Below are 72,089 nucleotides of genomic sequence, written 5' to 3' on the forward strand. Positions count from 1 at the left end.
GAGTGCCTGATGCACTAATCAATGGAGAACTTGGAATGTCTATATACCCGACCCCACACTATTCTCTGTCTAAATTTTGGGTTTTAGCATCATAATGTTTTTATGAACTTAAATTTCTTCTGGTAGAGTTTCTGGTTTACAAATTAAGCTAATTCCTGACAGCTGGCACGATCTTGATGTTTCAAGAAACTTTGAGAACCTTCGTTCCTCTCAAGGTAATACTGCCCTTTACTTTACTACCATTGCTGACTTCCCATACTTTCACTTCTTGCCTAATATATTCTATGTCTTTCTCTATTCACTATAACTTTAGTAGTATGTATCCCTGTGTTGGTATTAATATTTATCATAAATTATTAATGGATGCAGTAGAGATTCGAAAGGACTACAGTAACAACAGTAGTAATAAATAACCCCCAAGTTATAATCCATTAATGCTCCCATTTAAAACTGATTTTCTATCTATATATTATTGAGGTCTCTTAACTCATTTTCCTTACTAGGTGGCTCAATTTTGAAATGAAATATAGAAAACAATGTAGTGGTAAACTCTGGAAATTACCTTCCTTTGGATATGCCTCATTAGTAAGGATTCAAATATTTGATATTTTTCCCCTGGTGGGGCTGTTCTTAGTACATATTATGGCTCACTGTGGAGTGATTGCTATTGACTGAAGAATGTACACATTGAATTGTAACTGTCAAATAAGTGAGTTGAGATAAAGAAAGTAATGCAGGAAGGCACAGGTTTTTATTATTCTAGAAGGAAAACCTTGCTGTGTCTCTCATCTATAGTCTAATCTTCAGATTTATTGAAAGTCTTACTATTCTTATGCTCCACTAAAAATTTGATTATTTGGGGTTTTTGTCCTTGAGTTGTATGTCCCATGTAGTTTTGGATATTAAGCCCTTATCAAATACATGATTTGGAATATCTTCTGTCAATCTGTAAATTGCCATTTGATTTTACTGACGTTCCTTTCTTTGGAGTCTGATGTGGATCCACTTGTTTTGGCAGTTGTTGCCTTTGCTTTTGGTGTGAAACCCAAAACCTCATTGCAGACACCGATGGCAAGACGATTACCGCAGTGTCTTCTTCAAAGAGTTTAATCGCTTAAAGTCTTATGTTCTAATTTTTAATCCATTTTTATGCATGGTAAACGGCGGGGGTACAGTTCCATTATTTCACTGGACTATCCAGTTTCCCCAGTGCCATTTTTGACAAGCTTGTCCTTTCCCCACTGGATAGTCTTAGCTCCTTTTTCATAAGCTAACCAACAATATATGTGTGTGTTTCTTTCTGGCTTCGCTATTCTACTCTGTTGATCTATGTGTCTGTTTTCATACCAGAAGCAAAACATTCTGTTTTGATTACTTCAACTTTCTAATACAATTTGATATCAGCAACCCTAGTCTCGAACTTTGTTCTTCTTTCTCTAGATCACTTTTATCTTTGGTGATTTGTGACTTAATACAGCAGAATAGACCAAGAAGAGATGGAAAAAGTACACAGAAGAACTATACAAAAAAATATCTTAATGACCCAGATAATCACAATGGTGTAGTTTCTCACTCAGAGCCAGAAATTCTGGAATGTGGACTCCAGTGGGTCTTAAAAAGCACTGCTGCCAACAAAGCTAGTGGAGGTGATAGAATTCCAGCAAAGCTATTTAAAATCCTGAAAGATGGTGCTATTAAAGTGGTCCACTTAATATCTCAGAAAATTTGGAAGAGCCAGCAGTGACCAGAGGACTGGAAAAGGTCAATCCTCATCCCAGTTCCCAAGAAGGGCAGTGTTAAAGAATGTTCAAGCCACTGAACAGGTGCACTCATCTCCAGGGCTAGTAAGGTTATGCTCAAAATCTTTCAGGCTAGGCTTCAGCATTATGTGAACCTAGAACTTCCAGATATTCAAGCTGGGTTTAGAAAAGAGAGATGAACCAGAGATCAAATTGGCAACATTTGCTGGAACATAGAGAAAGTAAGGGAATTCCAGAAAATCGTCTGCTTCATTGATTTCACCAAACTGTGTGGATCATAACAGAGTGGAAAATTCTTAATGAGATGGGAATACCAGACGAGAAACTTGTATGCAGTTTAAAAAGCAACAGTTAGAAGCAGACAAGGAAAAATAAACTGGTTCAAAATTGGTGAAGGAGTCCATCAAGGCTTAATATTGTCACCCTGCTGGTTTAACTTATATGCAGAGCATGTCATGTGAAATGTTGGACTGGATGAGTCCTAAAGGCTGGAATTGATATTGCTGGGAGAAATATCAACAACCTCAGATATGTGAATGATACAATATTAATGGCAGAAAGTAAGAGGAACTAAAGAGCCTCCAATCAGGGTGAAAGAGGAGAGTGAAAAAGCTGGCTGAAAACTCAATATCAAAAAAGCTAAGATCATGGCATCTGGTCCCATCACTTACATGCAAATAGAAGGGGAAGAGGTGGAAGCAGTGATAGACTTCTGCTTCCTGGGCTCTAAAATCACTGTGGATCGTGACTGCAGCCACAAATTTAGAAAAAGATTGCTTCTTGGCAGGAAAGCTCTGACAAACCTAGACAGTGTTTTAAAAGCAAAGACATCACGTTGCTGACAGAGGTCTGTATAGTCAAGGCTATGCTCTTTCCATTAGTCATGCACACATAAGATCTGGACAGACAATAAAGAAGGCAGAGTGCTGAAGAACTGATGTTTTTGAACTATGGTGCTGTAGAAGACTCTTGAGAGTCCCTGGGGCACAAAGGAGTTCAAAACCAGTCAACCTTAAAGGAAATCAACCCCATATACTCTTTGGAAGGACTGATGCTGAAGCTCCAATACATTGCCCACCTAATGTGAATAGCTGACTCATTGGAAAAGACCCTGATGCTGTGAAAGACTGAAGGCAGAAGAAAAAGAGGCTGACAGAGGATGAGAATTGGTTGAATGGAATCACCAATTCAAAGGGCATGGACTTGGGCAAATTCTAGGAGATGGTAAGGGACAGGGAAGTCTGGCGCACTGCAGTCTATGGTGTCAGTAAGAGTCAGACATGACCTGGCAACTGAACAACAACAACAGTTTTATACAAGTTGTAGAATTTTTTTGTTTGTTTTGTGAAAAGTTTTGAAATTTTGAAAGATACTGCAGTGAAAATGTAGATAGCTGTGGGTAGAATGGATGTATTAACAATATTAATTCTTCCAGTCAATCAATATGAAATATGTTCCTTTTTTCTGTTTTAAACATTTCCTACATGAGTGTCTTGAATGTTTCCATACATAGATCTTTCAACACCTTGCTTTAATTTATTTAAGTATTTTATTTTTTGATGCAATTGTAAATGTGATTATTTGTATTTCTGTAATGTGTTTTGCTGTGTGGATAGGTAACTGAGTTTTATATATTCAAATACAGTATACAAAATACATGCTATTTATTCCAGAATAGACAATTTCCCCCTAAATATAACAATTTTAATCTGGACAGTTTTTTATCTGTATCTTTCAAAATTCTGCAATCCCCTGGGTATATACTAGGAGAAATCTATAATTCCTTAGTCCTTGGCTTCATATCAGCACTACAGAGCATTCAGTATGGATGAGGCTCTGGGTTACCTTAGACAAGTCATTCTCTTCGTTGGGTGCCATGGTCTAATTCTTGTGTTCTCCCAAGATTCATATGTTGAAATCCTGATCCCCAATGTGACGATTTTAGATGGTGGGACCATTTGAAAATAATTAGGTCATGAGTTCAGAACCCACATGAAGGCACAGCCCATACGAATGGGATTAGGGCTCTTGTGAAAGCCCTAGTTCACTGTATGCTGTGAGAGCAGCATCAAAAATTCATTGAAATTTTATTCTGCACAAATAAAAGTGTTTCATTGAACAAACACATAACAAAGGCCTGATGGGTGCAAAGAATGGATAGCAGTGAAGGGCACACATGTGGACTTGATGAATTAGGACTTAAATTTTAACAGAAAAACAGAAATGAGGTGAATTTCAAAGTTAAATGTTGCACTACAATTGGGACACGTGTTGACAGGGAAAAGCACAGAATGCCCTATGTCCACATAACAAGGAGACCTGAGCTGTGTCAGCATCAGGAAACACTGTTTGGAGGAACTGGTTTTTACTGAGATCTGAAAGATGTCGAGGAGGTAATCATGTAAAAGAGAGAGGGTGTTCCAGGGAGAGGAAGGCATTTATAAAGAGCTTTAGCCATATGTGAGAATATAGAGTGAGAAGAACAGACATGCCAGGATTGAGCTTTCAAGGAATTTAATTTGCTTGGTAAAACTTATGCTAACTGGACAATGAATACAAGGTGGAATATGATCAGTTCTGTGAAAGAGATAAGAATCAAGTTTTTCAGAGCATAGGAGATATTTCCTTTTGCAGGGTAATTCGGTAAAGATTGATTTAAACCTAGGAAACCTGGTTTCTATTGCTACTTTTGCATCGAGTTTCATAAGTTTAGATAAGTGACATAATCATTCATGGATTTACTTATATATTCTTAATATGGGAGGATTGCCTAGATAATTTCCAAGGTTTCTTACTTTTCTGAATATCCAATGAATCCCACTGGTTATTATCTGGAAAAAAAAAAAAAAACCCTTTACACACCAAGTGTAATATTTGAAATAAATTATATAAAAAGCATTGAAATTCTTGCTATTTTTGTTTTTCAGTTTTTTGTTTGTTTCTTTGTTTCTTAAAATTAAATTTATTTAATTGGAGGCTAATTGCTTTAAAAATATTTTTCCAGATAAAATTGCAAGATATTTAAAGAATACATGACAATTTATATAGGTATACATTATTAATGGATTCCCTCATTGATTTAATTAACATATCTATTAATATCACCTCACATATCTCCTTTCAAGATCTTTTTGGTGAGGACTTTTAAGTTTTACTCTCTTACATGTGTGCTAACTGACTTCAGTCATGTCCAACTCTTTGTGACCCCATGGACTATGTAGCCTGCCAGGCTCCTCTGTCCATGGAGATTCTCCAGGGAACAATGTTAAGGTGGGTTGCCATGCCCTCCTCCAGGAGATCTTCCGACCCAGGGGTTCAACTCTGTATTCTTTATGTAATGTCCTTATATTCCTTTGTCTTTGGAAATTTTCTTTGCTCTCAACTCTACTTTATCTAATATTAACATATGCTTTTATCCTTTTATTTTCCAAATATCCATGCAATTATTGAGTTTCTTGGGCTTCCAGGTGGCTCAGACAGTAAGGAATCCACTTGCCTTGTGAAGACCCGGATTCAATCACTGGGTTGGGAAGATCCCCTGGAGGAAGACATGGGAATCCATATTCTTGCCTGGAGAATTCCATGGATAGTCCAACCTGATGGGCTACTGTCCATGGGGTCACACAGAGTCAGGCACAGCTTAGCAACTAAACCACCACCTGGTGTTCCCTCACATTTGTTCCTTGGGAGGAACAGCCCTACTCAGGCTGCCTTCTGACGCTAGGTTGGAGGTCAGGAATGCTGGGCCTGGCTTGTCTTCTCTTAGGTGCTGCTGTGTTGCTCTTCCATTCTTCAGGCCCTAATCTAGTTCACCGTCTTCTTGCCAACTATACAAGGTCTCCTTTAGTGGTCTCTTCTTTTTTCCAGAACACACAGAGGAGTGGGCACAAAGAGATCAATGTCATCTTGTCTGAACCAGAAGCCCAAGGTGTGTTTTATAACCTAGGGAAGAGATTTCATGGAGGGAAGTTGAGGAGGAAAGTGGAAAGGAGTCCTCAGTAGGCTGGAGATGAAAGTCATGGGGTCCCTTTCTTTAGAAGTCATCAGAAACTGAGAAAGTATTTTTTCTAGGTGATATGTATATTCAGCTCTGAGAGAGTACACTTTCTGTTTCAGCAAACTGTAAGTCTGTAATTTTTCATTAATTGTCTTTACAAATGCATATATATCATGATGTCCATAAGACATTTTATTCATTCTAGGCCATTGTTCCGCTTTTATTATGACTTGAGATTTAAACCCGGAAAATAAGATATCTATTGTAGAGTTTGGATTATTTACCAGTAGATGAATTGATGGATTAACAAAAGAACTAAAGATGATTACTTAATAGAGTTCACACAATTTTATATATGCATATGAAGAGAGTTATTCACATACAATTGTATTCCTGGCCCCTTGTGGTATTCTGAGAACTTTGATTGAAACTATATGTAAAAGATATTACTTTATCATGATAGTTAAATAACTGTTAAAATTATGTGTGTACATTCATAATCCATTAGTCCAGTGGCCATAAAAATGAGTGTCCTCATCCCCTGGGGAAGAAAATGTTACCATTTCCATTTCTATTTCTATTTATCTCAGTGTCATTTAGTTTATATTTTGTGTATATTTTTTAAATGGCATAATATATTAGAATAGCAATGCATATAATACTTTCGTAGAAGGCACTGGCACCCCACTCCAGTATTCTTGCTTGGAAAATCCCATGGACGGAGGAGCCTGTTAGGCTGCAATCCATGGGGTTGCTAAGAGTCGGACCTGACTGAGTGACTACACTTTCACTTTTCACTTTCATGCATTGGAGAAGGAAATGGCAGCCCACTCCAGTGTTCTTGCCTGGAGAATCCCAGGGACAGGGGAGCCTGGTGGGCTGCCGTTTATGGGGTCGCACAGAGTCGGACACGACTGAAGTGACTTAGCATAGCATAGCATATAATACTTTTATATAATATAATTACGTCACTGACAGTGTGTTGAAAAAAGGAAATACTTTGGAGATTAGTTCTTCGGGAGTCAGAAAATTATCAGAATTTGCTGCATAAAATGTTACTTAATTTGGGGGAGTTTACCAACAATTTTTTTTTTTTACCAACAATTTTTTATGAAACCAGTTCAACTGAAGAGAGGCAGAATGTTCAGAACATGCATATTTGCATGAGTTTGCATAGAGCCTCAAAGACATAAACATAATTTTTAATTTTATTTTATTTTTAAACTTTACAATATTGTATTAGTTTTGCCAAATATTGAAATGAATCCGCCACAGGTATACCTGTGTTCCCCATTCTGAACCCTCCTCCCTCCTCCCTCCCCATACCCTCCCTATGGGTCGTCCCAGTGCACCAGCCCCAAGCATCCAGTATCGTGCATCGAACCTGGACTGGCGACTCGTTTCATACATATTATACATGTTTCAATGCCATTCTCCCAAATCTCCCCACCCTCTCCCTTTCCCACAGAGTCCATAACACTGATCTATACATCAGTGTCTCTTTTGCTGTCTCGTACACAGGGTTATTGTTATCATCTTTCTAAATTCCATATATATGCGTTAGTATACTGTATTGGTGTTTTTCTTTCTGGCTTACTTCACTCTGTATAATAGGCTCCAGTTTCATCCATCTCATTAGACCTGATTCAAATGTATTCTTTTTAATGGCTGAGTAATACTCCATTGTGTATATGTACCACAGCTTTCTTATCCATTCATCTGCTGATGGGCATCTAGGTTGCTTCCATGTCCTGGCTATTATAAACAGTGCTGTGATGAACATTGGGATACACGTGTCTCTTTCCCTTCTGGTTTCCTCGGTGTGTATGCCCAGCAGTGGGATTGCTGGATCATAAGGCAGTTCTATTTCCAGTTTTTTAAGGAATCTCCACACTATTCTTCATAGTGGCTGTACTAGTTTGCATTCCCACCAACAGTGTAAGAGAGTTCCCTTTTCTCCACACCCTCTCCAGCATTTATTGCTTGTAGACTTTTGGATTGTAGCCATTCTGACTGGCGTGAAATGGTACCTCATAGTGGTTTTGATTTGTATTTCTCTGATAATGAGTGATGTTGAGCATCTTTTCATATGTTTGTTAGCCATCTGTATGTCTTCTTTGGAGAAATGTCTATTTAGTTCTTTGGCCCATTTTTTGATTGGGTCATTTATTTTTCTGGAATTGAGCTGTAGGAGTTGCTTGTATATTTTTGAGATTAGTTATTTGTCAGTTGCTTCATTTGCTATTATTTTCTCCCATTCTGAAGGCTGCCTTTTCACCTTGCTAATAGTTTCCTTTGATGTGCAGAAGCTTTTAAGTTTAATTAGGTCCCATTTGTTTATTTTTGCTTTTATTTCCAATATTCTGGGAGGTGGGTCATAGAGGATCCTGCTGTGATGTATGTCAGAGAGTGTTTTGCCTATATTCTCCTCTAGGAGTTTTATAGTTTCTGGTCTTACGTTGAGAAACATTTTTGATGTTGGGTAGTCTATGGGGTCGCTAAGAGTCGGGCCCGACTGAACGACTTCACTTTCACTTTTCACTTTCACGCACTGGAGAAGGAAATGGCAACCCATTCCAGTGTTCTTACCTGGAGAATCCCAGGGATTGGGGAGCCTAGTGAGCTACTGTCTATGGGGTCACACAGAGTCGGACATGACTGAAGCGACTTAGCAGCAGCAGCAGCAGAGGAAGATCAAGAGACCTGCCGGGAAAGGGGAAAACTTGACTCTTGAATGCAAGAGAGCATGTTTGCTCCCCTCAGTGTGGTCTAAGTTGTTTTTCTTTAAATCACCTCCCTTTCTTCACCTTTATTCCCTAAACCCCATCCTCTGCTTTACTAGTTCTTTTCCAATAGTACAGATCACCTGTTAACATACCATAAAATGTACTTGGATTCATGTTTATTGCAGATTATCTGTCTTCCCCCAGCTAGAATATCAGTTCCATGAGGATAAGTGTCTGCCTGCTTTGTGTATTGATGTAAACAAAGCACCTATAAGTGTTTCTGAGTCAAGGAGGAATTAAGTCAATAATAAATTGGTTAAATGACCAATAGCAGAGCACTGGGCAAGCGTATAGGTTTCAAAATTTTGTGACTTTAATTAGCTATTGTAAATAAGCTGTTCTACAGTTAATGTTACAAGGTTAAGACATGTTTCTGTATCTATTATCAGCATAAACATAAACTACATTTAAAGAGAAGGTTTTAAACCAAACATGATAGCCAAAATGCACATTTGAAAAAAAATTATACTAGTGTATTTGTTTTCTTTATCCAAAACATAATTATATTCCTTTTCAAAAATTTTCCTAACATAGGTGTGTGTACCTATATGTTTATATATATAAATACAATTCCATCTAGTCAAAGCTATGGTTTTCCCAGTAGTCAGTATGGATGTGAGGGCTGGACCATAAGGAAACTGAGCACCAAGGAATTGATGCTTTTGAACTGCAGTGTTAGAGAAGATTCTTCAGAGTCCCTAGGACTGCAGGGAGATCAAACCGGTCCATACTAAAGGAAATCAGCCCTGAATATTCATTGAAAGGACTGATGCTGAAGCTGAAGCTCCAATACTTTGGCCACCTGATGCAAAGAATTGACTCATTGGAAAAGACCCTGGTACTGGGAAAGATTGATGGCAGGAAGAGAAGGTGATGGCAGAGGATGAGATGGTTGGATGGCATCACCGACTCGATGGGCATGAGTTTGAGCAAGCTCCAGGAGATGGTGGAGGACAGGGGAGCCTGATGTGCTATAGTTCATGGGGTCTCAAACAGTTGGATATGACTGAGTGACTGAAGTAAACTAAAGGTATGATATGTGCTATGTCTGCAACATAATGATTATATGATCATTATATTATAGAAGTCATTATATAAGTCACATTGACAAATATGGTATTTCAGTTTCAGGTATCAATATACATAGATAATTTTGACATATAATGTTATTTTTTTTCAGGTGTACAACATAATTATTTGATATATATTGCAAAATGATCACCACAATAAGTCTGGTGAACATCCCTCATTGGAAATAGTTATAATTTTCTCCTTGTGATGAAAACTTTTATGATCTCTTGGCAGTGTTTAAATAGGCAATAAGTATATACCCTTTCTGACTTAGTGCAGTTAAATGAGACAAGTGGTGCTGAGTCTTAGAATCAAAGAATCATGGTGAAACAGTTGAGTTGAATCAAGCTTCTCAGTGCCAACTCATATAGAGCTTTCCTGAAAAATCCATCCCTCATTAGGCCCACCTGGCTCCCAACACACATGGTATGGTGTGCAGGCATAGATCAGTGTTAAAGGCTTATGGTATCTTTTCCACTTTTCCAGGCATTTCTTTCTCGACATTTTCAGTGCTTCATCCATCTGTTGTCTTCACTATCCAAAGAGGTTATAATTATGGCAGAAGATGTCTAAGTAGCTAGACTTCCAATTGCTGCCCACTGGGCATTTCAAAAGCAGAAACATTACTTTGCCAACGAAGGTTAGTATAGTCAAGGCTGTGGTTTTACCTGTGGTCATATATATATGTGAGAGTTGGACTGTGAAGAAGGCTGAGCGCCGAAGAATTGATGCTTTTGAACTCTGGTGTTGGAGAAGACTCTTGAGAGTCCCTTGGACTGCAAGGAGATCCAAATAGTCCATTCTGAAGGAGATCAGCCCTGGGATTTCTTTGGAAGGAATGATGCTAAAGCTGAAACTCCAGTACTTTGGCCACCTCTTGTGAAGAGTTGACTCATTGGAACAGACTCTGATGCTGGGAGGGATTGGGGGCAAGAGGAGAACGGGATGCCAGAGCATGAGATGGCTGGATGGCATCACTGACTTGATGGATGTGAGTCTGAGTGAACTCCGGAAGTTGGTGATGGACAGGGAGGCCTGGCGTGCTTTGATTCATGGGGTTGCAAAGAGTAAAACATGACTGAGTGACTGATCTGATCTGATCTGGCCATTTTGGGAAGGAGTCCTTCCAGAATTAGAGTTTTACTTTCAGGGGATTAGAAAGCCTTCATTTGAAGAGTCCATCACTACAAATATGTTTCAGGAGTGAACACTGTTTAATTATTTATTTGATTAGTGATTAGCTGACCGTCTGTTGAGGGTAAGGCAATGAAGGGTTAGTAAACAAGGGAGGATTCAGGCAAAAGGTATGAGAAACTCTTCCAGAAAGTGGGAACATGATTAAGGAGACCATTACCTCTATTTGGTGTAGGTTTCAGGTTTTGTTTAGGCTGGCTCTCGGAGAAGGCAATGGCACACACTCCAGTACCCTTGCCTGGAAAATCCCATGGACGGAGGACCCTGGAAGGCTGCAGTCCATAGGGTCGCTGAGGGTTGGACAAGACTGCACGATTTCACTTTCACCTTTCACTTTCATGCATTGGAGAAGGAAATGGCAAGCCACTCCAGTGTTCTTGCCTGGAGAATCCCAGGGACAGGAGAGCCTGGTGGGCTGCTGTCTATGGGGTCACACAGAGTCGGACAGGACTGAAGTGACTTAGCAGGAGCAGCAGCAGGCTGGGTCTGTAAAGGTATGGGTTGTTTCCATTTGATTTCCATTCATTCTCTATGATTTACAGTGTATGTCTTATTTAAGTGTTGAACGTGATTAGTGACTTACTGCTTGTTATCACTGTGTAGTCCTGCTTTGGTTCTGGTATTCCATAGGTTCTAGCAGAGGCACCTTAGAGTACTTATTTCTATCATTTGCTGTGACAGCTTAACATTTTTTTGGTGATTTCTGGTACTAAGTTGATGAAATACAGGCAAATAGAACTCAGGTGCTTTTGGATAAAACCTTAATTTATCTCCCCCCTTTTCTCTGACGTTTCAGGCATTTATTGACTCAGCTAGTCCCATATTGCTGGATGCATTTTTGACTCTTCTGTCTGCCTCATTCCTTGCATGTGGTCAAGGTCTATTTCATTTCCTGTATCTCTCACATGCTTTGCGACTTTATACTTGGCAGAGCCCTCTTTGATTTTTAGTGTCATAATACTCCCAGTTCTTTCTGGTCTCTTTCTTTTTCTCTACCAGCCCCAACAGACACAACTACTCAATCGACATTAAACTTTCTCTTATCTAATTCTGGACATAGTGCTCTCTTGGACTGAATGTTCTTGGTTTGCTGTTGCATAGTAGAATAAAAACAAACTCTCCATTTTGCAATACATGATTCTCCCAAATGCATAAAAATCCATACAAGTATTTCCCCATTCTAACCCTACAAAATATATGCAATATATCATGGGAGCATAACCATGAAGGATACAACATGAATGGTAAAAAATGAACATTTCTTGTGTTTTTGTCAGACTTGATTATTCAATGATACCCTATAATGCTATGTGTATAATATCTCAGTTACCTTGATCTAGGATGTCAGAGATCCTTACTTCATAAGATGATCCTAAATGAATTGACAGATATACTGTTTTCCTATTTTTGCACATCAATATCCCATCAACTTTTCAAAATTCCATCATAAAGCTATCCCATTTGAGTCACTCCTATGACACACTCAGATGGCTCCTAGCTTTACTTCAATCCACTATAGCCCCGTGGTGGCTCCACATCTTATTCTTTTTCATGCTACCATGCAATATAGCAGTTTGTGTGTTTGTATCACCCTCTCCTTCTCCACAACTTGCAGACCTGCTTTGGGAAAAGAGAGATTTTTTTAAACCTCAGTTTAAGTCCTCATTGTATCCATGACATGTGACTTACTAACCTATAAGGTCAGTGAACTTCAAAGGTTCTTCATTTGTTTCCTTTCGGGAACCGTTGCTACTATTCTTGATATGATAGGGCCATTTCTTCAAATGTAATCTTATGTGGAAATCTGTAAAAGTTGGGAAAATCAATGCTTTTTAGACGGCAAGGGAGTGGTTGTTAAATCCTGCCCAAATATCCCTGCTTTGGCTATTCCTGACTGACTCTATAGTATATCTATGGCTCTGTTCAACATTGTCTGAAACCTACAGTATTCATTTTATATGTCACAGTCAAGCAAGGAGAGTGCTCTGAATGTCACCACGTCTGTTGTTGATCTAAAGTCCTAAATTTATGCTTGAAATAAATTTTATAAGAGACAAATACATGAGGATGTGTGTGGTCTATTGGTGTGTGTATATTTCCTCCAATTGAACTGTCCCCCTTATTGCCAAATTTTCCCGCTAATAAATACCATCCTCTCTGCTGGAAATACCGAGACATTGAATGAAAGAAAGTTAAGCAAGTAACAAAATAGAATTAGGTATTTAGGGCAGTAAATGACTTAGAAAGTGCTTACAAGGTTTTTTCATGGAAAAGGAATATGAGATATTTGCTCTTAAGATATTAAAAAAAAAGCATATACATTTGGGTCCTTCAAAATAAAGTGTTCTAACAGCATTTCATCCTTCACTACCCAAGTCCTAGAATCACTTTCCCTTTGCTGCTTTTCCTTCCTTCTGTCTTTCTCTGCTTCTCTCTTATTCATCCCCCTTTCCCTTCTACCTTTTTATTCCCCATTTTCTTTACCAGGAATTACTGCTAAAGCCGGAAAGATGCTGCAAAACCAGCCTATTCTTAGGAAGAGCCACTATCTTCCTAGTGACTGACTTCTAGGTCACTGACATCTTAGGAGAGCCAGTCAAGTGATTGGCCCTCATCCCAGGTTGTTTGGCGGCTGTTGAACAAGCTGAGCATCACTAATCCAGTCACATTGCTCCCGTCTCAGTAGAGACTCAGTCTATTTGGAGAATTTTATAATTCAGGGACCTACTAGGGCATGTTTGTAAGGCAAACAATTAATGGCAAGGATAGTTACTCTAAAAGGAAGACAGAATGATATCTCACTTTTCAGATAAATGAGTTTTTGAATCCAGTTTTCTGATCTATTCAGTGTCTACATGACCAGTTGGACAATTTTCCAGAGACCTCAGGCAGTGGACAGATACACACCAGTATTTCTGCCATTCAATTGATCAGAGTGTTTATTATACATGGAGTTCCTGTGATTCAGTTAGTACGCAGCTGACTGTGGGCTGCTAATTTTCTCAAGATGGTGTTTGCAGAGTGAGGGAAACAGAGAGGCTGTGGAGAATACTGCAGGTGGGGAGCTGTGGTTCCAGAATATTTCCCCTGATTAAAAAGGAAACTATGAATTTGGGGATCCCCAACTTGTGAATATCCTGGAAAATCACCAGGATACCCCTCAAGAGAAACACTTGTTAGTCAGGGGGGATCTCAGATCAGTCCGTCTGGACCAAGGAAAGGCTAAAAGGGCCCCATGCAAGTCAGTGATGTCAGAACTTTCCCATCTCATTACCATCTTCCCAGTTCCATCATGGCCCAAGGAATGAAGATCCAGAGAGGGAGAGAGAAGGAACATTGCAGAAATGGACACATCTGCACTTTCTGGTAGGTCCCCTGGGCCTCAGCAGGGGAGAGGGAGACACTGAATAGGCTGAATATGAGATGGAGCTGACACTTGACTGACCTGGACTTGTGAAACCCAGAGTGATAGAGTGTATGGAATGGCTGCAAGGTGATGCAGGAAATGAGGATCAGTGGAGTGTGGGTGATGACAGCCACTGCAGGAGGATGGAGCAGTTCACCTTTATGTCTGCTATGGTCTCAAGCTTTGTGTCCCCCAGAAATTTCATATGATGAAATCCTGATTCTCATGGTTATGTTACCCCTAGGTGGGGCCTTTGTGAGGTGATGGAGTTGTAAGGATGGACCCTCTTCAATGAGATGAGTGCTTTTATATATAAGAGACACTCAGACCCCCCGAACCCTCCCCCGTGTGAGGATACAGTAAGTAGTGTGTGACCAGAAAGGACCCTGCATGACCCCGCTGTGGAAATCCATTTCCATTGTTTTTAAGCCTGTCATATTTTGTTATAACACCCCAGAAGGACTAAGACAGCATCCTAACAATCTTTAGACAGTTCAGGAAACCTCATGCTATTTACACAAAAGTGCAAAGCACTTATCTTGTCTGGTGTAACACTGTGATAGTTGGCTGAAAGTCGTGGCTGGCTTTCATAAAGAATCCTGAGAATTCAGCCTTCTTGGTAGCATGACCAGAACCATGAACAATTGTCTAATTCTTTGATTCGAATAACTTGACCCAGAATAATTGGCCTTGATTCTTACGGAATCTCTTAATGGTCTTCTTTCTAATGCCAGCTTCTGCTATTTGTGACTAATTTAAATAGGAGCTTCATTCTGTCAATTGTAGGGGTGGATTTTCTTTTGATTTACTCTTAAATGAAGATAAGAAATGTTAACAAATTGCCCTCTTAGATTTGACATCTCTACAGTGTCTGTGTTTATTTTTTTAAGAGGAGACACATTACAGAGCATGCATTAAAAAGCTCTAAATTTCAAGTAGCTCGCTATGGGATAGATGATTATGACCATCTCAGAGCTGGATAAGATGGATGTGAATTTAGCATGTTTTGCGGGTTCGGCACTCCAGGATGTTGATGTACATGTCAACTTTATGTGAATCCCTGCGTAGGCAGTAGAACAGGTTATAATATTCAGAAATACGCCTATCTTCATTGCTGAACTTCATGGATGAGTATCTTGACCAGGGAATGCGAGCCTCGTGTATCGTCTTCAAGACTGGAAAAATAATCTGAATACCGAAATGATAATGACTTCTTATGTGTTTTATTAGTATGTGCTTATCTTTTTTTCTTCTAATTATCAAATAAAGATTTGGGGAAAACATATGAATATAAAGCTCTCCAGATATGGATTTTGGAGCCAGCCTCTGAGAAAACTATTAGAAATCTAAAAAGTAGAAATGGAACTCAAGTTTAGTTTTAACTTTCTCTTTTCTTCCTTCCCACTCTCATCCTTTGATTTGAGGAGAACAAAGAAAGAAGACAAGTGGAACTTCAATAGCAGATGTCGGGGTTACTTTAGAAAAATGCTGATCTTGGAAATTCTGTTCTCTAGTACTGTTACTCTTGAAAACATTACAACCACCAGTGCCCAGGAAGAGGCAAGCTTTTGGTGGAATTGTGTGCAATGCAGCGAAGGCTGCACATGTCAAAAATTGCGGTGAAATTCTGACTCCTTTACAGTAGAATCTATCACTCTGAATGTCTAGGCTCCTGGTTTATGTAGTAGCCATCTAGCATATAGAAGTCATGAACCTTTTTCTTACAAAATGAGATATTTCCAAACTCCTTACGCATTACAGTGGTCACCTCTTTCATTCATGAACAAAGCAAGAAAGCCCTCTGCAGGATGCTCACCTTCCCGAAATGAGTCTCTATTAATGATTCAAGTTTCTCTGACATGTTCTCAATCTCTTCGGCACTTGATACGACAGCCTCTGACAGATTTTTCATACTCTGAATCTCCGGGACTAGATAATACAGAGGATTATTCCAGCAGTACAGTAACACGAGTGTCCACTTAATAAGGTCTTCATTCTAAGCAACCAGAAGAAACGGTCTCATTAAAAAAATCATAATTCAGTGGTTTTGGTAACATGTGATCTTTGCTCAGAGCAGCTGACCTAAAAAACTTTTGGTTATTCCTATGTGCATGCAGAGATTTTTGAAGGTAGTAAAAGTTGCAAAAGGATAAAATGTAAGCTATTACTTCACACTTTGCTGAATTTTTAAACATCTAGGTTATTTTAGGAACTAATTCTTCTGATGCATTCTAATTTATAACATGAAGAATTTTCTTTTTACTTCTGAAATTCTACCACGACTCAGTGAGTTCTTTTGTGTTTGTATATTTCCATGAGAGAATCTAAGTATTTACGGCAAGTCAGTATGTGCTGCAGTGCCTGACCCAGGAGAGAGGGATTCCACCTGTGCCCACATCATTGTCACCCAGTGATTCATTCGTATTAATGAATCAGATGAGTCACTTGTATTGATTTTTGATTGGTAATTGTTTTATGATAGTACATCAAAGAGACAATGAAAAGACATGATTTTCCTAAATAGGCTTCTCTCCTCAGCTGATCCCAATACCAGCCCCCTGCTGATATCAGAACAGTCTGTTTGTTGACAAGTGTCTGGGCAGAAAATGGCACAGTGTTGTCTTTAGTAACAGCATCAGTGGGATTCACAGTGGAGGGTCCCCCCTAGTTCACTACTACTAGCAGAATTGAGCCTGAAAATCCCGGGGGCTGAAGATCTCTAGTTAATATGTTTGATTTCTTTACAGCCATGAACTGTTTTAGTGGTAAATAACAGAGAACTGAATAGGATTAAATATAGTAATGCACATAAAGTGAAAGTGAAGTCGCTCAGTCGTGCCCGACTCTTTGTAACCCCATGGACAGTAGCCTGCACCAAGCTCCTCTGTCCATGGGATTTTCTAGGCAAGAGTACTGGAGTGGGTTGCCGTTTCTTTCTCCAGGAAGTCTTTCTGACCCAGGGATTGAACCCAGGTCTCCCACATTGTAGACAGACACTTTACCATCTGAGCCACCAGGGAAGTCTTGTCACATAAAGTGCTGAGTGAAACGTAAGGCCATGTAGTAACTCTAAATAAACTTTAAATTTAAGCTTATTGAAAATCCTTCCTCTTCTTCCTCTTTGTCCTTTTTCCTTTACTTGTTCACCCTCATTATTAATGAGCTTAACAGGGGAATAGAATGCTAGTATCATTAAGAAGGTTGTAGAGAGAGAAGATAGAATTTTAAGGGGGGATGCATGTGAAACTATTTAAATAATGTTAGGAGGAAGGATAATGCAGGAAATCAGAAAGAAGAGATTATAACAGTGAAAATTTGGAGTTGCCATAAATGATTGAGGCTTGATATGTAAAATGTGTTGTCCTTTGAACAGAGGCAATTGTTGCCGCCATGACAAGCAAAGCAATGTTTTATAGGCCATTGTGGGGGAGACTTACAAATTAAGAATAAAAGGTGACAGAGGAGCCGTTGAGAATGATGAATGAAGGAAGTGTCAGAGAAGTAGAAGCAGAATCAGGAGAGCCTTGAAAGGCAGATGCGAGGGCTCAGATGGTGCAGTATGGGATTTACAAGAGGGAGTCACTAGTAACAGGGAGTACTCAAAACTGGGGTGTGTTTATTACATATTCATGAATTTTGCAATCTTATGTTTTACACATGGAAGTTCCCATGCATTTCCTGTTTTCATACAAAATAATAGCTGCGATCCTGTGTCTAATGCTTTGGTTGAACTAAAGTTATCTTCATGGACAATTTATAGATCTGTTATTTATCTTGCTACTACAGATCTTTAGTCATCCCTTGATTTCCCTCATGCTTCATCAGCTGCAAAATATAGTTTCTCTTCAATTGCTTATGGTTCCTCCACCTTTTTCTGCATATACAGTTAACATAACCTCTAATAATCTGAAGTCTGGTAACCTACAGACTGTGTCATTTGATCTGGTGAAAAACCCAGGTGAAAGACTCACGTTCGTCTGCTGGGCTTTATCTCCTTCTTCGGGAGTATGGAAGGAATTGGTGTGGCAGCTCTTGGTGGCATTGATATGGTACAGTTTGCCCTGGGCATATTTTTCATCCTGAAAGTGATCAGGCAATTAGTTAGGGTTGTTGGGCATTCAGTAGATGAAGCCATTACCAGAACACTAACATGTTTGATAGACGTGTATTTTTTTTAACAGGGGGGCATCACAAAATTTGAAAGTCATTCTTTTCCTACTTTTCTATATATTGTCTCTATAAAAATGATTTTACATATAACTTTTCTAAATTTAACCTTTTCCCTTCTCTGTTTTATTATTATCTTTTTTTTTTTTTTTTTTGCTATTTGAACCAAATATAGCACATACGTACCAATATTTGGTGCTTCCCAGGGGGCGGTAGTGGTAAAGAATATTCCTGCCAATGCAAGAGATATAACAAGACTGAGGTTTGAATCCTAGGTAAGGAGCATCCCTTGCGAGAGGGCAGAACAGCCTACTCCAGTATTCTTGCCTGGCCAATCCTATGGACAGAGGATCCTGCTGGGCTACAGTCAGAAGGGTTGTCAAAAATTGGACACAACTGAAGTGACTTAGAATGCATGCATGCACCTCTATTTAACCATTTAATATTTGTTTACTTGGAAGAGTTGGAAAAAAATAGACAGTCAAAATGGAGGATAAAAGAAAAGCTAATGAGTAAAAAAGAACTACGTGAATTTAATAGAAAACTTTAGCTCCGCCTATTATTAGCTGTCTGCTCTACTGTGTGCTCCTTGATTGACCTAAAAGAATTAACATACAACTTTCAAATACCTTCCTCCAAAAGAGAATAATTGTTTCCAATTGTAAACACCCCTTCTATTGTAGCTCAAAACCAATTCACTGCAAATCTTAGAACAATAATTTGTACCTTTAAAAAAACTACAAAGTATTCATTTCTGTGACCAGGAATCTGCTTTGTTTAACATGTTCCATCCACCCAGTTCACTGCAGAGCAGTTCTCATTTATTGGCTATTTACTCTGAGCCTGGAGAAGAAAGCCCAGAGAGACACTGAAGGACCAGAAAATCAACACGCTTCCTTTTCCCCAGTCCCACCTGAAAGTGCTTTGTGTCAGGTAGTATTGTGGGCTGAGTCTGTGTTCTTCATGTGTTAGAGCCCTAACTGCCAAAGTGCTGTGTTTTGAAAAGGGTTCTGACTTTTGGGGATCCCATGGTCTATAGCCCACCAGATTCCTCTGTCCATGGGATTTCTCAGGCAAGAATACTGGAGTGCTTGCCGTTCCAGTCTCCAGGGAATCTTCCAGACCCAGGGATAGAACCCAAGTCTCTCACATTGCAGACAGATTCTTTATCATCTGAGCCACCAGCGAAGCCCATTAAGGTCAAATGAGCTCTTAAGGTGGAACACTGATCCAATAGGTTTAGCGTTTCCATGAAGCGAAACACCAGAGAATTCACTCTGTGTCTCTGTGTCTTTTCCTCTCTCTCTCTTCCCCCTGCCCCATGCTTTGGGAGGAGTCACAGAGAAGCCAGCCTGGGAAAAAAGAGTTCTTACCAGAACCTCACCTTGCTGGCACCCTGATCTGGGACACTATCCCCCAGAACTGTGAGGAAAGAAATTTCTGTTGTTTATTCCACTGAGTCTATTGTATTATTTTATGGCATTCCTAGCTGATAAATACAAAATCATTTATTTTGGAAATTTAAAAAAGAAAATGAATGAAAGGAAATTGAAAAAGTTATTGCACTTCTTAGGAATCTTTGAGATTTCACAAAACTGATCCTTTCTTCGATTTCAACATCTTATGAACTGACGGCTTCTTTGACCTAGAGAGGGTGTTATTGCAGCCTTCTTGTTTAAAGGATAGTATAGCCCTGTCACTTAGGCGAAGTTTCCTTCTGGGAACCTGGCAGGCTACAGTCCACAGAGTCGCAAGAGTCGGACATGATTTACCAACTAAACCACCACACCAGAGTACTTACAAACTCATTGAACATTATTGTGGAAAGGTTATGGATGTCGTGGGAGAGGCTGAGGGCATAGACAAACACGTCTGTAAGGGATTTCTGTAAGGAGACAAACACGTCAGGACTGCAGGACAGGCATGATTTGCCTTGGCACAGGACCAGATTAGACACGACCAGCAGCAGCAGCAGGCAGGACCCTGTTTAAATAAAAACATGAGCCATTCTGAGATGATCTAGTCACCTGAGGTCATCAAACCCATCCTGTGGAGGGAAGCCTTTTCTTTCCCTGTGGCTCTGACCAGGAGTTCTTGCCGTAGAAGCTGGGGTGGGGAAGAAGGAGCACCTTCTGTGTAAATTTAGATGGATGATGATATTTGCACAGATAGACAGTTGGAGAAGTAGGTTATTCCATGTATTTTTGAATTGCTCCCAGAAGTATTTCTGTGCTCTGCAAACATTTGGAACTTAATTCTGAGCCAGAGTGTTTAGGCTATTCTTTTAAGACAGTTTAATGTTGGGACTCTGCAGATTCTGAGCAGCGAGGCCTTCTAGGAGTTTGCGATTTTTTACTCTACATCGACTAATGCTTGAATTTTAGACACTGAAATGACAAGAAAAGTCCAGTTAATCTGTGTAGTTTTCCATCACAATGGGGTAAGAGTAAACACGTGATCACCACTATTGAGTACAGAGAGAATAATGAGAGAAAAAGATACTGTACCTTGGATCTGCTCTCTCACCTTAGTAACCCCATGCATGTTCTGATACTTTCACAAAAGCTTTAAAACATCTCAAAATTTGTGTTTCACAGGAACCCTGTGAGAAAACCTTAATCTTCACTATGATCATCAAGTTCTGTTAATAAAGATGTGATGACTTGGAGAAGGCAAGTAATTTTCCCCAGGTCCCATTATTAGCAGATGCAGGTCACCGGGCACCAGTACACTCATCTGTTCACTTCGTGATGTCACATCACACATGCCTGTGGCCCTCGGTCTGCATGTGTGTAATTAGGACCACATCAGGAGCTGTGATGACTCTGCTTAAGAAGAAAAATATTTTGTCTTTGACTGCAAAACAGCAGTGACCCTAGAACATTGGTTTTATCCATTTGTTCTGCTCTGTCTATAAAACACTCACTGTTACAGTCTTTGACAATTATCAGTGTGGGGGCCTGGTTCTCTTGGCTAGCCCTTCTTCTTGGCACCTTGGCAGCTCTTCTACTCTTATCCATCTTTATTCTTCTCATTACGTTTGTTTCTTGGAGAAAATAGCAAATAAATCTCCAAATGGTAACACAAGAATATTACCTGGTCAGCACCCAAGACAACGTCATCAGCCCTGCAAACAAGGCCTGCCTCTTCCTGACTTTGACTTTTTAAGGACAAAATTTACCTGTCTGGTCAGGAATACATCCTGACAACCCCTGGGGCTTTGTTTTTGAATCATCTCCAAAATATCTCCTCTTTGACAGTAGAACTAGACCTTCATGCTTCCATGATGTATTGTAATATTTCAGAAATTATTCCTGGCCCTACCTTTGGCCAACTAAGCATAAATCATAGACTCTTGCAAGCATGATTTTAATATTACTTTTCCTGTCTGACCTTTGTAAGTAAGTAGAATTTAAGACTAAAGTGAGCAAGAATTGAGTTTGGACAAAGAACTGAAAAAATAGAGATTTTATCCTCCTGAATGAGATCTGAACATGATTCTTTTTCCAATTTACCAGAAGAGTGATAATTTAATGAAGGATAAGATATCAGCATTTAGTAGGTTTTCTCTGCTCTTAGTTAGTTTAAATGGGCATGGTATCTAAGAATAAAATGAATATTTAAAATTAGGTGATGAAAATAAAAGAAAGTGAAAGGGAAGTCACTCAGTCCTGTCCGACTCTTACTGACCCCATGGACTACAGCCCACCAGGCCCTCCTTCCATGGGATTTTCCAGGCAAGAGTACTGGAGTGGGGTGCCATTGCCTTCTCTGGAAAATAAAAGAAGTTGTCCTCAAAAACAAGACATATAAGTTGGAGTAATTTGGGACCATCTTTCTCATCAAGTAAAGATCTTATTGTGACAGGCCAGGAGGATAATAGCTTATATAACATATATTTGTGTGCATATATTTCTGTGCGTGTATACATGTGCTATGCATAAATATATGCTTAATTCCTTCATGAAACTTTGGACCTTATAAAATTCAATTTTATAAGAGGCGGTAAATATAGCAGCATATCCTAATTCCTAATGTAATTGATCATCCATTGGTAGATGACCAACTATATGATTTTTTTTCTGTTAAATTGTTTTTTTAATATTTTATCTCAAATACTTATTTTTTTAATTTAAATTTATTGATTTTAATTGGAGGTTAATTACTGTACAATATTCTATTGGTTCTGCCACACATCAACATGAATCCACCACGGGCATACACGTGTTCCCGATCCCTAACCCCCCTCCCACCTCCCTCCCTGTACCATCCCTCAGGGTCATCCCAGTGCACCAGACCCAAGGATCCTGTATCGAACCTGGACTGGTGATTCGTTTCCTATATGATATTCTACATGTTTCCATGACATTCCCCCAATTGTTACACATGTGTTTGCTTTCATAGCACATATATTAAAAATTTGGAATAATACTGAGAAGATTAGCATGACCCCTGCCCAAGGATGACACACAAATTTGTTAAGGCTTCCATATTTTTCTGTAACAGCTTCGAGGGGTGGGATGGGAAGGATGGTGGCAAGGAGGTTCAAGAGCATGGGGACAAAGGTATCCCTATGGCTGATTCATGCTGATGTTTGGCCAAAACCAGTACAGTATTGTAAAGCAAGTCCCCTTCAATTAAACATCAAGAAATTCAATTCTAAAAACTGTTATAGGGGATCATATAACAGGTTCAGATATCCATTGTATGACTAAAGAGGATCTGACTCTAAACTGATGATGTCAGTTATCATTGGTTAGTGATTCATTAACTTTATAGTTGAATGAGAAAAGTAAACTCACAAACACTGTTGTCTTGATTCAGTGTCATAGCAGGCTATAATCCTTGTCTGCGTTCGCTTTTAGGTGGTGAAGTGCCCAAACTTTGAAACTGAGGCTGTTCCCAGAAGCGCACAGTCGTGAGTCCTGTCCAAGGTTTTTGTTCCTGATGCTGGAGGCTTCTGTTTGCTGGTCACTAAGACCAAAATTTTCTCTGCTGAGCATTCTCTGGGTCTATCATGTGCACAAGTCTTTATATTTTGGTTTTCCAACTTGATTTTCTTATTCTTTTGATCAGACTACCAAGTCCCTTGATGATTTCTTTTTCAGACCCTTTTGTGCTTTGATCTTTCTGATGCTCATTAGTGTATTTGCTTCCATGTCTACCTTTCTGACTAGTTTTCAGCATCTACATAAACACTACCCTATTCTCTTACTGTCTGGATTTTGGCGTTTAGTATCAGCATGTTTTATGAACTTCATTTTCCTTCTGGTGCAGTTTCTGGTACACAGCTTAAGCTGGTTGGCTCACATCTGGCTTGTTCGTGTTGTCTCCAAACAATTAGAGAACTCTGCTTTCTTTCTAGGCAATACTGCAGTTCGTTTTGATACCATTGCTAATTTTCTGTGATTTCCCTTCCTGCCTCATAAGCTTTGTCTTTCTCAATCTAGTGTACCGTGAGCATTATGGGCTGTGTATTGTTATTACTATTTTAAATCAATATCCACTAGTATAGCAGAGAATTAAAGGCAATAAAATGGGAATAGTATTAGTAATAATACATTCCCCAAAAATGTAATCCAGTAATGCTCCCAGTTTTAAATGACTTTCTATGCATGTATTACTGAGGTCCCCTACTCATTTTTCCATACAAGGTGCTTCAATTTTGAAATAGAATGTAGGAAACAGTGGAGTGGAAAATTCTGAAAATCACCTTGGATTTTAGATGCCTCAAGATTAAGTATGTAATTATTAGTTTGTTATAGTTAATAAGGCTATTCTGAGCACATATAGCTCAGTGTAGGGTGATTGCTATTGGGTAAAGGATGTATTCTGTGAACTGCATCACCAAACAGGTGATTGGAGATAAAGAAAGCAATGCCAGGAAGACACAGGCTTTTTTTTCTGGAAGGAAGAACTGTCATCTACAGTCTACTCATCATATTTTTCAAAACACTTACTCTTCCTTTGCTCATTTAATAATTTGGGTTGTTTGATTTCTTTTCATACTGAGTTGCATAAGTCTCTTATATATACTTGGATACAAAGCCCTTTCCAAATATGTGATTTGCAAATATTTTTTTTTTCATTCCATAGGTTGTCATTTCATTTTACTGATGGCTTCTTTTACTATGCAGAAGGTTTTGAGTTTGATGTGGTCTCACTGGTTTATTTTTGCAGTTCTTGCCTTTGCTTTTGATGACTGAGTTGTTTGAGCTGCTTGTATTTTGGAAAGCAATCCTTTATCAGTTGTTTTATTTGCTATTATCTTCTTCCATTCTTACCAAAAGACTCAGACTGGCTGAATGGATACAAAAACAAGATCCATATATATGCTGTCTACCAGAGACCTACTTCAATCCTACAGACACATACAGACTGAAAGTAAGTGGATGGAAAAAGATATTCCATGCAAATGGAAATCAAAAGAAAGCCAGATTGGCAATTCTCGTATCAGAAAAAAACAAACCTTAAAATCAAAACTATTATAAGAGATTAAGAAGGACACTACCAAATGATCAAGGGATCAGTCCAAGAAAAAGACATAACAATTTTAACTATTTATGTACCCTGCATAAGGGCACCTCAATACATAAGGTAAACACTAACTGACACAAAAGGGGAAATTGAGCATAACACAATAATAGTAGGCATGTTAACCCCACACCTACACCAGTGGACAGATCATCAGAACAGAAAATATAAGGAAACATAAACCTAGAAGGAAATATTAGAGCAAACAGAACTAACTGATATCTTCAACACATTCCATCCAAACGCAGAAGAATACACTTTCTTCTCAAGTGCACATGGAACATTCTCCTCATCTTGGGCCCCAAATCAAACCTCAATAAATTTAAGTAAATTGAAATTATATCAAGAATTTTCTCTGACCACAACACTATGATACTGCTACTGCTACTGTTGCTAAGTCGCTTCAGTCGTGTCCGACTCTGTGCGAGCCCATAGACGGCAGCCCACCAGGCTCCCCCGTCCCTGGGATTCTCCAGGCAAGAACACTGGAGTGGGTTGCCATTTCCTTCTCCAATGCATGAAAGTGAAAAGTGAAAGTGAAGTCGCTCAGTCGTGTCCGACTCTTAGCAACCCCATGGACTGTAGCCCAGGAGGTCCTACATCCATGGGATTTTCAAGGCAAGAGCACTATGATATGAGATATCAATTATAGGGAAAAAAGAACTTTAAAGAACACAAACACATGGTGATTAAACAACACATTTCTAAATAGTGAATTTCTTCAGTTTACTGAAGACATAAGGGAAATCAACACATTCCTAGAAACAAAGAACAATGAAAACATGATGATCAAAAGCCTAGAGGATGCAACACAAGCAGTTCTAAGAGGGAAGTTCATGGTAATACAAATCCGACCTCAAGAAACACATTCTATAGACAACCTAACTTTACGTATCTTTAACTCTTTTTAAATTTCTCTTATCAATGTCTTAAAGGTTTTGCATAAAATCTTTCAGCACCTTGCTTGTTTATTTCTAAGTGTTTTATCTTTTTTGATGCAATAGCAAATGGGATTGTTTTCTTTATTCCACTTTCTGATAGTTCACTGTTGATATATAGGTAGGCAACTGAGTTTCGTATATTGGAATATAGTAAACATAATGTATGCTCCATCTTTAAAGAATAGACATTTTCTCACAAATAAGACATATAGATGATCAAGAGGTATATGACAAGATGCTCAGTATCACTAGTAATCAAAAGAAATGCAGATCAAAAGCACAAGGGATATCTCCTCATACCTGTTTGAAAGGTTAGTACCAAAAGTGTAAGAAATGACAAATGTTATTGAGGATGAGGAGAAAAAGGAGTGCTTATGCACTGTTGGTAGGGATGTATACTGGTGCAACTCCCATGAACACATACTGTGGAGGTTATTCAAGAAATTTAAAAGAGAATGTTTACGTGATGCATTATCCCACTTCTTCTTTTTTTTTTTTTTTAAACTTTACATAATTGTATTAGTTTCGCCAAATATCAAAATGAATCCACCACAGGTATACATGTGTTCCCCATCCTGAACCCTGGACATATAGTCAAAGCAAATGAAATCATTGTCTCAACGAGAGATCTGTATTCCCATGTTCATTGCAGCATTATTCACAGTAGTCTTGTTATAGAAACAACAATCTTTCAACAGGTGAATGGATTAAAACTATCTGATGTGACATATATACTACTACTACTAAGTCACTTCAGTTGTGTCCAACCCTGTGCGACCCATAGACGGCAGCCCACCAGGCTCCCCTGTCCCTGGGATTCTCCAGGCAAGAACACTGGAGTGGGTTGCCATTGCTGTTCCCAATGCATTAAAGTGAAAAGTGAAAGTGAAGTCGCTGAGTCGTGTCTGACTCTTAGCAACCCCATGGACTGCAGCCTACCAGGCTCCTGCATCCATGGGATATTCCAGGCAAAAGTACTGGAGTGAAGTGCCATTGCCTTCTGCGTGTGACCTATATAGGTAAGTAATATTTAGCCATTAGAATTGGAAAGAAATCCTTCCATTTGTGGCAACATGGATGAAACTGGAGGGCATTACACTAAGTAAACTAAGTCAGAGAAAGACAAATACCATAGAATCTCAACTATAAGGAGTTTCAAAAAAAAAAAAAAAGATTTCAGAGTAGAAAAATGATCTGCCAAATGATTGCCAGAGAAGAGGAAAATTGGGAGAGTTTTTTAAAGGTTGCATATTTTCATGTATAAAAAATTAATTAGGTGAGGATCTAAGTTTGAGCTTCATGATCTAATCATGAGATTGAACAAGCTCTGGGAGTCGGGATGTACAGGGAAGCCTGGTGTGCTACAGCCCCTGGGGTCACACAGAGTGGGACACGACTGAATGACTGACTGAACTGAAGAGAGTGGGACTTACCTGTGTTCTCCTCAAAAAGCAAAAGTTAAATGTGTGTGTGGTAATGATAATGTTACTTAATAGAAAGGGAAACTCATTTCTAATCCATGCACAAATGGGGGTGGACAAGATGACGGAGGGGTAGGTGGAAGTGGGGTACACCTCTCGCCACTGATGCATCAAGAATGTCTAAAGACGCAGCAGTTCTCACAGAAGACCAGGTGAATCCTGGCAGGACTCCCTGACTACTGAGAAGGAATATCCGGTCCATGCAGAACTTGGTAGGACAAAGGAAAGAAGGGACAAGGAGGAAGGGGAAAGAAGGAGGAGAGCAAGTGGGACCAGCCTGAACCTGGGGGAGAGGGAGCTGAAGCACAGGGGATAGATCCCCGTGTCCATGGCCGTCCACTGGGACGAGGGAGGCATTTAAAGCAGTTGGGGAGTGAACTCACTAATGTGACAGTCTGAACGGAGTGAGAACCACATAGACAAGCCATGCTGCAGCCTCTCATACCTCGGATAGGGTTGTAAGTCCACTGGTGTCCACGGAAGCTGGGAGCTGGAGCCATGGGGACTGTGGAATGATCCCAGGGTGAGGACTCCTGTTGACCGTGGGGAGTCAGCATGATGGGATGGGATGGAGGACATGCACTGCATTGAATGCTTCTTAAGGAAAGCCATGAGGCCATAAAAGTAGGGTTCAACTGCCTGTGGATTAGAGCTGTCTCTTTCTCCATGCTGGTACCTGTAGGTTGAGCAATAAAGAAAGACTTCAGTGAGGGTGGTCCTTGAGTGCCTGATGTACTAATCAGTGGAGAACTTTGAATGTCTATATACCGGACCCTATACTATTCTCTGTCTAAATTTTAGGTTTTAGTATCGTAATGTTTTTATGAACTTAAATTTCTTCTGGTAGAGTTTCTGGTTTACAAATTAAGCTAATTCCTGACAGCTGGCACGATCTTGGTGTTTCAAGAAACTTTGAAAACCTTCCTTCCTTTCAAGGCAGTACTGCCCTTTACTACCATTGCTGACTTCCCGTACTTTCACTTCTTGCCTAATGTATTCTATGTCTTTCTCTATTCGCTATAACTTTAGTAGTATGTATCCCTGTGTTTGTATCAATATTTTAATTAATTATTAATGGATGCAGTAGAGATCCAAAAGGACTACAGTTACAACAGTAGTCTTAAATAACCCCAAGTTATAATCCATTAATGCTCCCATTTAAAACTGATTTTCTATCTATATATTATTGAGGTCTCTTAACTCATTTCCCTTACTAGGAGGCTCGATTTTGAAATGAAATATAGAAAACAGTGTAGTGGTAAACTCTGGAAATCACCTTCCTTTGGATATGCCTCATTAGTAAGGATTCAAATATTTGATAATTTTCCCCTGGTGGGGCTGTTCTTAGTACATATTATGGCTCACTGTGGAGTGATTGCTATTGACTGAAGAATGTACACATTGAATTGTAACTGTCAAATAAGTGAGTTGAGATAAAGAAAGTAATGCAGGAAGGCACAGGCTTTTATTGTTCTAGAAGGAAAACCTTGCTGTGTCTCTCATCTATAGTCTAATCTTCAGATTTATTGAAAGTCTTACTATTCTTATGCTCCACTAAAAATTTGATTATTTGGGGTTTTTGTCCTTGAGTTGTATGTCCCATGTAGTTTTGGATATTAAGCCCTTATCAAATACATGATTTGGAATATCTTCTGTCGATCTGTAAATTGCCATTTGATTTTACTGACGTTCCTTTCTTTGGAGTCTGATGTGGATCCACTTGTTTTGCAGTTGTTGCCTTTGCTTTTGGTGTGAAACCCAAAACCTCATTGCAGACACCGATGGCAAGACGATTACCGCAGTGTCTTCTTCTAAGAGTTTAATTGCTTAAAGTCTTATGTTCTAATTTTTAATCCATTTTTATGCATGGTAAAGACAGGGGTACTGTTCCATTATTTCACTGGACTATCCAGTTTCCCCAGTGCCATTTTTGACAAGCTTGTCCTTTCCCCACTGGATAGTCTTAGCTCCTTTTTCATAAGCTAACCAACAATATACGTGTGTGTTTCTTTCTGGCTTCGCTATTCTGCTCTGTTGATCTATGTGTCTATTTTCATGCCAGAAGCAAAGCATTCTGTTTTGATTTCTATAGCTTTCTAATACAATTTGAAATCAGCAACCCTAGTCTCTAACTTTGTTCTTCTTTGTCAAGATCACTTTTATCTTTGGTGCTTTGTGATTTAATACAGCAAAATAGACCAAGAAGAGATGGAAAAAGTACACAGAAGAACTATACAAAAACATATCTTAATGACCCAGATAATCACAATGGTGTAGTTTCTCACTCAGAGCCAGAAATTCAGGAATGTGGACTCCAGTGGGTCTTAAAAAGCACTGCTGCCAACAAAGCTAGTGGAGGTGATAGAATTCCAGCAAAGCTATTTAAAATCCTGAAAGATGGTGCTATTAAAGTGGTCCACTTAATATCTCAGAAAATTTGGAAGAGCCAGCAGTGACCAGAGGACTGGAAAAGGTCAATCCTCATCCCAGTTCCCAAGAAGGGCACTGTTAAAGAATGCTCAAGCCACTGAACAGGTGCACTCATCTCCAGTGCTAGTAAGGTTATGATCAAAATCTTCCAGGCTAGGCTTCAGCATTATGTGAACCTAGAATTTCCAGATGTTCAAGCTGACTTTAGAAAAGGCAGAGGAACCAGAGATCAAATTGGCAACATTTGCTGGAACATAGAGAAAGCAAGGGAATTCCAGAAAATCATCTGCTTCATTGATCTCACCAAACTGTGTGGATCACAACACAGTGGAAAATTCTTAATGAGATGGGAATACCAGACGAACCTTACCTGTCTTCTGAGAAACTTGTATGCAGTTCAAAACGCAACAGGTAGAAGCAGACAAGGAAAAATAAACTGGTTCAAAATTGGTGAAGGAGTCCGTCAAGGCTGAATATTGTCATCCTGAGCGACTTCACTTTCACTTTTCACTTTCATGAATTGGGGAAGGAAATGACAACCCACTCCAGTGTTCTTGCCTGGAGAATCCCAGGGATGGGGGAGCCTAGTGGGCTGCCGTCTATGGGGTCACACAGAGTTGGACACGACTGAAGTGACTTAGCAGCTGATTTCACTTGTATGCAGAGCATGTCATGCGAAATGTTGGACTGGATGTGTCCTAAAGGCTGGAATCAAGATTGCTGGGAGAAACACCAACAACCTCAGATATGTGAATGATACCACATTAATGGCAGAAAGCAAAGAGGAACTTAAGAGCCTCTGATGAGGGTGAAAGAGGAGAGTGAAAAAGCTGGCTTAAAACTCAATATCAAAAAAGCTAAGATCATTACATCTGGTCCCATCACTTACAAGCAAATAGAAGGGGAAAAGGTGGAAGCAGTGACAGACTTCCATTTCCTGGGCTCTAAAATCACTGTGGATTGTGACTGCAGACATGAAATTAGAAGACAATTGCTTCTTGGCAGGAAAGCTCTGACAAACCTAGACAGTGTGTTAAAAGCAAAGACATCACTTAGCCAGCAGAGTTCTGTATAGTGAAGGCTATGCTCTTTCCATTAGTCACGTACACATGTTAGAGCTGGACAGACAGTAAAGAAGGCAGAGTGCTGAAGAACTGATGTTTTTGAACTACGGTGTTGTAGAAGACTCTTGAGAGTCCCTGGGGCACCAAGGAGATCAAAACCAGTCAACCATAAAGGAAATCAACCCCATATACTCTTCAGAAGGACTGATGCTGAAGCTCCAATACATTGGCCACCTAATGTGAATAGCTAACTCATTGGAAAAGACCCTGATGCTGGGAAAGACTGAAGGCAGAAGAAAAAGAGGCTGACAGAGGATGAGAATTGGTTGAATGGCATCACCAATTCAAAAGGCATGAACTTGGGCAAATTCTAGGAGATGGTAAGGGACAGGGAAGTCTGGTGCACTGCAGTCTATGGCGTCAGTAAGAGTCAGACATGACCTGGCAACTGAACAACAACAACAGTTTTATACAAGTTGTAGAATTTTTTTGTTTGCTTTGTGAAAAATTTTGACATTTTGAAAGAGACTGCAGTGAATATGTAGTGGGTAGAATGGATGTATTAACAATATTAATTCTTCCAGTCAATAAATATGAAATATGTTCCTTTTGTCTGTTTTAAACATTTCCTTCATGAGTGTCTTGACTGTTTCCTCCATAGATCTTTCAACACCTTGCTTTAATTTATTTAAGTATTTTATTTTTTGATGCAATTGTAAATGTGATTATTTGTATTTATGTAATGTGTTTGATGTATGGATAGGTAACTGAGTTTTATATATTCAAATACATTATACAAAATGCATGCTATTTTTTCCAGAATAGACAATTTTCCCCCTAAATATAACAATTTTTTATCTTGTCAGTTTTTTATCTGTATCTTTCAAAACTCTGCAATCCCCTGGGTATATACTGGGAGAAATCTCTAATTTCTTAGTCCTTGGCTTCATATCAGCACCACAGAGCATTCAGTATGGATGAGGCTTTGGGTTACCTTAGACAAGTCAGTCTCCTGGTTGGGTGCCACGGACTAATTCTTGTTTTCTCCCAAAATTCATATGATGAAAACCTAATCCCCAAAATGATGACTTTAGATGGTGGGACCATTTGAAAATAATTAGGTCATGAGTTCAGAACCCACATGAAGGCAGAGCCCACATAAATTGGATTAGGGCTCTTATGAAAGCCATAGTTCACTGTATGCTGTGAGAGCAGCATCAAAAATTCATTGAAATTTTATTCTGCATGAATAAAAGTGTTTCATTGAGCAAACACATAACAAAGGCCTGCTGGATGCAAAGAATGGACAGCAGTGAAGAACACACATGTGGACTTCATGAATTAGGACTTAAATTTTAACAGAAAAACAGAAATGAGGTGAATTTCAAAGTTAAATGTTGCACCACAACTGGGACACGTGTCCAGAGGGAAAAGCACAGAATGCCCTATGTCCACGTAACAAGGAGACCTGAGCTGTGTCAGAGTCAGGAAACACTGCTTAGAGGAACTGGTTTTTACTGAGATCTGAAAGATGTCGAGGAGGTAATCATGTAAGAGAGAGAGGGTGTTCCAGGGAGAAGAAGGCATTTATAAAGAGCCTTAGCCATATGTGAGAATATAGAGTGAGAAGAACCGACATGCCAGGATTGAACCTTCAAGGAATTTAATTTGCTTGGTAAAACTTATGCTAACTGGACAATGAATACAAGGTGGAATATAATCAGTTCTGTGAAAGAGATAAGAATCAAGTTTTGCAGAGCATAGGAGATATTTCCATGCGGGGTAATTCCGTAAAGATTCACTTAAACCTAGGAAAATTGGTTTCTATTGCTACTTTTGCGTCGAGTTTCATAAGTTTAGATAAGTGACATAATCATTCATGGATTTACTTATATATTCTTAATATGGGAGGATTGCCTAGATAATTTCCAAGGTCTCTTACTTTTCTGAATATCCAATAAATCCCACAGGTTATTATCTGGAATAAAAAAAAAAAAAAAAACCCTTTACATACCAAGTGTAATATCTGAAATAAATTATATAAAAAGCATTGAAAATAATGCTATTTTTCTTTTATCAGTTTTTTTGTTTCTTTGTTTATTAAATTTAAATTTATTTATTTTAATTGGAGGCTAATTACTTTAAAAATATATTTTCCAGGTAAAATGGCAAGTATTTAAAGAATACATGACAATTTAAATAGGCATACATTACTAATGGATTCCCTCATTTATTTAATTAACATATCTATTCATATATCCTCACATATCTCCTTTCACCAAAGATCTTTTTGGTGAGGACTTTTAAGTTTTACTCTCTTACATGTGTGCTAAGTGACTTCAGTCATGTCCAACTCTTTGTGTCCCCATGGACTATATAGCCTGCCAGGCTCCTCTGTCCATGGGGATTCTCCAGGGAAGAATGTTAAGGTGGGTTGCCATGCCCTCCTCCAGGAGATCTTCCTGATCCAGGGGTTCAACTCTGTATTCTTTATGTAATGTGCTTATATTCCTTTGTCTTTGGAAATTTTCTTTGCTCTCAACTCTACTTTATCTAATATTAACATATGCTTTTATCCTTTTATTTTCCAAATATCCATGCCATTATTGAGTTTCTTGGGCTTTCCTGGTGGCTCAGACAGTAAGGAATCCACTTGCCTTGTGAAGACCTGGATTCAACCCCTGGGTTGGGAAGATCCCCTGGAGGAGGACATGGGAATCCGTATTCTTGCCTGGAGAATTCAGTGGATAGTCCAACCTGATGGGCTACTGTCCATGGGGTCACACAGAGTCAGGCACAGCTTAGCAACTAAACCACCACCTGGTGTTCCTTCACATTTATTCCTTGGGAAGAACAGCCCTACTCAGGCTGCCTTCTGAGGCCAGGTTGGAGGTCAGGAATGCTTGGCCTGGCTTGTCTTCTCTTAGGTGCTGCTGTGTTGCTCTTCCATTCTTCAGGCCCTAATCTAGTTCACCTTCTTCTTGCCAACTATACAAGGTCTCCTTTGGTGGTCTCTTTTTCCAGAACTGACAGAGGAGTGGGCACAAAGGGATCAATGTCATCTTGTCTGAACCAGAAGCCCAAGGTGTGTTTTACAACCTAGGGAAGAGATTTCATGGAGGGAAGTGGAGGAGGAAAATGGAAAGGAGTCCACAGTAGGCTGGAGATGAAAATCGTGGGGTCCCTTTCTTTAGAAGTCATCAGAAGCTGAGAAAGTATTTTTTCTAGGTGATATGTATTTTCAGCTCTGAGAGAGGACACTTTCTGTTTCAGCAAACTGTAAGTCTGTATTTTTTCATTAATTGTCTTTACAAATGCATATATATGATGATGTCCATAAGACATTTTATTGATTCTAGGCCATTGTTCTGCTTTTATTATGACTTGAGATTTAAACCTGAAAATGAGATATCTATTGTAGAGTTTGGATTATTTACCAGCAGATGAATTGATGGAATAACAAAAGAACTAAAGGTGATTACTTAATTGAGCTCACACAATTTTATATATGCATATGAAGAGAGTTATTCACATACAATTGTATTCCTGGCCCCTTGTGGTATTCTGAGAACTTTGATTGAAACTTTATGTAAAAGAAATTACTTTATCATGATAGTTAAATAACTGATATAATTATGTGTGTACATTCATTTCCATTAGTCCAGTGGCCTTAAAAATGAGTGTCCTCATCCCCTGGGGAAGAAAATGTTACTATTTCCATTTTTATTTCTATTTATCTCAGTGTCATTTAGTTTATATTTTGTGTATATTTTTTAAATGTCATATTATATTAGAATACCAATGCATATGTAATACTTTTACATAATATAATTAGGTCACTGACAGTGTGTTGAAAAATGGAAATACTTTGGAGATTAGTTCTTCAGGAATCAGAAAATTATAAAAATTTGCTGCATAAAATGTTACATAATTCGGGGGAGTTTACCAACAATTTTTTATGAAACCAGTTCAACTGAAGAGAGGCAGAATGTTCAGAACATGCGTATTTGCATGAGTTTGCATAAAGCCTCAAACATGAAACATTTTTAAAGTTGGGTAGTCTAAGGGGTCACTAAGAGTTGGGCATGACTGAACGACTTCACTTTCACGCATTGGAGAAGGTAATGGCAACCCACTCCAGTATTCTTGCCTGGAGAATCCCAGGGACTGGGGAGCCTGGTGGGCTGCCGTCTATGGGGTCACACAGGGTCAGACACGACTGAAGCGACTTAGCGGCAGCAGCAGAGAGGAAGACCAAGAGACCTGACTGGACAGGGGAAAACCTGAATCTTGAATGCAAGAGAGCATGTTCGCTCATCTCAGTTTAGTCTAAGTTGTTTTTCTTTAAATCACCTCCCTTTCTTCACCTTTATTCCCTAAATCCCGTCCTCTGCTTTACTAGTTCTTTTGCAATAGTACAGATCACCTGTTAACATACCATAAAATGTACTTGGATTCATGTTTATTGCAGATTATCTGTCTTCCCCCAGCTAGAATATCAGTTCCATGAGGATAAGTGTCCGCCTGCTTTGTGTATTGATGTAAACAAAGCACCTATAAGAGTTTCTGAGTCAAGGAGGAATTAAGTCAATAATAAATTGGTTAAATGACCAATAGCAGAGTACTGGGCAGGCGTATAGGTTTCAAAATTTTGTGACTTTAATTAGCTATTGTAAATAAACTGTTCTACAGTTAATGTTACAAGGTTAAGACATGTTTCTGTATCTATTATCAGCATAAACATAAACTACATTTAAAGAGAAGGTTTTAAACCAAACATGATAGCCAAAATGCACATTTGAAAAAAAATTTAGACTAGTGTATTTGTTTTCTTTATCCAAAACATAATTATATTCCTTTTCAAAACCTTTTCCTTACATAGGTGTGTGTACCTATATGTTTATATGTATAAATACAATCCCATCTAGTCAAAGCTATGGTTTTCCCAGTAGTCAGTATGGATGTGAGAGCTGGACCATAAGGAAACTGAGCACCAAGGAATTGATGCTTTTGAACTGCAGTGTTGGAGAAGACTCTTGAGAGTCCCTAGGACTGCAGGGAGATCAAACCGGTCCATACTAAAGGAAATCAGCCTTGAATATTCATTGAAAGGACTGATACTGAAGCTGAAGCTCCAATACTTTAGCCACCTGATGCAAATAATTGACTCATTGGAAAAGACCCTGTACTTGGAAAGATTGATGGCAGGAAGAGAAGGTGATGGCAGAGGATGAGATGGTTGGATGGCATCACTGACTCGATGGGCATGAGTTTGAGCAAGCTCCAGGAGATGGTGGAGGACAGGGGAGCCTGATATGCCACAGTCCATGGGGTCTCAAACAGTTGGATATGACTGAGTGACTGAAGTATATTGAAGGTATGATATGTGCTATGTCCATAACATAATGAGTATATGATCATTATATTATAGAAGTCATTATATAAGTCACATTGACAAATATGCTATTTCAGTTTCATGTATCATTATACATAGATAGTATTGACATATAATGTTATTTTGGTTTCAGGTGTACAACCTAATAATTTGATATATATTGCAAAATGATCACCACCATAAATCTGGTGAACATCCCTCATTAGAAATAGTTATAATTTTCTCCTTGTGATGAAAAGTTTTATGATCTCTTGGCAGTGTTCAAATAGGCAATAAGATATTCCCTTTTTGACTTAGTGCAGTTAAATGAGACAAGTGGTGCTGAGCCTTAGAATCAAAGAATCATGTTGAAATAGTTGAGTTGAATCAAACTTCTCAGTGCCACCTCATATAGAGCTGTCTTGAAAAATCCATCCCTCATTAGGCCCACCTGGCTCCCATCACACATGGTATGGTGTGCAGGCATAGATCAGTGTTTAAGGCTTATGGTATCTTTTCCCCTTGTCCATGCATTTCTTTCTTGACATCTTTCAGTGCTTCATCCATCTCCTGTCTCATTATCCAGAGAGGTTATAATTACGGCAGAAGACGTCTAAGTAGCTAGACTCTCAATTGCTGCCCACTGAGCATTTTGGAAAGAGGCTAGGAAGGAGACTTTCCAGTATTAGTGTTTTACTTTCAGGGGATTAGAAAGCCTTTCATTTGAAGAGTCCATCACTACAAATATGTCTCAGGAATGAACACTGTTTAATTATTTATTTGATTAGTGATTAGCTGACCATCTGCTGAGAGTAAGGCAATGAAGGGTTAGTAAAGAAGGGAGATTCAGGCAAAAGGAATGAGAAACTCTTCCAGAAAGTGGGCACATGATTAATGAGACCATTACCTCTATTTGGTGTAGGTTTCAGGTTTTGTTTAGGCTGGCTCTCAGAGAAGGCAATGGCACACACTCCAGTACCCTTGCCTGGAAAATCCCATGGACGGAGGACCCTGGAAGGCTGCAGTCAATGGGGTCGCTGAGGGTCGGACAAAACTGCTCAATTTCACTTTCATCTTTCACTTTCATGCATTGGAGAAGGAAATAGCAACCCACTCCAGGGTTCTTGCCTGGAGAATCCCAGGGACAGGGGAGCCTGGTGGGCTGCCGTCTATGGGGTTGCCCAGAGTTTGACACAACTGAAATGACTTAGCAGGAACAGCAGCAGGCTGGGTCTGTAAAGGTATGGGTTGTTTCCATTTGATTTCAGTTCATCCTCTATGCTTTAAAATGTATGTCTTATTTAAGTGTTGAAAGTGACTAGTGACTTACTGCTTATTATTACTGGGTAGTCCTGCTTTGGTTCTGGGATTGCATAGCGTCTAGCAGAGGCACCTTAGAGTACTTATTTCTATCATTTGCTGCAGAACCTTAACATTTTTTGGTGATTTCTGGTACTAAGTTGATGAAATACAGGAAAATAGAACTCAGGTGCTTTTGGATAAAACTTTAATTTATCTCCCCCCTTCTCTCTGACTTTTCAGTCATTTATTGACTCAACTAGTCCCATATTGCTGGATGCCTTTTTTTGCGGTTCTGTCTGCCTCATTCCTTGCATGTGGTCAAGGTCTATTTCATTTCCTGTATCTCTCACATGCTTTGCATCTTTTTACTTGGCAGAGCCCTCTTTGATTTTTAGTGTCATAATATTCCCAGCTCTTTCTGATCTCTTTCTTTTTCTCTACCAGCCCCAACAGCCACAACTCTTCAATCCACATTAAAGTTTCTCTTATCTAATTCTGGACATAGTGCTCTCTTGGACTGAATGTTCTTGGTTTCCTGTTGCATTGTAGAATAAAGACAAACTCTCCATTTTGCAATATATGATTCTCCCTAATGCATAAAAATCCATACAATATTTCCCCATTCTAACCCTACAACAATATATGCAATATATCATGGGAGCATAACCATGAAAGATACAACATGCATGGTAAAAAATGAACATTTCTTGTGTTTTTGTCAGACTTGATTATTCACTGATACCTTATAATGCTATGTGTATTAATATCTCAGTTGCCTTGATCTAGGATGTCAGAGATCCTTACTTTATAAGATGATCCTAAATGAATTGACAGATATACTGTTTTCCTATTTTTGCACATCAATATCCCATCAACTTTTCAAAACTCCATCATAAAGCCATCCCATTTGAGTCACTCCTATGACACACTTAGATGGCTCCTAGCTTTGCTTGAATCCACTGTAGCCCCGTGGTGGGTCCACATCTTATTCTTCTTCACGCTGCCATGCAATATAGCAGTTTGTGTGTTTATATCACCCTCTCCTTCTCCACAACTTGCGGGCCTGCTTTGGGAAAACAGAGATTTTTTTAAACCTCAGTTAAAGTCCTCATTGTATCCATGACATGTGACTTACTAATCTATAAGGTCAGTGAACTTCAAAAGTTCTTCATTTGTTTCCTTTCGGGAACCACTGCTACTGTTCTTGATATAATAGGGCCATTTCTTCAAATGTAATCTTACATGGAAATCTGTAAAAGAGGGGAAAATCAACGCTTTCTGGATGGCAAGGGAGTGGTTGTTAAATCCTGTCCAAATATCCCTGCTTTGACGATTCCTGACTGACTCTGTTCAATATTGTCTGAAACCTACAGTATTCACTTTATATGTCACAGTCAAGCAAGGAGAGCACTCTGAATGTCACCACTTCTGTGATTAATCTAAAGTCCTAAATTTATGCTTGAAATAAATTTTATAAGAGACAAATCCATGAGGATGTGTGTGGTCTATTGGTGTGTGTATATTTCCTCCAATTGCATTGTCCCCCTTATTGCCAACTTTTCCCTCTAATAAATACCATGCTCTGCTGGAAATATTGAGACAATGAAAGAAAGAAAGTTAAGCAAGTAACAAAATAGAATTAGATGTTTAGGGCAGTAAATTACTTAGAAAGTGCTTACAAGGTTTTTTTCATGGAAAGGGAATATGAGATATTTGCTCTTAGGATACTAAAAAAAAAAGCATATACATTTGGGTCCTTCAAAATAAAGTGTTCTAACAGCATTTCATCCTTCACTACCCAAGTCTTAGACTCACTTTCCCATTGCTGCTTTTCCTTCCTTCTGTCTTTCTCTGCTTCTCTCTTATTCATCCCCCTTTCCCTTCTACCTTTTTATTTCCCATTTTCTTTACCAGGAATTACTGCTAAAGCCCTAAAGATGCTGCAAAACCAGCCTCTTCTTAGGAAGAGCCACTATCCCTCTAAGTGACTGACTTCTAGGTACTGACTTCTTAGGAGAGCCAGTCAAGTGATTGGCCCTCATCCCAGGTTGTTTGGAGGCTGTTGAACAAGCTGAGCATCCCTAATCCAGTCACATTGCTCCCGTCTCAGTAGAGACTCAGTCTATTTGGAGAATTTTATAATTCATGGACCTACTAGGGCATGTTTGTATGGCAAATAATTAATGGCAAGGATAATTACTCTAAAAGGAAGACAGAATGGTATCTCACTTTTCAGATAAATGTGTTTTTGAATCCAGCTTTCTGATCTACTCAGTGTCTACGTGACCAGTTGGACAACTGTCCAGAGGCCTCAGGTGGGGACCAGATGCACACCAGTATTTCTGCCATTCAATTGATCAGAGTGTTTATTATACATGGGGTACCTGTGGGTCAGTTAATAGGCAGCTGACTTGGGCTGCTTAATTTTTTCCAGATGGTGCTTGCAGAGTGAGGGAAACAGAGAGGCTGTGGAGAATACTGCATTTGCAGAGCTGTGGTTGCAGAACATTTCCCCTGATTAAAAAGGAAACTATGAATTTGGGGATCCCCAACTTGTGAATGTCCTGGAAAATCACCAGAATACCCCTCAAGAGAAACACTTGTTAGTCAGGGGGAATTTCAGATCAGTCCGTCTGGACCAAGAGAAGGCTACAAGGGCTCAAAGGAAGTCAGTGATGTCAAATTTCCCATCTCATTACCATCTACCCTGTTCCAACATGGCCCAAGGAATGAAGATCCAGAGTGGGATAGAGAAAGTACCTTGCAGAAATGGACACATCTGCACTTCCTGGTAGGATCCCTGGGCCTCAGCAGGGGAGAGGGAGACATTGAATAGGCTGAATATGAGATGGAGCTGACACTTGACTGACCTGGACTTGTGAAACCCAGAGTAATAGAATGTATGGAATGGCTGCAAGGTGAGCAGGAAATGAGGATCAGTGGAGTGTGGGTGACGACAGCCACTGCAGGAGGATGAGCCAGTTCACCTATGTATCCGCTATGGTCTCAACCTTTGTGTCCCCCAGAAATTTCATATGATGAAATCCTGATTCCCATGGTTATGGTAACCCTAGGTGCAGTCTTTGTGAGGTGATGGAGTTGTAAGGATGGACCCTCTTCAATGAAATGAGTGCTTTTATATACAAGAGACACACAATGCTCCCAAGCTCTCCCCCGTGTGAGGATACAGTAGGAATTATGTGACCAGAAAGGACCCTGCATGACGCTGCTGTGGAAATCCATTTCCATTGTTTTTAAGCCTGTGATATTTTGTTATAACATCCCAGAAGGACTAAGACAGCATCCTAACAATCTTTACACAGTTCAGGAAACCTCATGCTATTTACACAAAGGTGCAAAGCACTTATCTTGTCTGGTGTAACACTGTGATAGTTGGCTGAAAGTTGTGGCTGGCTTTCATGAAGAATCCTGAGAATTCAGCCTTCTTGGTAGCATGACCAGAACCATGAACAAGTGTCTAATTCTTTGATTCTAATAACTTGACCCAGAATAATTGGCTGTGATTCTTACGGAATCTCTTAATGGTCTTTTTTGTAATGCCAGCTTCTGCTATTTGTGACTAATTTTAATAGGCGCTTCATTCTCTTAATTGTAGGGGTGGAATTTCTTTTGATTTACTCTTAAATAAAGATAAGAAATGTTAACAAATTGCCCTCTTAGATTTTGACATTTCTAAACCATCTGTGTTTATTTTTTAAGAGAAGACCCATTACAGAGCATGCATTAAAAAGCTGTAATTTCAAGTAGCCCGCTATGGGATAGATGATTATGACCATCTCAGAGCTGGATGGGATGGATGTGGATTTAGCACTTTTTGCGGATTCGGCACGTCAGGATCTTGATGTACGTGTCAACTTTCCCTGAATCCCTGTGCAGGCAGTGGAACAGGTTATAAAATTCAGAAAGACGCCTATCTTCATCGCTGGACGTCAGGGATGGGAGTCCTGACCAGCTACTGCGAGCCTCATGTATCGTCTTCAAGACTGAAACAATAACCTGAATACCCAAATGATAATGACTTCTTATGCGTTTTATTATTTACTTATCTTTTTTTCTTCTCATTTCAAATAAAGATTTGGGGAAGACATATGAATATAAAACTCTCTAGATATGGATTTTGGAGCCAGCCTATGAGAAAACTATTAGAAATCTAAAAACTAGATATGGAACTCAAGTTTAGTTTTACCTTTCTCTTTTCTTCCTTTCCACTCTCATCTTTTGATTTGAGGAGAACAGAGAAAGCAGACACGTGGAACTTCAATAGCAGATGTCCTGGGATACTTTAGAAAAATTCTGATCTTGGAAATTCTGTTCTCTATTACTATTACTCTTAAAAACATTACAACCACCAGTGCTCAGGAAGAGGCAAGCTGTTGGTGGAATATGTGCAATGCAGGGAAGGCTGCACATGTCAAAAATCGCAGTGAAATTCTGATTCCTTTACAGTAGAATCTATCACTATGAATGTCTAGGCTCCTGGTTTATGTAGTACCCGTCTAGCATATAGAAGTCATGAATCTTTTTCTTACAAAATGAGATAATTCCAAACTCCTTATGCATTACAGTGGTCACCTCTTTCATTCATGAACAAAGCAAGAAAGCCCTCTGCAGGATGCTCACCTTCCTGAATTGACTCTCTATGAATGCCTGAAGTTTGTCTGACATGTTCTCAATCTCCATGGCACTTGATACGACAGCCTCTGACAGATTTTTCATATTCCGAAGCCTCGGGACTAGATGATACAGAGGATTATTCCAGGAGTACAGTAACACAAGTGTCCACTTACTAAGGTCTTCATTCTAAGCAACCAGAAGAAACAGTCTCATAAAAATAATCATAATTCAGTGGTTTTGGTAACGTGATCTTTGCTCAGAGCAGCTGACCTAAAAAACTTTTGGTTATTCCTACGTGTATGCAGAGATTTTTGAAGGTAGTAAAATTTGCAAAAGGATAAAATGTAAGCTATTAGTTCACACTTGGCTGAATTTTTAAACATCTAGGTTATTTTAGGAACTGATTCCTCTGATGTGTTCTAATTTATAACATAAAGAATTTTCTTTTTTCCTCTGAAATTCTACCACCACTCAGTGAGTTCTTTTGTGTTTCTATATTCGTGTGAGAGAATCTAAGTAGTTACGCAAGTCAGTTTGTACTGCAGTGCCTGACCCAGGAAAGAGGGATTCCACCTGTGCCCACATCATTGTCACCCAGTGATTCATTCATATTAATGAATCTGATGAGTCCTTCGTATTGATTTTAGATCGGTAATTGCTTTATGATATTACAACAAAGAGACAAGGAAGAAGACATGACATTCCTAAACAGGCTTCTCTCCTCAGCTGATCCCACACCAGCACCCTGCTGATATCAGAAGAGTCTGTTTTGTTGACATGTGTCTGGGCAGAAAATGGCACAGCGTTGTTTTTAGTTATAGCATCAGGGGGATTCACAATGGAGGGTTCCCTGCTAGTTCACTACTTCTAGCAGAACTGAGCCTGAAAATCCCAGGGGCTGAAGATCTCTAGTTAACATGCTTGATTTCTTTACAGCCATGAACTGTTTTACTGGTAAAGAACAGAGAACTCAATAGGATTAAATATAAAAATGCACATAAAATGCTGAGTAAAATGTAACGCCATGTAGTAACTCTCAATAAACTTTAAATTTAAGCTTATTGAAAATCCCTCCTCTTCCTCTTTGTCCTTTTTCCTTTACTTGTTCACCCTCATTATCAATGAGCTTAACAGGGAAAAAGAATGCTGGTATCATTAAGAAGGTTGTAGAGAGAGAAGATAGAATTTTATGGGGGGATGCATGTGGAAATACTTTAAATAATGTTAAGAAGAAGGATAATGCAGGAAATCAGAAAGGAGAGATTATAACAGTGAAAATTTGGAGTTGCGATAAATGATTGAGGCTTGATATGTAAACTATGTTGTCCTTTGAACAGAGGCAATTGTTGTGGCCATGAGAAGCAAAGCAATGTTTTTTAGGCCATTGTGGGAGAGACTTACAAATTCAGAATAAATGGTGACAGAGGAGTCATTGAGAATGACGAATGAAGGAGGTGTCAGAGAAGTAGAAGCAGAATCAGGAGAGCCTTGAAAGGCAGATGCGAGGGCTCAGGTGGTGCACTATAGGATTCCCAAGTAGGAGTCACTGCTAACAGGGAGTACTCAAAACTGGGGTGTGTTTCTTACATATTCATGAATTTATATTTAAATATTGAATCATATTTTACACATGGAAGTTCCCATTCATTTCCTGTTTTCATACAGAATAATAGCTGCAATCCTGTGTCTAATGCATGGGTTGAACTAAAGTTGTCTACATGGACAATTTATAGATCTGTTATTTATCTTGCTACTACAGATATTTAGTCATCCCTTGATTTCACTCATGCTTCATCAGCTACATAATATAGTTTCTCTTCAATTGCTTACTGTTCCTCCACCTTTTCCTGCATGTACAGTTACCATAACCTCTAATAATCTGAAGTCTGGTAACCTACATACTGTCTCATTTGACCCGGTGAAAAACCCAGGGGAAAGACTCACATTCATCTGGTGGGCTTTATCTCTTTCTTCGGGAGCATGGAAGGAATTGGTGTGGCAGCTGTTGGTGGCATTGATATGGTACAGTTTGCCCTGGGCATATTTTTCTTTCTGAAAGTGATCAGGCAATTAGTTAGGGTTGTTGGGCATTCAGTAGATGAACCCATTACCAGAACACTAACATGTTTGATAGACGTGTATTTTTTTAACCGGGGGCGGGCCTCGCAAAATTTGAAAGTCATTCTTTTCCTACTTTTCTATACATTGTCTCTATAAAAATGATTTTACATATAACTCTTCTAAGTTTAACCTTTTCCCTTCTCTTTTTTATTATCTTTTTTTAAAACTATTTGAACCAAATATAGTACATATGTACCAATATTTGGTACTTCCCAGGGATTGGTAGTAGTAAAGAATATTCCTGCCAATGCAGGACATATAACAAGACTCAGGTTTGATCCCTTGCAAGAGTGTACATCGGCATACTGCAGTATTCTTGCCTGGCCAATCCTATGAACAGAGGAGCCTGTTCGGCTATAGTCAGTAGGGTTGCCAAGAGTTGGACACAAATGAAGTGACTTAGAATGCATGCATGCACCTATATTTAACCATTTAAACTTTTGTTTACTTGGAAGATTTGGGAAAAAAATGGACAGTCAAAATGGAGAATGAAAGAAAACCTAGTGAGTAAAAAGAACTAGGTGAATTTAATAGAAAACCTTAGCACCGCCTTTATTAGCTGTCTGCTCTACTGTGTGCTCCTTGATTGACCTAAAAGAATTAACACACAACTTTCAAGTACCTTCTTCAGAAAGAGAATAATTGTTTCCAATTGTAAACTCCCCTTCTATTGTAGCTGGAAACCTATTCACTGCAAATCTTAGAACAATAATTTGTAGCATTAAAAAAACTACAAAGTATTCATTTCTGTGACTGGGATTCAGCTTTGTTTAACATGTTCCATCCACCCAGTTCACTGCAGAACAGTTCTCATTTATTGGCTATTTACTCTGAGCCTGGAGAAGAAAGCCCAGAGAGACACTGAAGGACCAGAAAATCAACACGCTTCCTTTCCCCCAGTCCCGCCTGAAAGTGCTTTGTGTCAGGTAGTATTGTGGGCTGAATCTGTGTTCTTCATGCATTAGAGCCCTAACTGCCAAAGTACTGTGTTTTGAAAAGGGTTCTGACTTTTGGGGATCCCATGGTCTATAGCCCACCAGATTCCTCTGTCCATGGGATTTCTCAGGCAAGAATACTGGAGTGCTTGCCGTTCCAGTCTCCAGGGAATCTTCCAGACCCAGGGATAGAACCCAAGTCTCTCACATTGCAGACAGATTCTTTATCATCTGAGCCACCAGCGAAGCCCATTAAGGTCAAATGAGCTCTTAAGGTGGAACACTGATCCAATAGGTTTAGCGTCTTCATGAAGCGAAACACCAGAGAATTCACTCTGTGTCTCTGTGTCTTTTCCTCTATCTCTCTTCCCCCCGCCCCACGCTTTTGGGAGGAGTCACAGAGAAGCCAGCCTGGGAAAAAAGAGTTCTTACCAGAACCTCACCTTGCTGGCACCCTGATCTGGGACTTCTATCCCCCAGAACTGTGAGGAAAGAAATTTCTGTTGTTTATTCCACTGAGTCTATTGTATTATTTTATGGCATTCCTAGCTGATAAATACCAAATCTTTTATTTTGGAAATTTAAAAAAGAAAATGAATGAAAGGAAATTGAAAAAATTATTGCACATCTTAGGAATCTTTGAGATTAAACAAAACTGATCCTTTCTTCTATTTCAACATCTTATGAACTGATGGCTTCTTTGACCTAGAGAGGGTGTTATTGCAGCCTTCTTGTTTAAAGGATAGTATAGCCCTGTTGGTTAGGGGAGGTTTCCTTCTGGGAGCCTGGTGGGCTACAGTCCATGGGGTTGCAAGGGTCAGACACGATTTAGCAACTAAACCACCACCACCGTAGTACTTACAAACTCACTGAACATTATTGCGGAAAGGTTATGGAATTCATGGGAGAGCCAGGCGGCATCAATATACAGGTCTGTAAGGGATTTCCGTAAGGAGACAAACACGTTAGGACCACAGGATGGGCATGAGTTGCCTTGGCACAGGAGCAGATTAGACACGACCAGCAGCAGCAGCAGGCAGGACCCTGTTTAAATAAAAACATGAGCCATTCTGAGATGATCTAGTCACCTGAAGTTATCAAACCCATCCTGTGGAGGGAAGCCTTTTCTTTCCCTGTTGCTCTGATCAGGAGTTCTTACTGTAGAAGCTGGGGTGGGGAAGAAGGAGCACCTTCTGTGTAAATTTAGATGGATGATGATATTTGCACAGATAGACAGTTGGAGAAGTAGGTTACTCCATGTATTTTTGAATTGCTCCCAGAAGTACTTCTCTGCTCTGCAAACATTTGGAACTTAATTCTGAGCAAAAAAAAAAAAAAAAAAAAATTTCCGAGCCAGAGTGTTTAGGCCATTCTTTTAAGATAGTTTAATGTTGGTACTCTGCAGATTCTGTGTAGCGAGGCCCTCCAAGAGTTTGCGAGTTTTTACTCTACATTGACTAATGCTTGAATTTTAGACACTGAAATGACAAGAAAAGTCCAGTCGATCTGTGTGGTTTACCATCACGCTGGGGTAAGAGTAAGCACGTGACTGACTGATCACCACTATTGAGTACAGAGAGAATACTAAGAGAAAAAGATACTGTACCTTGGATCTGCTCACTCACCTTAGTAACCCCATGCATGCCTCTGATACTTTCACAAAAGCTTTAAAACATCTTAAAATTTGTGTTTCACAGGAACCCTGTGAGATAACCTTAATCTTCACTATGATCATCAAGTTATGTAAATGAAGATGTATTGACTTAAAGAGGGCAAGTAATTTTCCCCAGGTCCCATTATTAGCAGATGCAGGTCACTGGGAACCTATACAGTCATCGGTTCACTTCCTGATGTCACATCACACATGCCTGTGGCCCTCGGTCTGCATGTGTGTAACCAGGACCACATCAGGAGCTGTGATGACTCTGCTTAAAGAGAAAAATATTTTGTCTTTGACTGAAAAACAGCAGTGACCCTAGAACATTGGTTTTATCCATTTGTTCTGCTCTGTCTATAAAACACTCATTGTTAAAGTCTTTGACAGTTATCAGTGTGGGGGCCTGGTTCTCCTGGCTAGCCTTTCTTCTAGGCACCTTGGCAACTCTTCTACTCTTATCCATGTTTATTCTTCTCATTACATTTGTTTCTTCGAGAAAATAGCAAATAAATCTCCAAATGGTAACACAAGAATATTGCCTGGTCAGCACCCAAGACAATGTCATCGGCTCTGCAAACAAGGCCTTCCTCTTCCTGACTTTGACTTTTTAGGGACAAATTTACACATCTGGTTGGGTGTACATCTTGAAAACCCATGGGGCTTAGTTTTTGAACCATCTCCAAACATCTCCTCTTTGACAGTAGAACTAGACCTTCATGCTTCCATGATGTATTATAATATTTCAGAAATTATTCCTGGCCCTACCTTTGGCCAACATAAGCATAAATCATAGACTCTTGCAAGCATGATTTTAATATTACTTTTCCTGTCTGACCTTTATAAGTAAGCAGAATTTAAGACTGAAGTGAGCAAGAATTGAGTTTGGACAAGAGAACTGATAAAATAGAGATTTTATCCTCCTGAATGAGATATGAACATGATTCTTTTTCCAACTAACCAGAAGAGTGATAATTTAATTAAGGATAAGATATCAGCATTTACTAGGTTTTCTCTGCTCTTAGTTTAAATGGGCATGGTATCTAAGAATAAAATGGTTGTTTAAAATTAGGTGATGAAAATAAAAGAAGTGGTCCTCAAAAAGGAGACATATAAGTTGGAGAAATTTGGGACTATCTCTCTCATCGACTAAAGAGCTTATTGTGACAGGCAACGAAGCTAACAGCTTATATAACAGAAATGTACTTGTGTGCATATATTTCTGTGCATGTATACATGTGCTATGCATAAATATATGCTAAATTCCTTCATGAAACTTTGGACCTTATAAAATTCGATTTTATAAGAGGTGGTAAATATAGCAGAATACCCTAATTCCTAATGTAATTGATCATCTGTTGGTAGATGACTAACTATATGATTTTTTTTCTGTTAAATTGTGTTTTTAAATATTTTATCTCAAATACTTATTTTTTTATTTTTTTAATTTAAATTTATTGATTTTAATTGGAGGCTAATTACTGTACAATATTGTGTTGGTTCTGCTACACATCAACATGAATCCGATACGGGCGAACACGTGTTCCCCATCCTGAACCCCTCTCCCACCTCCCTCCCTGTACCATCCCTCCGGGTCATCCCAGTGCACCAGCCCCAGGGATCCAGTATTGAGCCAGGACTGGCGATTCTTTTCCTGTATGATATTGTACATGTTTCCATGACATTCCCACAATTGTTACTCGTGTATTTGCTTTGGTAGCACATATATTAAAAAATTGGAATAATACTGAGAAGATTAGCATGACCCCTGCCCAAGGATGACACACAAATTTGTGAAGCCTTCCATATTTTTCTGTAACAGCTTCGAGGGGTGGGACGGGAAGGATGGTGGCAAGGAGGTTCAAGAGCAGGGGACATAGGTGTACCTATGGCTGATTCATGCTGATGTTTGGCCGAAACCAGTACAGTATTGTAAAGCAATTCCCCTTCAATTAAACGTCAAGAAATAGTTTTCAGCATCTACATAAACCCTACCCTATTCTCTTACTGTCTGGATTTTGACGTTTAGCATCAGCATATTTTTATGAACTTCATTTTCCTTCTGGTGCGGTTTCTGGTACACAGTTTAAGCTGGTTGGCTTACATCTGGCTTGTCCGTGTTGTCTCCGAACAATTAGAGAACTCTGCTTTCTTTCTAAGCAATACTATACCTCGATTTTTTTTTTTTTACCTCGATTTGATACCATTACTAATTCTCTATGATTTCCCTTCATGCCTCATAAGCTTTGTCTTTCTCAATCTACTGTACCCTGAGTACTATGTGCTGTATGTTGTTATTACTATTTTAAATCAATATCCACTAGTATAGCAGAGAATTAAAGGCAGTAAAATTGCAATAGTATTAGTAATAATACAGTCCCCAAAAATGTAATCCAGTAATGCTCCCAGTTTTAAATGACTTTCTATGCCTGTATTACTGAGGTCCCCTACTCATTTTTCCATACTAGGTGTTTCAATTTTGAAATAGAATGTAGAAAACAGTGGGGTGGAAAATTCTGAAAATCACCTTAGATTTTAGATGCCTCAAGATTAAGTATGTAATTATTAGTTTGTTATAGTTAATAAGGCTATTCACTATATATGTGAATATATATTCACATATATATGCTCAGTGTTCAGTGATTGCTATTAGGTAAAGGATGTATACTGTGAACTGCATCACCAAACAGGTGATTGGAGATGAAGAAAGCAATGCCAGGAAGTCACAGGATTTTGTTCTGGAAGGAAAAACTTACAGGGTCTGTCATCTACAGTCTACTCTTCAGAGTTTTCAAAACACTTACTCTTCCTTTGCTCATTTAATAATTTGGGTTGTTTGATTTCTTTTCATACTGAGTTGCATAAGTCTCTTATATATACTTGGATACAAAGCCCTTATCAAATATGTAGTTTGCAAATATTTTTTTTTTCATTCCATAGGTTGTCATTTCATTTTACTGATGGCTTCTTTTACTCTGCAGAAGGTTTTGAGTTTGATGTGATCTCACTAGTTTATTTTTGCAGTTCTTGCCTTTGCTTTTGATGACTGAGTTGTTTGAGCTGCTTGTATTTTGGAAAGCAATCTTCTATCAGTTGCTTTATTTGCTATTATCTTCTTCCATTCTTACCAAAAGACACAGACTGGCTGAATGGATACAAAAACAAGACCCATATATATGCTGTCTACAAGAAAACCACTTCAGTCCTAGAAACACATACAGACTGAAAGTGAGTGGATGGAAAAAGATATTCCATGCAAATGGAAATCAAAAGAAAGCCAGATTGGCAATTCTCGTATCACAAAAAATAAACCTTAAAATCAAAACTATTATAAGAGATTAAGAAGGACACTACCAAATGATCAAGGGATCAGTCGAAGAAAAAGACATAACAATTTTAACTTTTTATGTACCCTACATGAGAGCACCTCAATACATAAGGTAAACACTAACTGACAAAAAAGGAGAAATTGACCGTAACACAATAATAGTAGGCATGATAACACCGCACCTATACCAGTGGACAGATTATCAGAACAGAAAGTTAATAAGGAAACATAAGCCTAAAAGATATATTAGAGCAAACAGACCTAAGTAATATCTTCAACACATTCCATCCAAATCAGAAGAATACACTTTCTTCTCAAGTGCACATGGAACATTCTCCTCATTTGGGTCCTAAATCAAACTTCAATAAATTTAAGTAAATTGAATTGTATCAAGAATTTTTCTGACCACAACACTATGATACTGCTATTGCTACTGCTTCTAAGTAGCTTCAGTTGTGTCTGACTCTGTGCGAGCCCATAGGCTGCAGCCCACCAGGCTCCCCCGTCCCTGGGATTCTCCAGGCAAGAACACTGGAGTGGGTTGCCATTTCCTTCTCCAATGCATGAAAGTGCAAAATGAAAGTGAAGTCGCTCAGTTGTGTCTGACTCTTTGCGACACCATGGACTCTAGCCTACCAGGTCCTACATCCATGGGATTTTCAAGGCAAGAGCACTATGATACGAGATATCAATTATAGGGAAAAAACACTTTAAAGAACACAAACACATGGTGATTAAACAACACATTTCTAAATAATGAGCAGTTTACTGAAGAAATAAGGGGAATCAACACATTCCTAGAAACAAAGAACAATGAAAACAAGATGATCAAAAACCTAGAGGATGCAACAAAAGCAGTTCTAAGAGGAAAGTGCATAGTAATACAAATCCTACCTCAAGAAACACATTATAGACAACCTAACTTTACGTATTTTTAACTCTTTTTAAATTTCTCTTATCAATGTCTTAAAGGTTTTGCATAAAAACTTTCAACACCTTGCTTGTATATTTCTAAGTGTTTTATCTTTTGTTGATGCAACAGCAAATGGGATTGTTTGCTTATTCCACTTTCTGATAGCTTGTTGTTGATATATAGGTAGACAACTGAGTTTCGTATATTGGAATATAGTAAACATAATGTATGCTCCATCTTTAAAGAATAGACATTTTCCCACAAATAAGACATATAGATGATCAAGAGGTATATGACAAGATGCTCAGTATTACTAGTAATCAAAAGAAATGCAGATCAAAAGCCCAAGGGATATCTCCTCATACCTGTTTGAAAGGCTAGTACCAAAAATTTAAGAAATGATAAATGTTATTGAGGCTGAGGAGAAAAAGGAGTGCTTATGCACTGTTGGTAGGGATGTATACCGGTGCAACTCCCATGAACACATACTGTGGAGGTTATTCAAGAAATTTAAAAGAGAACATTTATGTGATCCATTATCCCACTTCTTGATATATAGTAAACATGTAAAATATCATGTAAGAAACGAGTTGCCAGTCCAGGTTCGATACACGATACTGGATGCTTGAGGCTGGTGCACTGGGACGACACAGAGGGATGGTATGGGGAGGGAGGAGGGAGGAGGGTTCAGGATGGGGAACACATGTATACCTGTGGTGGATTCATTTTGATATTTGGCAAGACTAATACAATTATGTAAAGTTTAAAAATAAAATTAAATTAAAAAAAAAAAAGCAAATGAAGTCATTGTCTCAAAGAGAGATCTGTATTCCCATGTTCATTGCAGCATTATTCACAGTAGCCTTGGTATAGAAACAACAATCTTTCAACAGGTGAATGGATTAAAACTATCTGATGTGACATATATAGGTAAATATTATTTAGCCATTAGAATTAGAAAGAAATCATTCCCTTTGTGGCAACACGGATGAAACTGGAGGGCATTACACTAAGTAAACTAAGTCAGAGAAAGACAAATACCATAGGATCTCAACTATAAGGAATTTCCAAAAAAAAAAAAAAAACGAACTCAGAGTAGAAAAATGATTGCCAAAGACTGGAGGGTAGGGAAATTTGGAGGGATTTTTAAAGGTTACATATTTTCATGTATAAAAAATTATTAAGGTGAGGATCTAAGTTTGAGCTTCATGATCTAATCATGAGATTGAACAAGCTCTGGGAGTCGGGGATGTACAGGGAAGCGTGGCGTGCTGCAGTCTCTGGGGACAAACAGAGTGAGACATCACTGAATGACTGACTGAACTGAAGAGTGGAACTTACCTGTGTTCTCCTCAAAAAGCAAAAGTTAAATATGTGTGGTGATGGCAATGTTACTTAATAGAAAGGGAAACTCGTTTCTAATCCATGCACAAATGGGGTGGACAAGATGACGGAGGGGTAGGTGGAAGTGGGGTACACCTCTCTCCACTGATGCATCAAGAATGTCTAAAGACGCAGCAGTTCTCACAGAAGACCAGGTGAATCCTGGCAGGACTCCCTGACTACTGAGAAGGCACATCCGGATCTACACAGAACTTGGTAGGACAAAGGAGAGAAGGGACAAGGAGGAAGGGGAAAGAAGGAGGAGAGCAAGTGGGACCAGCCTGAACCTGGGGATGAGGGAGCTAAAGCGCAGGGGAGAGATCCCCACATCCGTGCCATCCACTGGAACGGGGGAGGCATTTGAAGCAGTTGGGGAGTGAACTCACTACTCTGTGACAGTCTGAATGGATTGAGAACCACATAGACAAGCCATGCTGCAGCCTTTCATACCTCGGACAGGGTTGTAAGTCCACTGGTGTCCATGGAAGTTGGGAGCTGGAGCCATGGGGATTGAGGAGTGATCCCAGGGTGAGGACTCCTGTTGACCGTGGGGAGTCAGCCAGATGGGATGGGGTGGAGGAAATGTGCTGCGTGGAATGCTTTAAGGAAAGCCATGAGGCCATAAAAGTAGGGTTCAACTGCTTGTGGATTAGAGCTATCTCTTTCTCCATGCTGGTACCTGTAGGTTGAGCAATAGAGAAAGACTTCAGTAAGGGTGGTCCTTGAGTGCCTGATGCACTAATCAATGAAGAACTTGGAATGTCTACATACCTGACCCCACACTATTCTCTGTCTAAATTTGGGTTTTAGCATCATAATGTTTTTATGAACTTAAATTTCTTCTGGTAGAGTTTCTGGTTTACAAATTAAGCTAATTCCTCACAGCTGGCTCATTCTTGCTGTTTCAAGAAACTTTGAGAACCTTCCTTCCTCTCAAGGCAATACTGCCCTTTACTTTACTACCATTGCTGACTTCCCATACTTTCACTTCTTGCCTAATATATTCTGTCTTTCTCTATTCACTATAACTTTAGTAGTATGTGTCCCTGTGTTGGTATTAATATTTATCATAAAGTATTAATGGATGCAGTAGAGATCCAAAAGGATTACAGTTACAACAGTAGTAATAAATAGCCACAAAATTATAGTCAATTAATGCTCCCATTTAAAACTGATTTTCTATCTATATATTATTGAGGTCTCTTAACTCATTTTCCTTACTAGGTGGCTCAATTTTGAAATGAAATATAGAGAACAATGTAGTGGTAAACTGGAAATTACCTTCCTTTTGATATGCTTCATTAGTAAGGATTCAAATTTATGATATTTTTTCCCCAGTGCGACTGTTCATAGTACATATTATAGCTCACTGTGGGGTGATTGCTATTGACTGAAGAATGTATGCATTGAATTGAAATTGTCAAATAAGTGAGTGGAGATGAAGAAAGTAATGCCAGGAAGGCACAGGCTTTTGTTGTTCTAGAACGAAAACCTTGCTGTGTCTCTCATCTATAGTCTAATCTTCAAATTTATTGAAAGTCTTAATTTTCATATGCTCCATTAAAATTTTGAATTATTTGTGGTTTTTTGCCCTTGAGTTGTATGTCTCATGTATTTTTGGATATTAAGCCCTTATCAAATATATGATTTGGAATATCTTCTGACAATCTGTAAATTGCCATTTGATTTTCTTGATGTTCCTTTCTTTGGAGTCTGATGTGGATCCACTTGTTTGTTTTGGCAGTTGTTGCCTTTGTTTTTGGTGTGAAACCCAAAACCTTGTTGCAAACACGGATGGCAAGAAGATTACCTCAGTGTCTTCTTCTAAGAGTTTAATCGCTTAAAGTCTTATGTTCTAATTTTTAATCCATTTTTATGCACAGTAAAGACAGGGGTACAGTTCCATTTTTTCACTGGACTATCCAGTTTCCCCAGTGCCATTTTTGACAAGCTTGTCCTTTCCCCACTGGATAGTCTTAGCTCCTTTTTCATAAGCTAACCAACAATATACGTGTGTATTTCTTTCTGGCTTCGCTATTCTGCTCTGTTGATCTATGTGTCTATTTTCATGTCAGAAGCAAAGCATTCTGTTTTGATTACTATAGCTTTCTAATACAATTTGAAATCAGCAACCCTAGTCTCGAACTTTGTTCTTCTTTCTCAAGATCACTTTTATCTTTCAGATCAGATCAGATTAGTCACTCAGTCTTGTCCGACTCTTTGCGACCCCATGAATCCCAGCACACCAGGCCTCCCTGTCCATCACCAACTCCTGGAGTTCACTCAAACTCACATCCATCCTGTCAGTGATGCCATCCAGCCATCTCATCCTCTGTCGTCCCCTTCTCCTCCTGCCCCCAATCCTTCCCAGCATCAGAGTCTTTTCCAATGAGTCAACTCTTCGCACGAGGTGGCCAAAGTACTGGAGTTTCAGCTTTAGCATCATTCCTTCCAAAGAAATCCCAGGGCTGATCTCCTTCAGAATGGACTGGTTGGATCTCCTTGCATTCCAAGGGACTCTCAAGAGTCTTCTCCAACACCACAGTTCAAAAGCATCAATTCTTTGGTGCTCAGCCTTCTTCACAGTCCAACTCTCACATACATACATGATCACAGGAAAAAGCGTAGCATTGACAGGACGAAACTTTGTTGGTAAAGTAATGTCTCTGCTTTTGAATATGCTATCTAGGTTGGTCATAACTTTCCTTCCAAGGAGTAAGTGTCTTTTAATTTCATGGCTGCAGTCACCATCTGTAGTGATTTAATACAGCAGAATAAACCAAGAAAAGATGGGAAAAGTACACAGAAGAACTATACAAAAAAATATCTTAATGACCCAGATAATCACAATGGTGTAGTTTCTCACTCAGAGCCAGAAATTCTGGAATGTGAATTCCAGTGGGTCTTAAAAAGCACTGCTGCCAACAAAGCTAGTGGAGGTGATAGAATTCCAACAAAGCTATTTAAAATCCTGAAAGATGGTGCTATTAAAGTGGTCCACTTAATATCTCAGAAAATTTGGAAGAGCCAGCAGTGACCAGAGGACTGGAAAATGTTAATCCTCATCCTAGTTCCCAAGAAGGATATTTTTAAGAATGTTCAAGCCACTGAACAGGTGCACTCATCTCCAGTGCTAGTAAGGTTATGCTCAAAATCTTCCAGGCTAGGCTTCAGCATTACGTGAACCTAGAACTTCCAGATGTTCAAGCTGGGTTTAGAAAAGGGAGATGAACCAGAGATCAAATTGGCAACATTTGCTGGAACATAGAGAAAGCAAGGGAATTCCAGAAAATCATCTGCTTCATTGATCTCACCAAACAGTGTGGATCACAACACAGTGGAAAATTCTTAATGAGATGGGAATACCAGACGAACCTTACCTGTCTTCTGAGAAACTTGTATGCAGTTCAAAAAGCAACAGTTAGAAGCAGACAAAGAAAAATAAACTGATTCAAAATGAGTGAAGGAGTCCGTCAAGGCTGAATATTGTCACCCTGCTGATTTAACTTATATGCAGAGCATGTCATTCGAAATGCTGGACTGGATGAGTCCTAAAGGCTGGAATCGAGATTGCTGGGAGAAATATCAACAACCTCAGATATGTGAATGTACCATGTTAATGGCAGAAAGCTAAGAGGCACTAAAGAGCCTCCAATGAGGGTGAAAGAGGAAAGTGAAAAAGCTGGCTTAAAACTCAATATCAAAAAAGCTAAGATCATGGCATCTGGTCCCATCACTTACATGGCAAATAGAAAGGGAAAAGGTGGAAGCAGTGACTGACTTCCACTTCCTGGACTCTAAAATCACTGTGGATGGTGACTGCAGCCATGAAATTAGAAGACAATTGCTTCTTGGCAAGAAAGCTCTGACAAACCTAGACAGTGTGTTAAAAGCAAAAACATCACTTAGCCGACAGAGGTCTGTATAGTCAAGGCTATGCTCTTTCCATTAGTCATGTACACATGTAAGAGCTGGACAGACAATAAAGAAGACAGAGTGCTGAAGAACTGATGTTTTCGAACTGTGCTGGTGTAGAAGACTCTTGAGAGTCCCTGGGGCACCAAGGAGTTCAAAACCAGTCAACCTTAAAGGAAATCAACCCCATATACTCTTCAGAAGGACTGATGCTGAAGCTGAAGCTCCAATACATTGGCCACCTAATGTGAATAGCTGACTCACTGGATAAGACCCTAATGCTGGGAAAGATTGAAGGCAGAAGAAAAAGAGGCTGACAGAGGATAAGAATTGGTTGAATGGCATCACCAATTCAAAGGGCATGGACTTGGGCAAATTCTAGGAGATGGTAAGGGACAGGGATGTCTGGCGCGCTGCAGTCTATGGCGTCAGTAACAGTCAGACATGACCTGGCAACTGAACAACAGCAACAGTTTTATACAAGTTGTAGAATTTTTTTTTCTGTTTTGGGAAAAATGCCTTGGTAAGTTGAAAGAGACTACAGAGAATATGTAGATAACCATGGGTAGAATGGATGTATTAACAATATTAATTCTTCCAGTCAATAAATATGAAATATGCTCGTTTTGTCTGTTTTAAACATTTCCTACATGAGTGTCTTGAATGTTTCCATACATAGATCTTTCAACATCTTGCTTTAATTTATTTAAGTATTTTATTTTTTAATGCAAAGGTAAATGTGATTATTTGTATTTCTGTAATGTGTTTTGCTGTGTGGATAGGTAACTGAGTTTTATATATTCAAATACAGTATACAAAATGCATGCTATTTTTTCCAGAATAGACAATTTTCCCCTAAATATAACAATTTTTATCTGGGCAGTTTTTTATCTGTATCTTTCAAAACTCTGCAATCCCCTGGGTATATACTAGGAGAAATCTATAATTCCTTAGTCCTTGGCTTCGTATCAGCACCACAGAGCATTCAGTATGGATGAGGCTTTGGATTACCTTAGACAAGTCAGTCTCCTGGTTGGGTGCCATGGACTAATGCTTGTGTTCTCCCAAGATTCATATGTTGAAACCCTAATCCCCAAAGTGATGATTTTAGATGGTGGGACCATTTGAAAATAATTAGGTCATGAGTTCAGAACCCACATGAAGGCAGAGCCCACATAAATCGGATTAGGGCTCTTGTGAAAGCCCTAGTTCACTGTATGCTGTGAGAGCAGCATCAAAAATTCATTGAAATTTTATGCTGCATACAAAAAAAGTGTTTCATTGAGCAATAACAAAGGCCTGCTGGATGCAAAGAATGGACAGCAGTGAAGAGCACACATGTGGACTTTATGAATTAGGAATTATATTTTAACAGAAAAACAGAAATGAGGTGAATTTCAAAGTTAAATGTTGCACCACAACTGGGACACGTGTCCAGAGGGAAAAGCACAGAATGTCCTATGTCCACATAACAAGGAGACCTGAGCTGTGTCAGAGTCAGGAAACGCTGTTTGGAGGAACTGGTTTTTACTGAGATCTGAAAGATGTCGAGGAGGTAATCATATAAGAGAGAGAGGGTGTTCCAGGGAGAAGAAGGCATTTATAAAGAGCTTTAGCCATATGTGAGAATATAGAGTGAGAAGAACCGACATGCCAGGATTGAGCCTTTAAGGAATTTAATTTGCTTGGTAAAACTTATGCTAACTGGACAATGAATACAAGGTGGAATATGATCAGTTCTGTGAAAGAGACAAGAATCAAGTTTTGCAGAGCATAGGAGATATTTCCATGCGGGGTAATTCTGTAAAGATTCACTTAAACCTAGGAAACCTGGTTTCTATTGCTACTTTTGCGTCGAGTTTCATAAGTTTTGATAAGTGACATAATCATTCATGGATTTACTTATATATTCTTAATATGGGAGGATTGCCTAGATAATTTCCAAGGTCTCTTACTTTTCTGAATATCCAATAAATCCCACAGGTTATTATCTGGAATTAAAAAAAAAAAAAACCCTTTACATACCAAGTGTAATATCTGAAATAATTATATAAAAAGCATTGAAAATAATGCTATTTTTCTTTTATCAGTTTTTTTGTTTCTTTGTTTATTAAATTTAAATTTATTTATTTTAATTGGAGGCTAATTACTTTAAAAATATATTTTCCAGGTAAAATGGCAAGTATTTAAAGAATACATGACAATTTAAATAGGCATACATTACTAATGGATTCCCTCATTTATTTAATTAACATATCTATTCATATCACCTCACATATCTCCTTTCAAGATCTTTTTGGTGAGGACTTTTAAGTTTTACTCTCTTACATGCGTGGTAACTGACTTCAGTCATGTCCAACTCTTTGTGACCCCATGGACTATATAGCCCGTCAGGCTCCTCTATCCATGGAGATTCTCCAGGGAAGAATGTTAAGGTGGGTTGCCATGCCCTCCTCCAGGAGATCTCCCTCACCCAGGGGTTCAACCCTTTATTCTTTATGTAATGTCCTTATATTCCTTTGTCTTTGGAAATTTTCTTTGCTCTCAACTCTACTTTATCTAATATTAACATATGCTTTTATCCTTTTATTTTCCAAATATCCATGCCATTATTGAGTTTCTTGGGCTTTCCAGGTGGCTCAGACAGTAAGGAATCCACTTGCCTTGTGAAGACCTGGATTCAATGCCTGGGTTGGGAAGATCCCCTGGAGGAGGACATGGGAATCCGTATTCTTGCCTGGAGAATTCCGTGGACAGAGGAACCTGGTGGCCTCTATTCCATGGGTCACACAGAGTCAGGCACAGCTTAACAACTAAAGCACCACCTGGTGTTACTTCACATTTATTCCTTAGGAAGAACAGCCCTACTCAGGCTGCCTTCTGATGCTAGGTTGGAGGTAGGAATGCTGGGCCTGGCTTGTCTTCTCTTAGGTGCTGCTGTGTTGCTCTTCCATTCTTCAGGCCCTAATCTAGTTCACCTTCTTCTTGCCAACTATACAAGGTCTCCTTTAGTGGTCTCTTCTTTTTTCAAGAACAGACAGAGGAGTGGGCACAAAGAGATCAATGTCATCTTGTCTGAACCAGAAGCCCAAGGTGTGTTTTATAACCTAGGGAAGAGATTTCATGGAGGGAAGTTGAGGAGGAAAGTGGAAAGGAGTCCTCAGTAGGCAGGAGATGAAATTCGTGGGGTCCCTTTCTTTAGAAGTCATCAGAAGCTGAGAATGTATTTTTTCTAGGTGATATGTATATTCAGCTCTGAGTAAGTACACTTTCTGTTTGAGCAAACTGTAAATCTGTATTTTTTCATTAATTTTCTTTACAATTGCATATATATGATGATGTCCATATGACATTTTATTCATTCTTCTAGGCCATTGCTCCGCATTTATTATGACTTGAGATTAAACCCTGAAAATGAGATATCTATTGTAGAGTTTGAATAATTTACCAGTAGATGAATTGATGGCTTAACAAAAGAACTAAAGATGATTACTTAATTGAGCTCACAAAATTTTATATATGCATATGAAGAGAGTTATTCATATTTAATTGTATTCCTGGCCCCTTGTGGTATTCTGAGCACTTTGATTGAAACTATATGTAAAAGAAATTACTTTATCATGATAAATAACTGTTAAAATTATGTGTGTACATTCATAATCCATTAGTCCAGTGGCTATAAAAATGAGTGTCCTCATCCCCTGGGGAAGAAAATATTACTATTTCCATTTCTATTTCTATGTATCTCAGTGTCATTTAGTTTATATTTTGTGTATATTTTTTAAATGTCATAATATATTAGAATACCAACACATATATAATACTTTTACATAATATAATTACATCACTGACAGTGTGTTGAAAAATGGAAATACTTTGGAGATTAGTTCCTCAGGAATCAGAAAATTATCAAAATTTGCTGCATAAAATGTTACTTAATTTGGGGGAGTTTACCAACAATTTTTTATGAAACCAGTTCAACTGAAGAGAGGCAGAATGTTCAAAACATGCATATTTGCATGAGTTTGCATAGAGTCTCAAAGACGGAAACATTTTTGAAGTTGGGTAGAAGACCATGAGACCTGCCTGGACAGGGGAAAACCTGAATCTTGAATGCAAGAAAGCATGTTTGCTCCCCTCAGTTTATTCTAAGTTGTTTTTCTCTAAATCACCTCCCTTTCTTCACCTTTATTCCCTAAACCCCATCCTCTGCTTTATTATTTCTTTTCCCATAGTACAGATCACCTGTTAACATACAATATAATGTACTTGGATTCATGTTTATTGCAGATTATCTGTCTTCCCCCAGCTAGAATATCAGTTCCATGAGGTTAAGTGTCTACCAGCTTTGTGTATTGATGTAAACAAAGCACCTATAAGTGTTTCTGAGTCAAGGAGGAATTAAGTCAATAATAAATTGGTTAAATGACCAATAGCAGAGTACTGGGCAGCCGTATAGGTTTCAAAATTTGTGATTTTAATTAGCTATTGTAAATAAGCTGTTCTACAGTTAATCTTACAAGGTTAAGACATGTTTCTGTATCTATTATCAGCATAAACATAAACTACATTTAAAGAGGTTTTAAACCAAACATGATAGCCAAAATGCACATTTGAAAATAAAAAATCATACTAGTTTATTTGTTTTCGTTATCCAAAATATAATTATATTCCTTTTCTAAACCTTTTCCTTACACAGATGTGTGTACATATATGTTTATATATATAAATACAATTCCATCTAGTCAAAGCTATGGTTTTCCCAGTAGTCAGTATGGATATGAGAGCTGGACCATAAGGAAACTGAGCACCAAGGAATTGATGCTTTTGAACTCAGTGTTGGAGAAGACTCTTAGGAGTCCCTACGACTGCAGGGAGATCAAACCGGTCCATACTAAAGGAAATCAGCCTTGAATATTCATTGAAAGGACTGATACTGAAGCTGAAGCTCCAATACTTTGGCCACCTGATGCAAAGAATTGACTCATCAGAAAAGACCCTGGTACTGGGCAAGATTGATGGCAGGAAGAGAAGGTGATGGCAGAGGATGAGATGGTTGGATGGCATCACTGACTCGATGGGCATGAGTTTGAGCAAGCTCCAGGAGACGGTGGAGGACAGGGGAGCCTGATGTGCTACCGTCCGTGGGGTCTCAAACAGTTGGATATGACGGAGTGACTGAAGTAAATTGAACGTATGCATGTGTGTTATGTCCATAACATAATGATTATATGATCATTATATTATAGAAGTCATTACATAAGTCACATTGACAAATATGCTATTTCAGTTTCAGGTATCAATATACATAGATAATATTGACATATAATGTTATTTTGGTTTCAGGTGTACAACATAATTATTTGATATATATTGCAAAATGATCACTGCAATAAGTCTGGTGAACATCCCTCATTAGAAATAGTTACAATTTTCTCCTTGTGATGAAAACTTTATGATCTCTTAGCAGTGTTCAAATAGGCAATAAGTATATTCACTTTTTGACTTAGTGCAGTTAAATGAGACAAGTGGAGCTAAGTCTTAGAATCAAAGAATCATGTTGAAATAGTTGAGTTGAATCAAACTTCTCAGTGCCAACTCATATAGAGCTGTCTTGAAAAATCCATCCTTGATTAGGCCCACCTGGCTCCCATCACACATGGTATGGTGTGCAGGCACAGATCAGTGTTTAAGGCTTATGGTGTCTTTTCCACTTGCCCATGCATTTCTTTCTCGACATCTTTTGGTGCTTCATCTGTCTCCTGTCTTCATTATCCAAAGAGGTTATAATTATGGCAGTAGACGTCCAAGTAGCTAGACTTGCAATTGCTGCCCACTGGGCATTTTGGAAAGAGGCTGGGAAGGAGTCCTTCCAGGATTAGCGTTTTACTTTCAAGGGATTAAAAGAGTCCATCAATACAAATATGTCTCAGGAGTAAACACTGTTTAATTATTTATTTGATTAGGGATTAGCTGACCGTCAGCTGAGAGTAAGGCAATGAAGGGTTAATAAACAAGGGAGGATTCAGGCAAAAGGAATGAGAAACTCTTGGAGAGAGTGGGCACATGATTAAGGAGACCATTACTTCTATTAGGTTTAGGTTTCAGGTTCTGTTTAGGCTGGCTCTCTGAGAAGGCAATGGCACCCACTCCAGTACTCTTGCCTGGAAAATCCCATGGACGGAGGACCCTGGAAGCTGCAATACATGGGGTCACTGAGGGTCGGACACGACTGCGCGATTTCACTTTCACTTTTCATTTTTATGCATTGGAGAAGGAAATGGCACCCCACTCCAGTGTTCTTGCCTGGAGAATCCCAGGGATGGAGAGCCTGGTGAGCTGCTGTCTATGGGATCACATAGAGTTGAACATGACTGAAGTGACTTAGCAGGAGCAGCAGCAGGCTGGGTCTGTAAAGGTATGGGTTGTTTCCATTTGATTTCCATTCATCCTCTATGCTTTACAATATATGTCTTATTAATTGCTAAGAGTGACTAGTGACTTACTGCTTGTTATCACTGGGTAGTCCTGCTTTGGTTCTGGTATTCCATAGGGTCTAGCAGAGGCACCTTAGAGTACTTATTTCTTTCATTTGCTGCAGAACCTTAACATTTTTTGGTGATTTCTGGTTCTAAGTTGATGAAATACAGGAAAATAGAGCTCAGGTGCTTTTGGATAAAACCTTAATTTATCTCCCCCCTTTTCTCTGACTTTTCAGTCATTTATTGACTCAGCTAGTCCCATGTTGCTGGATGCCTGTTTTGGCTCTTCTGTCTGCCTCATTCCTTGCATGTGGTCAAGGTCTATTTCATTTCCTGTATCTCTCACATGCTTTGTGTCTTTTTACTTGGCAGAGCCCTCTTTGATTTTTAGTGTCATAATATTCCCAGCTCTTACTGGTCTTTTTCTTTTTCTCTACCAGCCCCAAGAGCCACCACTCCTCAATCCACATTAAAGTTTCTCTTATCTAATTCTGGACATAGTGCTCTCTTGGACGGAATGTTCTTGGTTTCCTGTTGCATTGTAGAATAAAGACAAACTCTACATTTTGCAATATATGATTCTCCCTAATGCATAAAAATCCATACAAGTATTTCCCCATTCTAACCCTACAATAATATATGCAGTATATCATGGGAGCATAACCATGAGAGATACAACATGAATGGTATAAAATTATCATTTCTTGTGTTTTTGTCAGACTTGATTATTCAATGATACCTTATAATGCTATACATATTAATATCTCAGTTGCCTTGATCTAGGATGTCAGAGATCCTTACTTCATAAGATGATCCTAAATGAATTGATAGATATACTGTTTTCCTATTTTTGCACATCAATATCCCATCAACTTTTCAAAACTCCATCATAAAGCTATCCCATTTGTGTCATGCTATGACACACTCAGATGGATCCTAGCTTTACTTCAAACTACTGTACCCCGTGGTGGCATCACATCTTATTCTTCTTCATGCTACCATGCAATATAGCAATTTGTGTGTTTATATCACCCTCTCCTTCTCCACAACTTGCGGACCTGCTTTGGGAAAATAGAGATTTTTTTAAACCTCAGTTTAAGTCCTCATTCTATCCATGACATGTGATTTACTAATCTATAAAGTCAGTGAACTTCAAAGGTTCTTAATTTGTTTGTTTCCTTTCGGGAACAACTGCTACTGTTCTTGACATAATAGGGCCATTTCTTCAAATGTAATCTTACATGGAAATCTGTAAAAGAGGGGAAAATCAAAGCTTTCTGGATGGCAAGGGAGTGGTTGTTAAATACTGTCCAAATATCCCTGCTTTGGCTACTCCTGACTGACTCTATAGTATATCTATGGTTCTGTTCAATATTTTCTGAAATCTATAGTATTCACTTTATATGTCACAGTCAAGCAAGGAGTGCGCTCTGAATGTCACCACGTCTGTTGTTGATCTAAAGTCCTAAATTTATGCTTGAAATAAATTTTATAAGAGACAAATACATGAGGATGTGTGTGGTCTATTGGTGTGTGTATATTTCTTCCAATGGCATTGTCCCCCTTACTGCCAAATTTTCCCTCTAATAAATATCATCCTCTTTGCTGGAAATATCAAGACATTAAACGAAAGAAAGTTAAGCAAGTAACAAAATAGAATTAGATGTTTAGGGCAGTAAATGACTTAGAAAGTGCTTACAAGGTTTTTTCATGGAAAGGGAATATGACACATTCGCTTTTAGGATATTAAAAAAAAAAACATATACATTTGAGTCCTTAAAAATAAAGTGTTCTAACAGCATTTCATGCTTCACTACCCAAGTCCTAGACTCACTTTCCCTTTGCTGCTTTTCCTTCCTCCTGTCTTTCTCTGCTTCTCTCTTATTCATCCCCCTTTCCCTTCTACCTTTTTATTTCCCATTTTCTTTACCACGAATTACTGCTAAAGCCCTAAAGATGCTGCAAAACCAGCCTCTGCTTAGGAAGAGCCACCATCTTCCTAGTGACTGACTTCTAGGTCACTGACTTCTTAGGAGAGACAGTCAAGTGACTGGCCTCATCCCAGTTTGTTTGGCGGCTGTTGAACAAGCTGAGCATCACTAATCCAGTCACATTGCTCCAGTCTCCATAGAGACTCAGTCTATTTGGAGAATTTTATAATTCAGGGACCTACTAGGGCATGTTTTTAAGGCCAAATAATTAATGGCAAGGATAGTTACTCTAAAAGGAAGACAGAATGTTATCTCACTTTTCAGATAAATGTGTTTTTGAATCCAGCATTCTGATCTACTCAGTGTCTACGTGACCAGTTGGACAATTGTCTAGAGGCCTCAGGCGGGGCACAGATGCACACAAGTATATCTGCCCTTCAATTGTTCAGAGTGTTTATAAGACATGGGGTTCCTGTAGGTCACTTAGTAGGCAATTCACTGTGGGCTGCTTAATTTTCTGCAGATGGTGCTTGCAGAGTGAGGGAAACAGGGAGGCTGTGGAGAATACTGCAGGTGGGGAGCTGTGGTTGCAGAACATTTCCCCTGATTAAAAAGGAAACTAAGAATTTGGGGATCCCCAACTTGTGAATGTCCTGGAAAATCACCAGGATACCCCTCAAGAGAAACACTTGTCAGTCAGGGGGAATTTAAGATCAGTTCATCTGGACCAAGAGAAGGCTACAAGGGCACCTTGTAAGTCAGTGATGTCAGAACTTTCCCATCTCATTACCATCTTCCCTGTTTCAACATGGCCCAAGGAATGAAGATCCAGAGAGGGAGAGAGAAGGAACGTTGCAGAAATGGATACATCTGCACTTCCTGGTAGGTCCCCTGGGCCTCAGCAGGGGAGAGGGAGACATTGAATAGGCTGAATATGAGATGGAGCTGACACTTGACTGACCTGGACTTGTGAAACCCAGAGTGATAGAATGTATGGAATGGCTGCAAGGTGATGCTGGAAATGAGGATGCAGTGGAGTGTGGGTGACGACAGCCACTGCAGGAGGATGAGCCAGTTCACCTTTGTATCTGCTATAGTCTCAGCCTTTGTGTCCCAGGAAATTTCATATGATAAAATCCTGATTCCCGTGGTTATGACATCCATAGGTGGGGCCTCTGTGAGGTGATGGAGTTGTAAGGATGAAGCCTCTTCAATGAGATGAGTGTATTTATGTATAAGAGACACACAGAGCTTCCGAGACTTCCCCCCATGTGAGGATACAGTAAGAAGTTTGTGACCAGAAAGAACCCTGCATGACCCCGCTGTGGAAATCCATTTCCATTGTTTTTAAGCCTGTGATATTTTGTTATAACATCCCAGAAGGACTAAGACAGCATCCTAACAATCTTTACACAGTTCAGTAAACCTCATGCTATTTACACAAAAGTGCAAAGCACTTATCTTGTCTGGTGTAACACTGTGATAGTTGGCTGACAGTTTGTGGCTGGCTTTCATAAAGAATCCTGAGAATTCAGCCTTCTTGGTAGCATGACCAGAACCATGAACAATTGTCTAATTCTTTGATTCTAATAACTTGACCCAGAGTAATTGGCTGTGATTCTTACGTAATCTCTTAATGGTCTTCGTTGTAATGCCAGCTTCTGCTATTTGTGACTAATTTTAATAGGAGCTTCATTCTCTCAATTGTAGGGGTGGATTTTCTTTTGATTTACTCTTAACTGAAGATAAGCAATGTTAACAAATTGCCCTCTTAGATTTGACATCTCTAAAGCATCTGTGTTTATTTTTTTAAGAGGAGACCCATTACAGAGCATGCATTAAAAAGCTGTAAATTTCAAGTAGCCCGCTATGGGGGCTTATTATGACCATCTCAGAGCTGGATGGGATGGATGTGGATTTAGCAAGTTTTGCGGATTCGGCACGTCAGGATCTTGATGTACATGTCAACTTTACGTGAATCCCTGCTCAGGCAGTGGAACAGGTTATAAAATTCAGAAAGACACCTATCTTCATCACTGGACGTCAGGGATGGGAGTCCTGACCAGGTAATGCGAACCTTGTGCATCGTCTGTAAGACTGGAACAATAATCTAAATACCCAAATGATAGTGACTTCTTATGTGTTTTATTAGTATTTGCTTATCTTTTTTTCTTCTAATTATCAAATAAAGATTTGGGGAAGACATATGAATATAAAACTCTCTAGATATGGATTTTGGAGCCAGCCTATGAGAAAACTATTAGAAATCTAAAAACTAGAAACGCAACTCTAGTTTAGTTTTAACTTTCTCTTTTCTTCCTTCCCACTCTCATCTGTTGATTTGAGGAGAACAGAGAAAGAAGACAAGTGGAACTTCAAGAGCAGATGTCCTGGGATACTTGGAAGAAAAATGCTGATCTTGGAAAGTCTGTTCTCTAGTACCATTACTCTTGAAAACATTTCAACCACCAGTGCCCAGGAAAAGGCAAGCTTTTGGTGGAATTGTGTGCAATGCAGGGAAGGCTGCATGTGTCAAAAGTTGCAGTGAAATTCTGACTCCTTTACAGTAGAATCTATCACTATGAATGTCTAGGCTCCTGCTTTATGTAGTAGCCGTCTAGCATATAGAAGTCATGAATCTTTTTTTACAAAACGAGATACTTACAAACTCCTTACGCATTACAGTGGTCACCTCTTTCATTCATGAGCAAAGAATGAAAGCCCTCTGCAGGATGCTGACCTTCCTGAATTGACTCTCTATGAATGCTTGAAGTTTCTCTGACATGTTCTTATTCTCCATAGCACTTGATAGGAAAGCCTCTGAAACATTTTTATACTCCAAAGCTTCGTGACTAGATGATACAGAGGTTTATTCCAGGAGTACAGTAACACGAGTGTCCACTTAATAAGGTCTTCATTCTAAGCAACCAGAAGAAACGGTCTCATTAAAAAAATCATAATTCAGTGGTTTTGGTAACATGTAATCTTTGCTCAGAGCAGCTGACCTAAAAAACTTTTGGTTATTCCTATGTGCATGCAGAGATTTTTGAAGGTAGTAAAACTTGCAAAAGGATAAAATGTAAGCTATTCACACTTGGCTGAATTTTTAAAAAATCTAGGTTATTTTAGGAACTGATTCTTCTGATGTGTTCTAATTTATAACATGAAGAATTTTCTTTTTTCCTCCGAAATTCTACCACCACTCAGTGAGTTCTTTTATGTTTGTATATTTGCGTGAGAGAATCTAAGTATTTATGCAAGTCAATATGTGCTGCAGTGCCTGATCCAGGAAAGAGGGATTCCACCTGTGCCCACATCATTGTCACCCAGTGATTCATTCGTATTAATTAATCAGATGAGTCATTCGTATTGATTTTTGATTGATAATTTGTTTCATGATATTAAAACAAAGAGACAAGGAAGAAGACATGACATTCCTAAACAGGCTTCTCTCCTCAGCTGATCCCACACCAGCCCCCTGCTGACGTCAGAAGAGTCTGTTTTGTTGACGTGTCTCTGGGCAGAAAATGGCACAGCATTGTTTTTAGTAACAGCATCAGTGGGATTCACAATGGAGAGTTTTGCCCTCTAGTTCACTACTAATAGCAGAATTGAGCATGAAAATCCCAGGAGCTGAAGATCTCTAGTTAATATGCTTGATTTCTTTATAGCCATGAACTGTTTTACTGGTAAAGAACAGAGAACTGAATAGGATTAAATATAGTAATGCACATAACGTGCTGAGTAAAATGTAAGGCCATGTAGTAACTCTCAATAAACTTTAAATTTAAGCTTATTGAAAATCCCTCCTCTTCTTCCTCTTTGTCCTTTTTCCTTTACTTGTTCACCCTCATTATCAATGAGCTTAACAGGGAAAAAGAATGCTGGTATCATTAAGAAGGTTGTAGAGAGAGAAGATAGTATTTTAAGGGGGGATGCATGTGAAAATGCTTTAAATAATGTTAGGAGGAAGGATAATGCAGGAAATCAGAAGGAGAGACTATAACAGTGAAAATTTGGAGTTGCCATAAATGATTGAGGCTTGATATGTAAACTGTGTTGTCCTCTGAACAGAGGCAATTGTTGCGGCCATGAGAAGCAAAGCAATGTTTTATAAGCCATTGTGGGGGAGACTTACAACTTAAGAATAAAAGGTGACAGAGGAGTCATTGAGAATGACGAATGAAGGAGGTGTCAGAGAAGTAGAAGCAGAATCAGGAGAGCTTTGAAAGGAAGATGCGAGGGCTCAGGTGGTGCAGTATAGGATTCCCAAGTAGGAGTCACTAGTAACAGGGAGTACTCAAAACTGGGGTGTGTTTCTTACATATTCATGAATTTTGCAATCTTATATTTTACACATGGAAGTTCCCATTCATTTCCTGTTTTCATACAGAATAATAGCTGCAATCCTGTGTCTAATGCATTGGTTAAACTAAAGTTGTCTGCATGGACAATTTATAGATCTGCTATTTATGTTGCTACTACAGATCTTTAGTCATCCCTTGATTTCGCTCATGCTTCATCAGCTACATAATATAGTTACTCTTCAATTGCTTACGGTTCTTCCACCTTTTTCTGCATGTACAGTTACCATAACCTCTAATAATCTGAAGTCTGGTAACCTACAAACTGTCTCATTTGATCCGGTGAAAAATCCAGGTGAAAGAATTACGTTCATCTGGTGGGCTCTATCTCTTTCCTCGGGAGTATGGAAGAAATTGGTGTTGCAGCTCTTGGTGGCATTGATATAGTACTGTTTGCCCTGGGCATATTTTTCTTTCTTTCTGTCCATGCAGACGACTTTAGTTTAACCAATGCATTAGACACAGGATTGCAGCTATTATTCTGTATGAAAACAGGAAATGAATGGGAACTTCCATGTGTAAAATATAAGATTGCAAAATTCATGAATATGTAAGAAACACACCCCAGTTTTGATCAGGCAATTAGTTAGGGTTGTTGGGCATTCAGTAGATGAACCCATTACCAGAACACTAACATGTTTGATAGACGTATATTTTTTTAACGGGGGGTGAGGGGCATCACAAAATTTGAAAGTCATTCTTTTCTTACTTTTCTATACATTGTCTCTATAAAAATGATTTTACATGTAACGTTACTAAATTCAGTCTTTTCCCTTCTCTGTTTTATTATTATTATTATTATTATTTTTACTATTTGAACCAAATATAGTACATACGTACCAATATTTGGTGCTTCCCAGGGGACAGTAGTGGGAAAGAATATTCTTGCCAATGCAGGAGATATAACAAGACTCAGGTTTGATCCCAAGGTGAAGACCATCCCTTGCAAGAGGGGACAGCAGCCTACCCCAGTATTCTTGCCTGGCCAATCCTACGGACAGAGGAGCCTGTTGGGCTACAGTCAGAAGGGTTGCCAATGTTGGACACAACTGAAGTGACTTAGAATGCATGCATGCACCTATATTTAACCACTTAATCTTTTGTTTACTTGGAAGAGCTGGGAAAAAAATGGACAGACAAAATGGAGGATGTAAGAAGATCTAGTAAGTAAAAAGAACTACATGAATTTAATAGAAAACTGTATCACCGCCTTTTATTATCTGTCTGCTCTACTGTGTGCTCCTTGATTGACCTGAAAGAATTAACATACAACTTTCAAATACCTTCCTCAGAAAGAGAATAATTGTTTCCAATTGTAAACACCCCTTCTATTGTAGCTGGAAACCTATTCACTGCAAATCTTAAAACAATAATTTGTAGCTTTAAAAAACTCCCAGTATTCACTTTTGTGACCGGGATTCAGCTTTGTTTAACATGTTCCATCCACCCAGTTCACTGCAGAGCAGTTGTCATTTATTGGCTATTTACTCTGAGCCTGGAGAAAAAAGCCCAGAGAGACACTGAAGGACCAGAAAAATCAACATGCTTCCTTTTCCCCAGTCCCACCTAAAAGTGCTTTGTGTCAGGTAGTATTATGGACTGAATGTGTATTCTTCAAGTTCATGTGTTAGAGACCTAACTGCCAAAGTACTGTGTTTTGAAAAGGGTTCCAACTTTTTGGGATCCCATGGTCTATAACCCACCAGACTCCTCTGTCCATGGGATTTCTCAGGCAAGAATACTGGAGTGCAGGGTAGAACCCAAGTCTCTCACACTGCAGACAGATTTTTTACTATCTGAGCCACCAGCGAAGCCCATTAAGGTTAAATGAGCTCTTAGGGTGGAACACTGGTTTAGTGTCTTCATGAAGCAAAACACCAGAGAATTCTCTTTGTGTCTCTGTGTCTCTGTGTCTTTTATTCTATCTCTCTTCCCCACGCCCCACCCTTTGGGAGGAGTCACAGAGAAGCCAGCCTGGGAAGAAAGAGTTCTTACCAGAACCTCACCTTGCTGGCACCCTACAGACTCTGAGCAGACTCTGAGCAGCGAGGCCCTCTAGGAGTTTGCAATTTGTTTATTCTACATCGAATAATGCTTGCATTTTAGACACTGAAATGACAGGAAAAGTCCAGTTGATCTGTGTGGTTTACCATCACACTGGGGTAAGAGTAAACATGTGACTGACTGATCACCACTATTGAGTACAGAGAGAATACAAAGAGAATAAGGATACTGTACCTTGGATCTGCTCACTCACCTTAGTAACCCCATGCATATCTTTGATACTTTCCCAAAAGTTTTAAAACGTCTTAAAATTTGTGTTTCACAGGAACCCTGTGAGATAGCCTTAATCTTCACTATGATCATCAAGTTGTGTTAATGAAGATGCAATGACTTGGAGAGGGCAAGTAATTTTCCCCAGGTCCCATTATTAGCAGATGCAGGTCACTGGGCACCAGTACATCTGTTCACTTCCTGATGTCACATCACACATGCCTGTGGGCTCTCGGTCTTCATCTGTGTAACTGGGACCACATGAGGAGCTGTGATGACTCTGCTTAAAGAGAAAAATATTTTATCTTTGACTACAAAACAGCAGTGACTCTAGAACATTGGTTTTTTATCCACTTCTTCTGCTCTGTCTATAAAACACTCACTGCTACAGTCTTTGACAATTATCAGTGTCGGGGCCTGGTTCTCCTGGCTAGACTTTCTTCTAGGCACCTTGACAGCTCTTCTACTTTTATTCATCTTTAATCCTCTTGTTACATTTGTTTCTTCAAGAAAATAGCAAATAAATCTCCAAATGGTAATATAAGAATATTACCTGGTCAGCACCCAAGACAACGTCATCGGCTCTGTGAACAAGGCCTGCCCTTTCCTGACTTTGACTCTTTAGGGACAAAATTTATCTGTCTGGT

At 39.1% G+C, this 72,089-nt stretch overlaps 2 protein-coding genes, 2 non-coding genes and 2 pseudogenes across 4 annotated transcripts; 2 read left to right on the forward strand and 4 right to left on the reverse strand.

The window, feature by feature from the left end:
* LOC100336962 (chorionic somatomammotropin hormone 2-like) overlaps nucleotides 1-84 on the reverse strand; it is an 11,476-nt pseudogene extending 11,392 nt beyond the window's left edge.
* Nucleotides 85-15,112: 15,028 nt separating this feature from the next.
* On the reverse strand, nucleotides 15,113-28,005 carry PRP14 (prolactin-related protein 14). Its single transcript, NM_001097562.1, is given in 5 exon segments — nucleotides 15,113-15,402; nucleotides 16,031-16,210; nucleotides 18,186-18,293; nucleotides 20,183-20,364; nucleotides 27,783-28,005. Coding segments are annotated over 5 exon segments (717 nt in total). The 5' UTR covers nucleotides 27,838-28,005; the 3' UTR covers nucleotides 15,113-15,210.
* On the forward strand, nucleotides 22,770-22,878 carry LOC112443935 (U6 spliceosomal RNA). Its single transcript, XR_003032336.1, has one exon. It is a non-coding gene; the product is annotated as a U6 spliceosomal RNA (small nuclear RNA).
* Nucleotides 28,006-41,195: 13,190 nt separating the features above from the next.
* Nucleotides 41,196-53,020, reverse strand: PRP9 (prolactin-related protein IX). The gene is given in 5 exon segments (NM_001038132.1): nucleotides 41,196-41,524; nucleotides 42,149-42,328; nucleotides 44,087-44,194; nucleotides 46,061-46,242; nucleotides 52,927-53,020. Coding segments are annotated over 5 exon segments (717 nt in total). The 5' UTR covers nucleotides 52,982-53,020; the 3' UTR covers nucleotides 41,196-41,332.
* Nucleotides 48,559-48,665, forward strand: LOC112443926 (U6 spliceosomal RNA). The gene has a single exon (XR_003032327.1). It is a non-coding gene; the product is annotated as a U6 spliceosomal RNA (small nuclear RNA).
* Nucleotides 53,021-66,722: 13,702 nt separating the features above from the next.
* LOC615210 (chorionic somatomammotropin hormone 2-like) lies at nucleotides 66,723-69,596 on the reverse strand (annotated as a pseudogene).
* Nucleotides 69,597-72,089: the final 2,493 nt, after the last annotated feature.

This window comes from Bos taurus, chromosome 23 (genome assembly GCF_002263795.3).
Source record: "Bos taurus isolate L1 Dominette 01449 registration number 42190680 breed Hereford chromosome 23, ARS-UCD2.0, whole genome shotgun sequence".
NCBI classification, from domain to species: Eukaryota; Metazoa; Chordata; class Mammalia; order Artiodactyla; family Bovidae; genus Bos; species Bos taurus.